General features: G+C 43.1%; 1 protein-coding gene across 1 annotated transcript; it reads left to right on the top strand.

The window, feature by feature from the left end:
- The first annotated feature begins 7,685 nt into the window (after positions 1–7,685).
- Positions 7,686–57,056, top strand: N4BP1 (NEDD4 binding protein 1). Its single transcript, XM_059903803.1, has 7 exons — positions 7,686–8,130; positions 35,531–37,224; positions 44,578–44,708; positions 46,282–46,378; positions 48,524–48,631; positions 50,318–50,425; positions 52,250–57,056. Exons 1-7 carry the CDS (start codon positions 7,933–7,935, stop codon positions 52,605–52,607), a joined length of 2,694 nt encoding a protein of 897 aa, XP_059759786.1. The 5' UTR covers positions 7,686–7,932; the 3' UTR covers positions 52,608–57,056.
- Positions 57,057–57,684: the final 628 nt, after the last annotated feature.

Genomic DNA, 57,684 nt, shown 5'->3' with positions numbered 1-57,684 from the left:
GAATCAATAATCTGCAGAACACCTACTGTTGTAAGTGCTGGGTGCATAGCCCAGTTCCTCACGTAGGGTTAAGCAGGCAAGGAGTATTTGGAAAAGCAGTGTATATAATATACTCGTAAGTTTGTATAGCATATCTTCCATGCCACAGCAACTTCAGCCAATCCCCTCCTCGTACGTGGTCTCTGCATCTTCTGAGCGCCCTCAGCACTCCCTGTGGTGGTGACAGCATCCTCCCTTTCATTATGGAGACATCACCTTCCTTCTCCTCCAGGAAGACAAGCAGAGCCCCCTGTAGTCATCGCTGCCCCTCCCTCCCACCCAGTGTCTGTAGAACGCCCTGAACATTACATAGGCACTCACGGGAAGTTTGTTGTCTGAAATTCCACTGCCCATGCGGCTCAGACCAGAGGTCCCGCAAAGCAAACCCCTTTTGTTTGGCCGTTTTGTTCTGAAAGTGTCTGTAACCAGCCAGGTGTCGGACCTGAGCGCAGTGCATGTGACTGAGCACCTGGAGTCTCCACCCCTCCAGCTCGGTGGCCTCACCAACACGCAGGAGCCCTGCAGCCCCTTCTTCCTGGCTCAGCCACGCCTCCAACAAACAGGAAACCTAACTACCAGGACACTGAAGCCCTTGCCTTTGTGATTTGGAGACCCCATTTATCAAGGAACATTGATCCCCTTCTGGTGACTTCCCATCACGTGTAAAATAAAGTCCGACATCCTTCCCAGGTCCACTTGGCTCCCATGCTCTGGCCTCTGCCCACCTCTAAACCTCAATCCCTTCTCCTCTTCTCATCCCCCGCCCCCAGCTTCAGGCACACGGGCCTCCCTGCTGCTCTGCAAACACACTAACCACTCTCTCTGCCTAGAAGCTCTTCTCCAGATGTCCCCACGGCCCCCCATCCAGATCCCTGCTCAAATGTCAACCCCTCAAAGAGGCCTTCCCTGTCCAGCCTGTGTTAAGTAGCACAAACACAGCTTCTCCTTGGCAGAACCCTTGTCACTGCTGGGACACTCTTTTTCTCATATTCTTCATATTTCCATGCGGAGGAAAACCAGCCAGACCATCTCTGTTGGCCTGTCCCCCGACCCATCACTCCCTGTTCTCTGTGGGAGGACTGAGTTGTCTGATGGCTGAGTTTGGGGGAAGACATTGAGCATGCTCAGCTTGGCCGCCTTCTTTGGGGCGCCAGCCTTTCTGCAGAGAGCAAGTTCGCGTCTGCTCTCTGTCTCACAAAAGGGGCCTCCCCACCTGCCCAGGAGGGAGGGGGAAGAAGAGAGGGCCTGAGGGTATCCAGTGTGCCAGTCACTGGACTCTGTCTAGCTCATGAGTAAAGCATTAACTAGCCATATCCTCCAGTCAACATTACCAATTATAAGTTTAAATATCTGTTGGGCTCTTATGTTGGCCTGTCATTGGTTATGGATTTAGATGTGTCTCTTTTATCTATCACTGCATAACAAATCGCCCCAAACTCAGTAGCTTAAGTTAACAATTTACTATTTCTCAAGAGTCTGTGGGTTGACCAGATAGTTCTTTTGCTTCCCAGGTTGTCAGCTGGAATGCTGGACCGGCTGGAAGGTCCAAAATGGCCTCACTCGCATGGCTGGTGTTTGGTGCTGGCCACTAGCTGGGAGCTCATCTGGGGCTGTCTGCGGGCTGGGGGGGGGGGGGCAGTGGGCGGGGCTTGGCTCTCCTCCACATAGCTGCTTGGGCTTGGGCTTCCTCTTGGCATGGCAACTAGGTTCCAAGTGGGACTGTTCCAAAAGCAAGTGCTCCAAGAGGAAGGAAGTAGAAGCCAACAGTCTTCTTAAGAGTTGGTCGTAGAAGCCCTGGAATATCACTCCTACTGAATCCTATTGGTCGATGCAGTCACAGAGCCATCCCAGCATCTTGATGTAAACAGCAGTCTGCACATACAGGGAGGGAAGGGCCTTCTTTGGAGACTACCTACCACACATGGGGGATAGACTATTGAGCCCTCCAAACCCCTACAGTTACTCTCCCACACTACATCATTCATTCATTCATTCATTCATTCATTGTCTCTTCCCTTCTAGTAAGTTCATGAGAGTAGACACTTTGCTTTGTTGATTGCTGTATTCCCAGGACTCAGAACAACGCCTGACACATAGTAGGTGCTCAGTAAATATTTGTTGAATGAATGAATTAAACAGTCATTCAACTGACCTCACCAGCCACAGGAAGTTGAACAGGCCAACAAGGATTCATGGAAGAAGTGAGACTTAAGCAGGATTCATGGAAGAAGTGAGACTTAAGCTTGGCTTTAAAGACAGGTAGTCCTGGCAAGAACATGTTCTACAGATAGGCTGAGGAGAAGCAGTGATGGGTAAGTAGTGATGGGAGTTGAGTTGTTCAGTCACTTGCCTGGTGGACACACGACTGACCAGGACTCTCTTAAGCCATGTTGTTCCACGTTCAATACAGACAGGAGAGCAAATCAAAGGGAACTCAGAGAGCTTTCATTTTACTAGATGCGTATGTGTGTGTGTGTGTGTGTGTGTGTGTGTGTGTGTTTCCCACAGGGAGTATGCAGAAGGGAGGAGGAGATGGAATCTGAATTCCCATTAGCTCAGCCCCAGGGACAGGGCTTTCCCTGAACTTGTGGAGACCAGTGGTTCTCATTGGGGGTAATGGTGGGGGTTAGTCTCCCCACTTCCCCAGGAGATATTAGGCAATATCTGGAGATATTTTTGTTGTGGGCACAATTGGGGTGGGAGAGTGCTAATGGCATCCAGTGAGTGAGGCCAGGGATGCTGCCAAACATCGTATAATTCACAGGACAGGCCCCCACAACACAGAATTATCTGCCCCAAATGTTGACTGTGCCATTGTTGAGAAACCCTGCTGTAAAGGGTGATGGGGAAATACTGTGAATTAGGAGCATCAGGGAGCTGGCAGGCAGGCAATCTTTGTAGTAGAATTTGGTCCAGAAATTGCGTCCCACTTAAGATGACTGAATTTTATAAATAACTCCCCTCAATGCTGTAGTAGTTGTAGCAGGTTGAATTAATGTTAGGGGAGTTTCAACAGCATGGATAATAAAAATGAAAGGAATTATAAAGGGAGAAAAATACATGATGGGAAGCAGCAGAGGCAGCAAGGTTTTTCTGCAGCGAAGGAAAAACAAGTCCCTTGTACTTTAATGTCAAGATTCTACCACCAAAATCCCTCTCAAATTCCCCCTCTCTGTCTCCACTCCAAAGTCCGTAGTCCAAGCCACCATCATCTCCCTCCCAGACCAATATCCCCTAAGTGCTCTTCCCAGGTTCGCCCCACCCCCTCCCCCCTCAGGCTTCCTCCCCCAGGGAAAGGAGAGAGATCTTGGAGAGTAAAATAAATGGTGCACTTGCTGTTTAAAAACATGGGAAAGGGCTTCCCTGGTGGCAGAGTGGTTAAGAATCTGCCTGCCAATGCTGGGGACACAGGTTCGCGCCCTGGTCCAGGAAGATCCCACATACCGTGGAGCAATTAAGCCCATGTGCCACAACTACTGAGCTTGCTTGCGCTCTAGAGCCCGTGAGCCACAACTACTGAGCCCGCATGCTGCAACGTCTGAAGCCCATGTGCCTAGAGCCCGTGCTCCGCAACAAGAGAAGCCACCGCAATGAGAAGCCTGCACACCGCAAGGAAGAGTAACCCTCACTCGCCGCAACTAGAGAAAGTCCACAAGCAGCAACGAAGACCCAACACAGCCAAAAGTAACTGGCCCACCAGGTTCTGGAGGATCCAACCCTATTTTACCTGCGGGTGCCCCCCTGCCTCAGCCCATTCCAGCCATGAAGGGCTGCTCTCCATTCCTAGAATACTTCTAGCTCAATCCAGGCTCAGATCATTGGCCCCCTGGAGCTGAAGTTCTGATGACATCTGGAGATGGGCATGCACCAGTCATATCACACAAATGCCTGTAAAACTTGCCCTAGGGGCTTCCCTGGTGGCGCAGTGGTTGAGAATCTGCCTGCCGATGCAGGGGACACGGATTCGAGCCCTGGTCTGGGAAGATCCCACATGCTGCGGAGCAGCTGGGCCTGTGAGCCACAATTACTGAGTCTGTGCGTCTGGAGCCTGTGCTCCGCAACGAGAGGCCGCGATAGTGAGAGGCCCGCGCACCGCGATGAAGAGTGGCCCCCGCTTGCCACAACTAGAGAAAGCCCTCGCACAGAAACGAAGACCCAACACAGCCATAAAATAAATTTTAAAATTAATTAATTAATTAATTAATTAAAAAAAAAAAAACTGGCCGTAGTGCTGTGAGTGAGAGGGCCACAGTGCCCCACGAGCCTGGGACCAGGGGACTTGACTCATCAGAGAGAACAGTGAATGAATTCTTGCACAAGTCACTCCTGAACTGAGATCTGACTGATGGGCAGGAGTTAAGTCAGTGAAAAGAAAGCTGGAGGAAGCAACAGCTTGTGCAAATACCCTCAGGCAGTATAAGCTGGGCCAGGTGGAGGGAGGAGAAGAAAGCAGGGGATGGATCTTGCAAGTGCTGCAAACCGAGGTAGAGTTTGAATTTTATTCTGAGCATAATGCGAAGCTCTTGTAAGGTCTTAAGCAAGAGATTAACTGATGAAATTTGTAACTTGAGAAGATTACTCTGGCCACGGAGTAATTTCTCCCAACCTTCCAGTAGTTGTAGCTCCTGAAATTTAGAGGGAGGCCAGGAAGAATGTGGGAGAGACCCCACAGTTGTCAAAGGGAGAGATGACGGTAACTTGGACTAGTGACAAGGGAGATAAGAGACACTGAACAGTTTGCCAATGTATTAAAATTTCTGTGAGGCTGAAGCACAGTCGTATTCCTGTTCCTTATTCTAAGCCCTGGGTGTTATTACACCAAAAACAAAGAACCCAGGAAAACACTCCATCTTGAGTCTGTTTATTAGACTGGTTGGTGAGCGAAGCAATGTGACAGGTTCAAGTCTGTCCGGTTTTGAGAGCATCCCAAGGCAAGGAGGGTCCAAACATTAAGGGGTTAGTCATGAGAACATATTATTTCCTCTTGCTCTTGTACAAGGGCAGAAAAGGGAGCCGGTTGCATATATAACACCCAGTACAGAGTCAAACTGCCTGGATTCAAATGCCTATTCCTACCACTTCACTTACCAGCTCTGTGGAACGTTCCAGAACCTCTCTATGCTTCTCTTTCCTCATCTTTAAAATAGGAATGATAAAAATAGCAACCACTGCTGGAGATTTAGGAAGCCAGTAAACACTCTTCCTGACCCTCCTGCATTCAGGACTGAGAAATAAAAGCAGGTGTCAGACAGGTAGAGATCAAAGTGTCATCTTTATTACTGATAAAGCTGGACCGGAGGATGTGGCTGAGGTGAAAATACTTCACACAGTCACTGACACGGTGGCCAACCGCAGACAGCAGAGAATAACACACCCTCTCTGGGGGCAGGGTGGCCCAACCCAGCACTGATCCTTCTCAGAAAGTCAGCCGTCAGCGGGGTCAGAGAAGTTCTTCTCCTGCCCTGGGGGAGAGTGGGCGAGGGGCACTGCATGTGTTCTTCCACAGTCAGCCCTGCTGGAGAAAAGGGTAGGAATCCACCGCCTGCCCTCACAGTGAAAATATGAGAAGAGGAAATAGGTGATTCCCTCAACACCCTCTCATGGGTTGTTATGGAGATTAGAGAAAACAAACAGGTACAGTATCTGGAATATAGACTCCGTGAAGGTCTCATCCCTGGTGCTAACTGTCCTGGGTGGTGAGGCCAGCCAGGTAGGCAAGACTGGTCAAGTGATGGAAGTTGTGGTTCAGAAACTACAGGAAGCAAGGGAGTTTCCTAAAAGGGGATTTCTCTCTCTCCCTCTCTCTCCTTGTTCCCTACACTCAGGAAACCTTGAGAGTTCCCTAAAGGGAAATGCTGACCAGATATGAACTGGCAAGTGTTCTAAACAGAGGGAAAAAATCCCAAAGCTGTGTCTCTGGCGATACACCAACCCAGTGACTTCTGAACACAGTCTAAAGGCCCAATTTTCTTCTGTGGTTGTGTGTCTGAACTACTAGTGTTGTTTTAGGGCAGGTTTCTTGGGGGGAAGGGGAAGGAGCTGTACTGTGTTTTTCGAAGCAGCCTCTTTTCAGCCCTAATAATTAAGCAATTAAGACTCACCAGCAGGGAAGTTGCTGGGAGCAAACAGGACCCGCCCTGGGGAAAGCCCTGTCCAATCACTGAACAATAGCAATTGCATTTAAGGTGAGCGCACCAGGAAGACAGGAAATAACATGTTGTGTTGACTCCTGCTCTGGGTGCAGTCTATCTGCAAGGCCACACTCTCCACCTGACCTGCCTCAGCCAATCTCAGGTCATCTACCTGATGGAGGAAGGCTGCTGGCTGTGTGGACACCCAGGGAAAAGCCTAGGGGAGCAAGAAGTTGTCAGTCTGTGAGCCTAGTGGTTCTCTTCCCTGTGCTGAGTCATCCTTTGGTGGGGCGCCAGGGGACCACACCTGTCTGAATTTCTGAGGCGTATGGAAAACCCCAGCAGCCCGGATCCTTGAGAGGTTTTACCTTGGGTAATCCCTCTTACCAAGACCATTCCCACTTGGCCTTTCCAACTGCAACATCTTTAGTTCCCCTTCTTTCTCCTCAAGGGGGAATCTATACAGCGGGAGGGGGCTCCCAGGCCCATAAGTTCAGTATGGTTGCATAATCCACACAAAGCTTTGCTGTGAAAATGGAGCCTTAAATATATTGCTAATTTAACAATAATAGCTAATATTTAATGATCATTTACTGTGTCCAGGTACTATCTTAATTTTCACAGTAGGAAGTACTATTGTTACCCATATTTCCAGATGAGAAATTACGACTTAGACAAGTAATATGCCCATGGTCCCTAAGTATCTACTATACCCACAATATTTAGCCCAGAGAAAGGAAACCACTTTATCTTCCACAATCTGTTTTCATGGACTCAGAGAACGTAACATCTGGAAAAGACTTCGGAGATAACTAGAGCAACCCTTGAATTTACAGATGGGAAAACAGACCTGGAGAGGGCTTAGGGTGTACTTGCCCAAGTACCCCACTAAAATCACGGAGGAGCCCCTAGTCCCGCACTTCTTGTACCTCTTCTATAACACATTCTCCTCCTCCCTTCCCAGAAGAAAACACTCTCGTGACCTTTCCTTAATCATTTCTTTGCTTTTCAATTCTCCATACACATTATTCCCATTTTCTTCTCTTCCTATTACCACTTTTACTGAAAAAACAATGCAAAGCAAAGGAAAGGGAGAGAGAGAGAGACAGAGAGAGAGACAGAGAGAGGTGGAGGAGGGATCGAGGGAGGAAGAGAAGAAAACATCTATCAATAAATGAGAAGCTGGAAAACTCAGTTTGCTAGAGTGTTATATTGGGCTTCTAGATGTCTGAAAGCAAGTCAAATCCCTTGTGTGACACTGGGTCAGTCCCGCCTACTGGCTCGGAGCCTCAATTTCCCCATCTGTAAAACCATAAATTCATCATCCACCAGGCCACGCAAAAGCGTCGTGGCCTGACCAAAGACCACCCAGGCCCCCCTCCAGAGCCATCGTTGGGCCCTCAACAAACATGGCGACTGTGCGTGACGTACACTTTCGTCGCCTCCGCGCCCCCCCCCCAGGGGGTGGCGACTCTCAATGACGGCGGAGGGCGGGGCGCATGCGCGGCGGCGGGGCTCGGCCCGCGGCGGCGGCGGCGGTGGCGGCGGCGGCGGCGAAGGGGCTTTTTACCCGCAGTTACCCAGCTGCGGCTGCCGCGGCGGGATGGTGTAGCCGGGTCTCCGGCCAGGCGGCAGGGCTCGGGCCGGGGCAAGGCGGCCTGGAGGGCCGACGCCGCCTGACGGGCTCGGGTACAGGGGCAGCACGCTGAGGGGGCGTCGCCGCCGCCGGCCCCCGGCGCCGCCGCGGGAGGCCGCGCCCGCCATGGCGGCCCGGGCGGTACTGGACGAGTTCACGGCGCCCGCCGAGAAGGCGGCGCTGCTGGAACGGAGCCGCGGCCGCATCGAGGGCCTGTTCGGTGTGAGCCTGGCCGTGCTCGGCGCGCTCGGGGCTGAGGAACCGCTCCCTGCGCGCATCTGGCTGCAGCTCCGCGGGGCGCAGGAGGCGGTGCACAGTGCCAAGGTGAGTCCGGCCGCCGCCCCCGCGCGATCGCCTTCCCCGGCCCGGCCCCCGCGGCCTTCTGTCGATCGGGGTCCCTGGGCGTCCCCACCCCCTTCTTCCCTGCCCTTCCTGCGCGGACCGAGCCAGGCGCGGTGGTGAGAGCGCGGTCTCCCGAGCCTTCGCTCTAGAGCCATGTGACCTTGGGCTAGCGGTTTCATCCCGGGCGCCTCAGTTTCCCCATTTGTAAAGTGGCGCTGACGAAAGCAGCTGACTCGGAAGGCTGTCGCGAGGATTGGAGTAGGTGATGTGCGTAGAGCGCAGAGCGCAGTGGCTGGCAGGCACGGAGTGAACGCGCTGAGAGTGTTGCCTGTTGTTATCTTTCCCCCCCCCCCAAGCCCGCGGGCTGGTGCGCAGGGCCTGACGGCTGGGCCCGCAGCCTCCTGGCCTACCGCCTCAGCCACTTATCTCTTCCCAGGTCTCCGCTCCAGGGATTCTGAACCTCTGGGGGATGTCAGACCCCTCTGAGAATCTGACAGAACCATCACAGTAGTACAATACTCGGAGAATATCAAGAAGAGATAGGGATGGTTAATAATAGTGTTAAAAATAGCATTATTCCTTGTATTGATTTTGTGTACCACTAACATTTATCGAACGGTTGTAGCACATCAGACGTTATGTTCAGTACTTCGGAAGGATTATCGAATTCAGTCCTTAAAAAATCCGGTGAGGTAGATTTTATTATCTTCCTGTTTTTAACAGCTGGGGAAACTGAAACTTTCGAAGAGGTGACTCACCTTCTCTCTAAATCAGCATTTCACACTTAGACTTACTTCGGGCACCTTCAGCTACTGCCTTCCCTCCCCAAGCCCAAATACTGCAAGAGTACATCCTCCCCCTCCCGGGGAGCCAAGTTTCTCCAAGTTTTCTCATCGAGTAAGTGGGAGAGCCAGGATTCAGAGCGAGGGAGTTTGTTTCCAGAGGCCTTGCTCTTGATACCTATCTCCCAAATGATGAGCACTGGGGGTGGGGATCCATTTTTGGCGTCGTACTTCAGAAATTTCACAGTGCCCTTGAAGAATCTGATTAGCTGTAACTCTTGACTTTCTTAGATTAAAAAAAAAGCCTGTATGCTTGCTTTTAACGTGCTTAGAGGAGATAGGACACTTAACTGTATGATTCTTCTCCACAGCTTAACTTAAAGCACTGCAGATGTTGAATCAAGTTTGCTTTCCTGTTCTTGATTTTTTTGAACCAGTAGTCTGGGCTAACTCCTTCCCAGTCCCCTCCTTGTTTTCTCCCCGGCTACCCAATTTCTTCCCACTCCCCAGGGCTAAAAAGTTTGACATGACTAAGTCCTATTATGGCTTCTGAAAGTCTCTTACATGCATTCATTCCTTCCTTTTCCATTATTTTTGCAGCAGTTAAGACCTTCTTTCTTGGTATGTGCCCTCTCCCTTATTTCATTGCCTTCCCTCCCTCCCCAGTACAACTTGCATTAGACTAATCCTCCCACAAAAAGTCATTCTCCTGCCCTGGGATCTAGTAGAGCCTCCTGTTGCCTATCTCATTCACTCTAAACTTTTCTGATTTACAAAACACTTATTTATTCAACCCCACTTTATTTTCCTAATTCTCTGCCTTAGCAGCTCTCAGCTTAAATCTCCGCTGTAGCCTGACTAGTCTCACTGCTTTTATTGTGTACTCTGCCTGATCCCAGTTCAGCTTTACTCAAGGCTCACTGCAAGCATGGAGAGTGCTTCTTTTGCTCTACAGAAAAACCCTGCTGGACCCTCCCAACTCCAATTGCCTTGCTTGTCCCTGCCATGCAGTTCAGCATAAGCTAATTGGAAAAGGTGTGTCTTACAGTATCTTGGTAGTATGTGTCGCCTGCCCATTTATCTTTTTGATGTGTGCTACTCATAATCCAACCTTCCCACTTATAAGAAATCCTTTTTTTCCCCTTTGAGATTTATGGGAAAAAGTTGAATGCCATACTCGAGGGCTTTTTGTTCTTGTTAATTCATTTTGGAGTTTGTTTTACATTCTTTTAAGGAAGAGAAAACCATTAACTTGATTTTAAAAAATTAAGAACAGAGGAAAGGGGCTTCCCAGGTGGTGCAGTGGTTAGGAATCCGCCTGCCAATGCAGGGGACACGGGTTCGAGCCATGGTCCGGGAAGATCCCACATGCCTCGCAGCAACTAAGCCCGTGCACCACAACTACTGAGCCTGCGCTCTAGAGCCCACAAGCCACAACTACCAAAGCCCGTGCGCCTAGAGCCCGTGCTCCGCAACAATAGAAGCCACCTCAGTGAGAAGCCCGCGCACTGCAACAAAGAGTAAACCCCGCTCACAGGAACTAGAGAAAGCCCGCACGCAGCAACGAAGACCCAACAGAGACAAAAATAAATTAATTAAATAAATTAATTAAAAAAAAAAAAAAGAACAGAAGGGAATTACCTGGCGGTCCAGTGGTTAGGACTCTGTGCTTCCACTGCAGGGGGCACGGCTTCGATCCCTGGTCAGGGAACTAAGATCCCGCATGTCCCGTAGTGTGGCTAAAAAAAAAAAAATTAAGAACAGGAGAACAGTCTTCAATGTCTACAGTATTTTAAGTTAAGCTGTGAAGGAGAAGACGGTTTGGGGGAAGGAAGATGTAGAGTAAGGACTTTTTTAAACTAGCTGGTAGACTCTCCAAGCAGCTTTGTGGGTCCCATCAAGTGGTTCCTGTTGTTTTCCTCCTTTAAAAATGTCAATTCGCTACCCTTTAGCAAATGCTTGAGTGGAGGAGAATGTGGAGGTTTAGTTAGTTAGGGCTCCATTAGCTGGAGGGAGGTGAGATGGGGCTACTGGTAGAAAGTGATAATGTCCTGGGAAGTTTTTGTTTTTTTAAAAAAGGCACATGCTCTTGAGACCACTTTTGTCAAAGGGGAAATTTGTTGGAGGAAGCAGTACTTGAGCTGGGCTTTGAAGATCTGGGAAGATTCCCAGGTGGAGGTGGTTGCAGGCAAGGGCCTGGAAGCCAGAACAGCATGGAGTGTCTGGGTAGGAAGAGTCCTGCTGCCCTGTGAGAGACGAAGCCTCCAGGGACCCAAATGCTGTGCTGAGGCCACTGGGCCTTATCCGTAGGGAGTCAGTGAGGATTTGGGAGAGGAAGGATTTGCTTGAAACTCTGTATTTGAAGACAGGCAGACCCAGCTGTGGAAGGAACATTGTTCCAATTTAGAACTGGACATGGGTGGGGTGACACGGTTTTCACTGGGACTTGGCAACTGAGTGGATGTAGGGATTGAGGGAGAGGTTTGAAGCCCTGGTGTCAGGAAGGATGGTGGATACGTTGTTTGACCTGTAGGTTGGTGGGACCGGGTAGCCGATACTTAAAAAAAAACTTCTGTGCCACGAAGTACACTAGCTGTTGCCTCTGGACCTCAAGGAACCCACAGCCTAGTAGGGGAGACAGAGTTGGAAACAACATTTAAGAGTTGAAGTATGTGCAAGTAATATAGGAGAGGAAGGGTTGTTCTGCCCAACGGGATGCTGGAGGATGAATGAGAGTTTTCCAGAAGGAAGAGCACGTGCAAAATCACAGGGATATGAAGTAGTCCCGTTTTTTCATGGATTCCTCAAGTGAAGGACAGGAATGGGGGAAGGTGCCAGCTCACAAAGCACATGCGACCTGCTAAAGAACATGGATTTTACCAAGCAGGGAGGCAGCGGAGAGTAATGGAAGGTTGTAAGAACACCAGTGATGCTGTCAGATTTACATTTCAATGCCTCCATCCTCAGGTCCATTGCTGGCTACTGATGATATAAGTATAGAAATTGGGGATAAGTGTTTAGAACTTTTATAGTAATGTGACATTACTACAAGGGCTAGACAAGCAATGTCTGAAAGTGAGAGGGAAACCAAAAGCTGACATTGTCCATAGGGGCCCAGTGGGAGGGGACTGAAGTCCAAGGTGGCAGACATCATGGAAACAAAGGAAGTTGAGGATTGAATGTCAGAGAGAAAGTGGAGGCACTGACTATGAGCTGCCTCATTCACAAAGAAATCAAAGATTCAGAGCAGGGGTGGGATCCCTGGAGTCTGGCACGGGTGAGGAGAGATGAGGCTGAAGAGATCTCAGTCCTGGGGAGTGGGAAGAGTTAGATCTTTCCCTTAGATCCAAGAGCCACTGGGACTAGGTGGGGGACTGCATAGGGAAGTGGCTGCTTGGTCGGAAGGAACGGGTGAACCAGGGTGCTCATGCCCTGTGGGAGAGGGGAGAGGGCAGATGCCCATGCTCAGTATCAGCTGGTTACATAGTATGGGCCTAGTGATGTCTGATCTTCTCACCCAAGAGAAGCCAGAAGTCTGCATTTCATAATGGGAAATCTGTTTTGTTTTGTTTTTTTGTTTTGTTTTAAGAGGCAACTAATTTATGTTTTAAAAACCATGTATGCTGTGAATTACATCTCAGTAAAAGTTTTGCACTAATACATTCTTTTTAAAGTACATATTCTAAAAAAAGAAAAATAGAAAGCAACCACATATGCTAAACAAAACATGGCAGTGGACCAGATTCAGCTTTTGGACTGCCTTTTTAGGACCTCTGCTTTAGGTAGTAGGAGACAAGATGAGTGAGGATACACATTTTTTTTCCCGTTTGGTGAAGAGGGCAGTTGAAGGCCTTAGTGGCCTATGGTACTGTCTTAGTAAAGTGGGATGCCAGTTTATGCCCAGAGAGGGAGGGTGAGACCTTGAAGACAGTGCAATATGTCAACACAGATACAGTGGAACTGTTGGAAGTGCATTAGAAAAAAACAAAAAAGGACTGTGGACTTGAAGTGAGGGCCAGGGAAGATTAGGTGGTTTGAATTTATAGTATCACGTGATCCAGAAATTCTTAAGTAGGTGATGATTTCCCCCACTCAGGATGTTGGTGAAGCCAGCACATAAAGACTAAAGGAATCTGAGGTGCAATTGAGCAAGGCAAAACGGGGCCCAGGAACTGTTTCTGAATGGTCAGCCTTATTTGGGCTAGGACAGTCCAAAAATATGCAAGACTTACCTTCTACTGTTAGTGAACTAATAGCTTGAGAGGTTCAGACGGGAGAGGAGGCAGGTGAAGGCAGAAGGGCATAATGAACTATAAGAATAAAGGAAGAGACAGGACCTTAGACCGTGTCCCCTCCTAGACTCAGGGAATCATGCAGGCAGAGGACAGTTTCAGTAAGTGTTGGAGAATTCTAGAGGTGGTAGTTAGGCATTTCATAGATCAGAATCTTGGATCTGGAGGAATTCTGAGAACCAAGGGGTGGTACCTCAGTGGTCATGGGTGAAGTGGAAGCGTTCCTTTTAACTTAGAGAAGTGAGAGGCTAAAGGATGGACGTGTGAGGCATCTAGAGATAATGCAGTGCTGAGATCACAGAGGTCCATAGCAGGGAATTGGGTGCTAGAGTTAGTTGGTGAGCCAGGAGCCTGTCCTGGAGGTTAACAAACAAAAGAGGAGTAATTGGAAGTAAACAGCATGGCTACTTGTTGCATGGTTTCTCCCTGAACCTTTAGGATACTGAATTTGCTACCTACAGCTGCCCATCAGGTGGTGTTATTTCAGGCATTACTTCATGGCAGTGAATAGCCACCGTGAAGCATAGCCAGTGACCTACCAAGAACACCAATCTGGAGGACTTATAAGGAGAGTAATTTGGAGGACTCATCAGTCTTTTTTTTTTTTTTCTTTTTCTTTTTTTAAGTTTATTTATTATTATTTTTATTATTTATTTTTGGCTGTGTTGGGTCTTCGTTTCGTGCGAGGGCTTTCTCTAGTTGTGGCAAGCGGGAGCCACTCTTCATCGCGGTGCGCGGGCCTCTCACTATCACGGCCTCTCTTTGTTGCGGAGCACAGGCTCCAGACGCGCAGGCTCAGTAGTTGTGGCTCACGGGCCCAGTTGCTCCGCGGCATGTGGGATCTTCCCAGACCAGGGCTCGAACCCGTGTCTCCTGTATCGGCAGGCAGACTCGCAATCACTGCGCCACCAGGGAAGCCCTGGACTCATCAGTCTTAAACATTGAAATTACAATACACCTGAGAAACTGTGGTAAGGTAGCCTAACATCCAGTCTGCTTTTAATTTGAGAGGAAAAGAAGAGAGGGTCTTATGAAGAGTTGATGATTGTCCTTTACCTGAGTTTTTGCTTGCATATTTGTGGAGTAAGAGAGGAGAAAGATAAGGGTAAAGAAAACACAATTCCAGTAGAAGTGGCCTGTTACTTCATTGGCTTCAGAGGGTTAAGATGGACCCTATATTGTTTTATTTCCTTTTCCGTTAGAAGAACTTGGTACCTGGTTTCATGAATGAATTCTTGAACAGTAGATTTGTTCATGGAGGAAATAATTTATAGATGTAATACTGGGTAGTGACAGAGTTTTTTGTTTTGATTTTACCAGAAAGGAGGTTGGGGGCCTTTTTGCTTTTTCTAGAATGATAGTTTTTAACTCACCATGGTTGTGAAAATTATCTTCTTAAGAAACAGAAGTTTGTTCAGTCTCTTTTATGGTTAATATTTTGGGGTTATACCAGAATGTTGAAATAAGGGGTACTCATGCTGATTGTACTAGGGTCAAAGTGATTGCTCATGACTGTAGTTTCCTCTTCCCTATTTGTTTGCCAGCTAGTATTACAGGGTTTTAATTAAATCAGGGACAACATCTTGTTCTGTGTTGACTTTTTACTAAATTAATATAATTGTATGAAGTTAGAAGTCTTGCATTTCAGAAACAAAATTATAGGGGGGAAATCCTTACAGTAATTAATTAAAGAACTGTTTTTTATAAAAATAAGTTATGTCATATGGAAACAACATAGGAAAATCCTTTTGTTTAAAGAAACTGAATTATTTCTTTTAATTGTTAATTTAAGAGATTCCTTTGAACTCAGAGAAAGTTTTGTTCAGTCTTAGTGCTGACAGAATTACTTACTTTAATTGATGAATAAGAACTGTGTGGATTCACATCTGAATTTTCTATGTAGAAGTCAGTTGTGATTATGACACCTTTTCATCAAAAATCCCTATCTACCAGTCATCTGGGATCTTTATCCATTCTTGAACCTACATGTTTAGTTCACAATATGTTTCATTATTAACCCTGGTATTTTTAAAATTAAGATAATAAAGTCATTACTTTGTTATAATAGATTAATGCAGATGATATATCTCTAACAGTTAGGCTGATAGATAGATCAGGATTTGGCTGCAGTGAGAGAAATTATACAAAATGGTTTAGTTTTCTTTCACTCAATAAAAAGTCTTAAGATAAACAACAGTCCAAGGCTGAGTAGTGGTTAGCAGCTGTCAGGGTGAAGATCTCTGCAGTTCTTTTGGCCTTTCCCTCATGGTCACAGAATACCTACTGCAGCTCCAGCCATCAAGTCTCTATTTCAAGAAGGAAGGAAGAAGCCACAACACTTTTCTACAGCACCCCAGCAGACTTTTCCTTATCTCTTTTTGGCCAGAACTATGTCGTATGGCCAATACTTGCAGGAAAGAGAGCTAGGAAATGTTCAGTTTTAACTAGATACATTGCTGCCCTGAACAAAATCTGGGTTCTGTTTGTTAAAGAAGCAGAACATGGATATTGGTAGACAATAGGAACGACTGCCACATCATATTATCTACTTCTCAAAATATGCCTTGAATCCTCACCATTTTTTTAGTTTTGTTTTTATAAATAGGAATTTTTTAAATGAGCACTTTATTTTTGTTTGTTTGTTTTTTTAATTAAAATAATTCCTAAAGATACAAGGTGAGCACATATCAAGCATTTATTTATAACTCATTTTTGAGGGAACTAGCTGGATAGGAAAACTGGTTCAAGGAACAGTACAGGAAATGAATATAGGTACTGAAAAAGAATGTTGAAATAAGACTGCTAGATTGGATACAAAACTTGTTCATGTCCTCCAGGATAATGAAACAGTAATTTAGGGGGTTATCACAGAAATCATCTGTGTCTTTACTGGACAAAAATATGCAAGTTAAATGTGTAATTTCACAGATTCTGGGCCTTTTTCAATATAGATAGTATGTCAAACAAAAAACCCATTCTCCTAGAGCATACAAACATGGGCGAACTTTTTCTGTAAAGCGCCAGGTGATAAATATTTTCAGACTTTATGAACCATACAGGGTCTCTGTCTCATATTCTTCTTTGTTTTTGCTTTTTACAAGCCTTTAAAAGGTAAAAACAATTCTTAGGGCCCGTACAAAAATGGTTTGAAGGCTGGATTTACACTGTCCAGTGTGTTGCCACTACCACATGTGGCTGTTTAATTAAAATTCAATGAAATTAAATATTCATTTCCTTAGTTGTATTTCACGTGCTCAGTGGCCATATGTAGCTATTGGATACCAATTTGGACAGTGCAGATATAGAACATATGTCATTACAGAAGGTTCTATTGGACAGTCCTGCCCTAGCTATGAAATAATCCTTGGTCGGGCCTGCTAGACAATTCTCTAGTATGACACTGAGAGAGCATGCAGCTATTCTTTTACCTTCCTTCCAGAGTTTCTGTAATTTGTGTTAATTGTGCCCTTGTAGTTATAAATAGCCTCAAGGATTACTCTTGATCACACACACACACACACGCGCGCGCGCGCGCGCGCGCGCGCGCGCCTGTAGACTAGCCTGATTGTATATAGAGTATGGCAGGAGGTATTAGCAATTACTAAGACTAGAGAATTATCCTCTCTGGAAATTTCATAAGGAACCTTAGGTTACCTTTTCAGTAGCTGGGTGGTTTTCATTTGTTTTTGTTTTTAGTTGCCTCTTTTGTCTCTTCTATTTTAAAGCTAGGAAACAAATCTCCAAAAAAAATCAAGAAAATCATCTCTAATATTTCACCTGTAGCATTTATACATTCGGATGAATTCTTCTCGCCTCAAGATTCCCAAAATATGCTAAAATTTCTCGCCTGCCAGGAAGGGACTTTCTTTATACTGCATGCCACAGAGTAGGTACCAGAGCAGTATCCTGAGTTGGTTCCATACATGAACTACAATCCTTGTTTTTTAATAGTAACCTTGCCATACCTGATTAAGTGAGATTTATTCTTAAATATGACATTCTAATTATGGTCTGTGTGCACAATGAATTTGTCTAATTTTGTCCTAGTAAAAGGGAGGACAGATTCTTAATGATCCTGTGCAAGTAACTACATTGCCATGAAAAGTAAAGAGACTCAGTAGAAGTAGACCAAGCTTCCCTTTTGATTTGACACAGTTAATAAGTGTTTGCGATTTAAGAAATTCAGAGTAACCCAATGAAATTAATAGTTTTAGCATCCTTATAAGGTGAAAGACAAATCTTTGTGATTGATTGCCTGGGGACCTTTGCGAAACATCAAAGATAGTTTAGGTGTAAAAGACATTCAGAGTGGTATACTACATAGCAATAGAAAAGAACAAATTACTGAGACATGAAGTAATGTGGATGAATCTCAAAAATAGTATGCCAAGTGAAAAAAGCCATACACAAAAGAGTGCATACTAATTCTATATGTGACATACTAAGCAAGGCAAGAATTGTGTAATTATGGTGGGAAAAAAATCAGATTAATTAGAACAGAGCAACTGGAAAAAGACATTAAATACAGACTGGGTATTAGATGATACTAAGGAATTATTGTTCATTTTCTTGGGTGCAATAATGACATTGTGGTTATACTAAAAAGAAAACATGTGTAATGAGTGGGTTTATGCTTGGCGTCTCTCACTTGGAAATTAGCCATGTATCCAAAGAGTGTCCATTAGTTAACCATTTACTGTTGGTCCAACCAAGGTCTTAAAGTTAACTAAGGATGTTGGAAATAATGCTTAAGCTGACAACTACTGAGCAACATAACTTCTGATATCAAAAAAATGTAGCAGTGTTATAATTCAATTTAGTTTAATATATAAATTTTTATTTTTCATAATCAGGCTCTTCATGAAAGAAAACTCTTGAGTTAAAAAAATCTTATGATGCATTGTACTCTGCACTGATAAAATCACAGAAAGGCCATCTATTTTTAAATTAGCATTAAAATTATCAAGTCAGATTGATTTGTCCAAGGATTTTTTTTTTTTTTTTTTTTTTTTTTTTGCCATGTCTTGCGGCCTGCAGGATCTTAGTTCCCCAACCAGGGGACCAGGGATTGAACCTGGGCAGTGAATGCGCTGCTTCCTAACCACTGGACCGCCAGGGAATTCCCTAAGGATTATTTTTATTACATGAATTTGGATTATAAATACAGATGCCTTTGAAGTTTCAGCTTCTGTGCATTTTGCATTGTTTCTCTTTTGTCCTTAAAAAGTTAACACATTATAAGTTCGGATGTTTAGTTTCTTTATTTTCTAGGAGTTCTAGAAATATAGATTTATGTAAAAGCTTGTTCTCTATAAACCAATATGAACAGAAATTCTTTAAGAAACTTTATTATCTACTTTATTAATAATCCCTGGAGATAGGAATATATTTCACATTCACACCATGAAGAAGTAAAGGCTTTTTCTCATTTATAGAGACAAACACACAGAGAGCTTTCAGCTTTGGTTCCCTAATTGTATCCACAGGTCGAAATTAATCCAAAAACACAAAACTGGCCCAGATTTCATAAGGGCTCTTCTTCTGTCAGTAGTCCTGAGACAAGTTCTTGCACAAACAGAAGAACAGAAAAGACTAAAACCAGATTTTCCTGTAGTCTCTCGTGCCACAGAAAGTGGATCCCTGTTATCTGGTGACAGATTGCCACATGGTCAGACTGTAAAACTCAGATTCCTGCAGACTAGATTCATGTGTGAGACTGACCTGGTAGTCTGTAGCCACTTGGTCCCTGAGGCAGTGTGGAAACGGACATGTGGCGAAGAACCATAAAGTGAAAACACAAAATCAGAAGGGAAAAGAACAACAGGGTAACAGCACTAGTAAAATTCACTTCCTGCTTGGGATTCACTCTAGGACCCAAAATTAGGTAAGCTTGGGCTCCCAGAGCCAATGAGGTACCCTTCTTGGGCCACTCAGTTTAATAGCTCCAAGCAGGTGAGCTCACTTGGACATCTCCATTGGTCCTACAAGACTGCCAAAGTGAAAATTTATTTTAAAAGTTATAAACATGACTTTCAAACAGTCAGGTATCTCATAAGTGAGGGAACCAACAGGAACGGAAAGGTGTTTCAAAGAGCTTTTGAGGATCTGAGTATTTGAGGCTCTGAGTATCTGCACCAAAAAAAAAAGGAATGATGGAATAAAATTGCTTGTAGATATAAACTGGCTAATATCTTACAAAGCAGTGAAGTTATAACCATTGGGGTATCGTTTCTACCAGATGGAGATAATTGGCATCTCTGCGGGACAGAAATCTACATTTTGACAGGTAACATCACAGTCCAGGCCCTAATCAATAATAAATGGTATGTAAGACAAAGGTACATTTCCCAGAGAAGTACATCATCTTTGGGTGGGCGAAAGAGAGTGCTCCGTTGTGAGTGAGAGGCCATCCTTTTGCCATATTTAGAAGTGTTTGATAATTTTTCTTAATGTTATGCAATCTATTAAAATGAACACCCTCCCCAGCTTTTTTGTCATTTGGCCACACTCTCTCTTAAACAATGTTACGCACATCATTGATACTACTAGGCTGGATGTCAGCCTGTGTTCCCAAACTTCCTAATTCCTGTTTTGACATGTATTTGTTAGACATTTATTGATTGATTCAGGTTTTCTCAACAGTGGCACTATTGATATTTTGGTCAGCTAATACTTTGGTTGTAGGGGGCTGTAATGTACCTCTTCAGTTGTGACAACCAGAATTGTGTCCTGACATTGCTAGTGCCCCCAGGACGAGCAGAAACACCTCTAGTTAAAACCAAGGCCAGTACCCACACTGTCTAGTAGAGTTATGATAAACGCTGTTGTTTAAATAATAAGATACTGTTGTGTGTAGAAAAGAGATTAACATCCTCCCACCCCATTTTTGCCAATTCTTGAAGGAAGGGTTAAATCAGGCTCCAAAAATAAGAAAACATGCTGAAGTCCAAACCAACAAAGACTTTGAGTATAATTCTGAGGATCTTGAACATTAATCCTTTGCAGTGAGGAGCTTTAGAAAGTATTTGAGTAAGGAAGTGAAGGGTGTGTTTTCAGGCATAGCTTTTATACTGTTACAAGGCAGTGGAGTGAGACAAGACTGGCAACAGAAAGAAGAGGTTAGTGTTGGTTGTAGTGTTCACATGCAACTAGATTTGTGAAGGATTGCAAGTGAAGGAAGAGGAAAGAAAGCTTTGAATCTAGGCATCTACGTTTCATAGAAAGGAACTTGGACCAAAGATGGAGTGGAGGAGAGCTGAGAGCTCTGATTCAGACCTGTAAAGTTTGAGGCACTTGTGGGATAGGTAGAAATGCCCAGGGGATAGTCCGCAGCCTAACAGTATTAAAGGCTAGCGGTGGACATTTGGAGTTACCATCAGAGAAATAAAAGTTACGGTTGGAACTTGAAAAGCCTATTAGAGTATAATTGAGGGAGAGGACCAAGACAGAACCTCACGGGATATCTACATTTAATGTACAGTAGGAAAAGGCAGCAAAGGATTTGGGAAGATAGTCAGAAAGATAGGAAGTAAAAGACAGCTAGTGGTATCTCAGAAGTGTGAAGGGGAAAGACCTTGTCAAGAAGTTGGTCAACGGTAGATATCGTGCTACCTACCAAGTAAGTAGAGACCCCAAGTAGGAGAGTACAGAGAAAAGGGCCTTTGGGTTTGGCATTAGTTGTCATTCAGGAAAGTGGTTTCAGCTTGAATGGGGGCAGAATCCAGATTTCAAGGGGTTGACAGGGAAAGGGGTTTAGGCTACTTTTTCAAAAAGTGTGAAGATGAGAAGACCGAGTGGTTCCATGCATAGGCAGTTGGGCTGAAGGAAGTGTTCCGTAGGATCAGGAAGACTCATGCATGTTTGTAGACAGAGGGGCAGGGGTAGGTGGGTAAAGGGGGAGTGATGAATCAGGGTCTGGGAAAATGGCATGGCTTTGAAGCAGAAGGAAGGAGAAAGAATTTGTGAAAGGTAGAATTTTTAGATGAAAACAGAGAGACAGTCAAAGGAATTCATATCTGTTGGCCTCCAGGCTCTGGTAAAATAACATCTTTTACTAAGAGTGAGAAAATTGACAGAAATGAGATTGGGGATCTGAAGACATTATTTGGGTAAGAGTGAAGATAAATTGCTCAGGAGAGCTGAAAGTTTTGGAAGCTGTAGAATTTCAGAGATTTACAGATGTAATGGGGATGAGGTCTCTAGGGTAGAGTGTGGCCCCTGGTCTGTCTCCAGAAGTAGACTCAGAGTGAGCACGCAGGGAAGTCCCTGTGGAGCAGTTAGGGCGCTCCTCCTGGGGAGGAGCTTGGTCGGCATTTTGGAGACAAGCTTGAGGAGGAAGATGGAACAGAAAGCAAATGTTGGAAATGCACTGGAAAAATGACTAAAATGGTTATTTTAATTTTATAGCAATATTATTAATGTAGGTGACCAGATAGAGACATGTTATCTTAACAGGTTAAAATGGACCTGTTACACATATGTAGGTAACGATATTAAAAGTTTGTTTTATCTAAGGCACTATGGTGCTTCTAATTTATATACGTTCTGTAGGACTCGTATGTCAAAGTCTAAAAATCATATTAATCCTCCTACTTTCTTTTCTCTTAGAGATAACATATACCACCATTTATGCAAGAGTATCTTAAGTTACAGGAAATCTTTAGAATCCTGAAGTGTGCAGCCAAAGTAGAGAACTACTGGTCCGAACAGTTTTAGAAATCTATCTGTAATGTATTAAGAGCCTCCTTGCCTGTGTAGTTTCTCCTTCCTCCTTGATTTGTGGTCGACTTGAGTATCTTCTGTTACATTTGTGCCAGGGTGCAGCTATGCTCCCGGCAGCTGCCAGAATGTGTCAGTTCTACACTCATGATAGATGATCTCAAGTTGCTATGTTTTTTAACCATTATGTCTTCCTTATTTTTGCACCTGTGCTGTCAATTATCATTTGCTGTTGCGTGCTCTGCAGGTAGCACCCTATGCTGTTCCTTATATACTTTCATTCAGCTGCTTCAAACCATATGTGATCTGGGAGACAAGCTGATAAAGTCCCTCAAGTGTGTGCCCATAAATAGGAGGTGGTAGATAGTGAAGAGTGGTGCCAAGAACCCTTTCCCCAGGTCAAACCTGCAGACTCTTGAATAGCCACTTGGATCCTTTCTGGTTTTAGCTATGTTCTGAATGGCAGGGGTTGCCAGGAGCTTCTTTCTGATTCGTGAATTGTTACATAGTTGAGAAGAGCTGAATTTGTAGAATGTAGAATAACAGAAATTCATTTTGCCATACGAAAGGGAAGTTACTGTTGTATATATTATATGCTTCTCCCCCGCTTTTTTCTTAAAATCCTGAGTAAAGTAAAACAATACATGAATGCTGCAGGATGGAGGGGAAACAATTTTTGACTAACATTCAAATGTTCAGGTACCAAATACAGCCAAATGCAAATGATGACTACTTAGATCCACAGAATCTTTCTTACCAATACGACTGATGGCCAGACATCTAGAATGCAGTAACACTGTATGCCTGTATACTTTATTGCTCACTCCTAAACTGGAGTATAGAAATCAGTTGTTGCTATTAGTAATTTCCCAAGAGTAAATTGTTAATGAAAAAATTGAATCTGAATCTCAAGGGATAATTACTCATTCCTGTTAGGACACACACAAACAAAAAGGAGTTTTGGATATGTGAAGCTATAACAAGCTCCTAGCACAGCTCTTCCTCAAATCTATGCAGTTAATCTTGCATTAATAGTTTTGGTTATTTGGGGGATAATGTCAGACAGCTGTGCTTGTATTGGGCATTTCTCTGCCAGTCTTCCTAGTGCTTACACAATAGGAGCTCTCCTGAGGCCCTCTATGATCTTGTCATACAGCATCACAGCATGTTATGCATCCACTTTTAAACTTTTTTATTAAAATTAGGAAGTAGGGGGGCTTCCCTGGTGGCGCAGAGGTTAAGAATCCACCTGCCATTGCAGGGGATACGGGTTCAGGCCTTGGTCTGGGAAGATCCCACATGCCGCGGAGTAACTAAGCCCATGTGCCACAACTACTGAGCCTGCACTCTAGAGCCCGTGAGCCACAACTGCTGAAGCCTGTGCGCCACAACTGCTGAAGCCCGCGCACCTAGAGCCCGTGCTCCGCAACAAGAGAAGCCACCGCAGTGAGAAGCCCGCGCATGGCAACGAGGAGTAGCCCCTGCTCACTGCAACTAGAGAAAGCCAGCACACTGCAACTAGAGAAAGCCAGCGCGCAGCAACGAAAACCCAACACAGCCAAAAATAAATAAATAAAAATAAATTTAAAAAAAAAATTAGGAAGTAGGGAATGTAATGAAATAATATATGCACATGGTTAAAACAAATCAAGTACTACTGAGAGTTATTATTAAGAATAGCAGTCCCTTTGCTTCTACCCCACCCCAGCTTCCTGAAAGTAACTACTTCTCATTGTTTTTAGCTATTTGTTCTGATGTTTACTTAAATAATTATAAATAATATACTGCTATTTCTTATCAATATTAGGCATTATTCACTTTCTTTAAGATAAATGATGAGGCAAAAACTAGGCCCATTTTCTCAATTGCTATGGTCTGAATATTTGTGTCTCCTCAAAATTAATGAATGTTGAAATCCTCATGCCCAATGTGATGGTATTAGGAGAATGGGGCCTTTGTGGGGGTGATTAGATCATGAGGACAGAACCCCCATGGATGAGATTAATACCCTTAGAAAAGAGGCTTGAGAGAGCTCCATTGCCCCTTCCACCATGTGAGGACACAACAAGAGGTCCGCAGTCTGGAAGAGGGCCCTCACCCGACCGTGCTGGCACCCTGATTTTGGACTTCGAGCCTCCAGAGCTGAAAGAAGTATCTGTTGTTTATAAGCCACCCAGTCTGGTATTTTGTTACAGTAGCCCACACAGACTAAGACACCAACATAGTTTTTTGTTTGTTTGTTTGTTTTTTGTTTTTTTTTAGTTAAAGCAAGAAACAGGTTTATATAATTATGACATATAAATACTACTTGTTGCAAGGCCAAGTACTTTATTATATTACATTATGTTCTCTTTCTGGTATAGCTTTTAATTTTTCCTGGGATTTTTATCTGCCCTTTTCTCACCTACTTATGAAATTTGCTTTAAACATCCCTAATATTTTACAAATATTCCTTTACATCTTAAGATATAAATATTCCTTTATATCTTAACTATTCTTTAAGCCTCTTTTTCTGGGAGAACACCCCTGGAGTCCTCTTCCCTCCTCCAGTCAGCTGGTTGCTCAGCTTATCTGCTGCATGGCTAAAATCTGTGGACTTCTATTTGCCACTCTTGGATGGAATTTACTAATTACTTTATCTCTCATATTTTTGGTGGCCTTCATCCTAAAATAGTTTCTCAAGAAAAAAATCCATGGGAGTAATTTTCTCAGCCTTTGGCATGCTAGAAATGTCTTTATTCTGCTCTATATGTGGTATGTAATGTGGCTGTTATAGAATTATAGATTGAAGATCATTTTCCCTTAGCATTTTGAATGCATTGCTACCCTGTTTTCCCCGACCATCCAGACTTGCTACTGAGAATTTGACATTCTGATTATCATTCTTTTATGTGTGCCCTATTCCCACCCCGCCCACAGGATTTTTCTCTGGTGGGCCTTTAAAAAGTAATCATGCTCGGATATTCTGTGGACCCTTTCAAGGTGGGATCTGGGTGCATTGGCTCCCAAACAAGACTTAATGTAACTTTTTTCACTAATGCATGGGGTCTTATGCATTTTAGTTCCAGGAAATGATTTGTGTTATTTCTTTATTAAGTGCCATTCTGTCTTTTTGGAATGCCAGTTATTTGGATTTAGGATATCCTAGATGGACGTTTAAAGTTTCTTTTCTCTCATTTCTTTCTTTTTCTGATACTTTTGGAGGGATTTCTTCCACTTAGTCTTTCGGTTCTTCTATTGACTGTTTTGGCCATCATGTTTGTAATTTGCTAGTGCTCTTATTCTGATTATTTTTTTTCTTAGCATTTTGATATCTGTTTTATGAATTCATTATCATCTTATATCTGTTTGAAAGCAGTAATTAAAATTTTGTTTAAGTTTTCTTTTCTACCCTGCATTGCCTACTTGCCTCCAGTTTTTCTCTATTTTGTGTTCTACTTTATTGGTTTCTGTCTTCGTATTTGCCAAACTTTCTTCTGACATGGGTTGTTTTTTTTTTAATGTTTCATACTAAATCTGAAAAGCCAGTTGGAAGCCTTGTGTCTGGGCAGGATCTGTTGATAAGTGGCCTTTACCTTGGATCAATTAGAGAATTAGCCCTTGTTTGAGAGGATATTTTATTTTGGAAGTCTGTTATCTGGAGAAGAAACCTCTTCTTTCCAGGCTGGCTCACTGTTGCTGGCATTCCACTGAGTGGATGTAATCCACTTTTTCTTATCCAGTGGCTGCATAGTAGTCAGCAGTATTTGACTCCTGTGAATTCAACCATACACTTACTTACGCTAAATAGGCAGCATCATTTACATATTAGCAGGCAGCAGGAAGCAGCTCCAGTTCTGAGTAAGATAGACTCTACCCTGCCAATCCCGTGAATATAGTGATAAAACCTGGACAGAATGCATGGAACAGCTATTTAAGGACTCTGAAAAGTAAACAGTAGCAGGCAGATTGGGAAAGAAAACCAGAATTCACAGTACCACCAAACCAGTGGTGAGTTTATCATTTTTTCCATTGTTATCCCTCAGCCTGAACTCAATACAGCCTAATCTGGAAGTGGAAATGGGCACTAGGGCACAAAAGGAGCACCTGGAGAAGCCCTCTAGTTTTAACTCAAGGGGCAGAAAATGGAGTATGTAATACTGTGCGAAAATCCGTTTTTGTTTTTCTTCATTCCATTGCACACCAGTTTCCAAACAGTCCCATGATGGTGGCAGTGGGAGCTTGCAGGAGCCAAAATTCTGAAGGAGGAGAACCTTCCTCTCTGATTGGTGGGGTTGTGGTTCCAGGAGGATGGGGCCAGTCTCATTGCTTTCTCTCCCTCGCTGTCCTTTGGATGGACCAGGCACAGTTGCAGAAGTGTAAGGCAAAGTGGGGTAACCAAAGCCCCATCTTTCTGACTGGAGGACTGAAAAGAAGAGCCCAGGGAACCAGAAAACACTAGAAAGATGGCAGAGAGGGAGGAGCTCAGGAAAATGACTCCATAAAAGTTGTGTGTGATCTCCTAGGTTCATCCCCAAGCTACACACATGCATGGATCTACTCCTTATCAGCACAACAAAGACTTTGGAGAACAATAGAAAAACCACCATCCAGGTCCCAGATTGGCCACTGGGTATCGCACATGTGGGACAGATACAAATAGCACTGCAGAGGCTTTAAAAACTGAACTGATATTGGGACCACAGCTCACAGAAGACTGGGTACAGCTTGCAGCCTGAATCTAGCTAGGTCAATTACCTGCTAGAACAGAAATGTTGACATTCATCATGGGTTTAAACAAGACACAGAACTCATAATATTCAAAATGGATACAATACAAAATTACTTGGCATATGAAGAATGAGGAAAATATCAAATCTCATGAGAAAAAACAGTGGACACCAATGCCAAGATGACACAGGTGTTGGAATTACTTAACAAAGAATTTAAAACATGTATTATAAAAATGCTCCAACAAGCAATCACAAGTACTCTTAAAGCTAATAGAAAAATAGAAAGTTTCAGCAAAGAAATAGAAGACATAAAGAAGAACCAAATGGAAAGGTTAGAACTGAAAACTACAATAACCTAAATAACACCTCTCTGGATGAACTCAGTTTTTATTTTTTTATTTTTTTAAAGATTAATTAATTAATTTTTGGCTGCGTCAGGTCTTAGTTGCAGCACACAGGGTCTTTCGTTGCAGCGTGAGGGCTCTTCGTTGTGGCACACGGGCTTCTCTCTCTAGTTGTGGAGTGCAAGTTTTCTCTTCTCTAGTTGTGGTGTGCAGGCTCTAGGGTGTGTGGGCTCTGTAGTTGTGCGTGGGCTCTGTAGTTTGCAGCATGCAGGCTCTCTAGTTAAGGCGTGCAAGCTTAGTAGTTGTGGCGCGAGGGCTTAGTTGCCCTGCGGCATGTGGGATCTTAGTTCCCTGACGAGGGCTCGAACCCGCATCCCCTGCACTGGAAGGCGGATTGTTTACCACTGGACCACCAGGGAAGTCCCTGAACTCAGTTTTTAAATGGAGATGACAGAGGAGTCAATGAACTTGAAGATAGAACAATGGAAGTTATTTAATCTGAACAAGGTGAGTAGAGGAGAAAGTGTGGTGCTAAAAAAAATATTTGGAGAAATAATAGCTGAAGACTTCCCAAGTTTGGCAGAAGATGTAAACATAATGATTCAAGAAGCTGTGAACTCAAGCATAATAAACTCAAAGAATTCCACACCAAACATGTCATAACCACACTGCTGAAAACTGAAGACACATTAAAAATCATGAAAGCATCAAGACAAAAACACAGTTCAGGGAACAGCAACTACAATGAGTACAGATTTCTCATCAGAAACCATGGAGACCAGAGAAGTGACACAATATTATTTAAGCGGTGAAAGAAAAGGACTGTTAACCAAGAATTTTCTGTCAAGTGAAATGAAAGTGAAATAAAGCATGATAAAGCATTCTCGGTTGAAGAAAACACTAAAATCATTGCCAGTAGCCTGCTGGAAAAGAATTGCTGAAGGAAGTTCTTCAGACAGAAATGATATACTATATCTGGGTAAATACAATAGATTACTTTCTCCTGTTGAGTTCTTTAAAGTGAGCTAATGGTTGAAAGTTTATGACATCATCTGATAGGATTTCAAATGTATGTATGTGGAATTGATGAGATAGCTGTAACATACAAGAGAGAGCAGGGAGGGTAGAGACTGAGGGTAAAGGAACCCATATGATGGTGGTGTTCTAAAACTTATACCCATAGGAGTTTAAGTTATGGAGGTGACTGAGTGATGGCACGGAGAAGTCAATGCCATTGAAAGACGATTTTGATTACTTAACATTTCCCAAGACAAGAGGGCATGCCTCACCTTGCAGGGCCATCAGGTTTTTGGCAGGAGGCAGAAGCAGGAGTAAGGGGAGAGGCATAGCAGGGTAAACAGGGTAGGGTAAACAGTTTAGGATTGGCTAGTTTGGATAATCCCTGCCGGCTTTGGGGCATAGGGGCTGTCCTTAGTTGTTTGGTACCTGGTCCTGGCTTGATACAGGGCTTGATTTGTGAATTAGATAAGGAGGAGGGGTGGGGGCACAGCACTGTACTGGAAACGCATGCTCTAAGCAGGCTGGCCGCAACTCCTAGGAATTAGCTAGCTGGGCGGGTAAGTCTCTCCCCAGGTCTGAAAGGCCTCCCAAGATGTCAAAGCATCATAAGATATAGAAAATAAAAAACATGAATAGTATGGGTGGTAAGGTTTATACATTCCTATTGAAATGATAGACTCTTGATTTTAAGTGGACTGTGAAAATTAAGTATGTAATTGATCACATGACTACTTTAAAAACTACATAAAGAGATACAGTAAAAAATGCAGTAAATTACATTGTAATACTAAAAAATGTTTGCATAATGCACAAGAAGGCCAGATAGGGAAAAAAGGAATTAAAAATAGGGAACAGGCAGAAAAACAAATGGTAGCTTAAATCCAAACTTACTGATACTTTCATTAAAATTAAACAGTCTAAACACACCAATTTAAAAGAGATTATCAGAATGGATTTAAAAAACAACCAAACTGTGTGGTGTCTTCAAGAGACTTATTTCAAATATAATGATATAGGTAAGTTAAAATTAAAAGGAGGGGAAAATATACTGTGTAAACATTAACCAAAAGGAAGCTGGAGTGGCAATATTACTGTCAGACAAAGTAGCCTTCAGAGTGAAGAGAGGGTCTATTTACTGAGAAGACATAACATTGCTAAATGTGTATATTCCTAATAATAGAGCTGCAAAATAGTTAAAACAAAAACTGGTAGAACTGAAAGGAGAAATTGACATATCTACAGTAGTAGTTGGAGGCTTCAACATGTTTCTCTCAACAGTTGATAGAATCATGAGACAGAAAATCCGCAAGGATATAAGAGAACTCAACACCACCAACCAACCAGGTTCTAATTGATGTTTATAGAACACTCTGCCCAGCAACAACAGAATGCACATTCTTTTCAATGCCCACGGAATGTATATCATGATAGATCATAACCTGGGCATAAAACAAATCTCAACAAATTCAAAAGAACTGAAATCATACAGAGTGTGTTCTCTGACCACAAAGGAATCAAACTAGAAATCAGTAACAGGAAGATAACAAGAAAATATCCAGATACTTGGAAACTCAACAACAGACCTCTAAATATTAGATAACTTGAAGAGAAATTTTAAAATACATTGAGCTGAAGGAAAATGAAAATAATATATATCAAAATTTGTGAGATGTAGCTAAAGCAGTGCTGAAAGAGAAATATTTTTAAATTTTTAAAATATATTTATTTATTTTTGGCTGCATTGGGTCTTCGTTGCTGTGCATGGGCTTTTCTCTAGTTGCGGTGAGCAGGGGCTACTGTTCGTTTTGGTGTGTGGGCTTCTTATCGCGGTGGCTTCTCTTTGTTGCGGAGCACGGGCTCTAGGCACATGGGCTTCAGTAGTTGTGGCATGCAGGCTCAGTAGTTGTGGCTTGCGGGCTCTAGAGCGCAGGCTCAGTAGTTGTGGCGCACGGACTAAGTTGCTCCGTGGCATGTGGGATCTTCCCGGACCAGGGATTGAACTCGTGTCCCCTGCACTGGCAGGCGGATTCCTAACCATTGCGCCACGAGGGAAGTCGCCTGAAAGAGAAATTTATAACACATATTACATTAAAAAAGAAGTCTCAAATCAATAATCTAAGCTTTCACCTCTAGGAACTAGAAGAAGATGAGTAAAATAAACTCAAAGTAAGCAAAAGAAAGGAAATAAAGAGCAGAGGTCAGTGAAGTTGAAAATACAGAAATAATAAACTCGATGAAACAACAAGCTTGTTCTTTAGGGAAAAAAAGTCAGTGAAATTGACAAACTTCAGCAACACTGAAGAAGACATAAATTACTAATAATCAGGATATCAGCTACAGACCCTGCAGACATCAAAAAGATAAGGAAATCCTACAACTTTACACACGTAAATTTGACAACTTAGATGAAATTAGCCAGTTCCTCAAAAAGTGCAGACTACCATAACTTACCCAATATGAAATAGATAATTTGAATAGACCTACAGCCGTTAGGGAAATTGAATTAATAATTTTAAAATTCTCAAATCACAGCAAGATCCTTTTTGACTCACCTCCTAGAGAAATTGAAATAAAAACAAAAATAAACAAATGGGACCTAATGAAACTTAAAAGCTTTTGCACAGCAAAGGAAACCATAAACAAGACAAAAAGGCAACCCTCAGAATGGGAGAAAATGTTTGCAAACGAAACAACTGACAAAGGATTAACCTCCAAAATATACAAGCAGCTCATGCACCTCAATATCAAAAAAACAAACAACCCAATCCAAAAATGGGTGGAAGACCTAAATAGACATTTCTTCAAAGAAGATACACAGATGGCCAACAAACACATGGAAGGATGCTCAACATCACTAATCATTAGAGAAATGCAAATCAAAACCACAATGAGGTATCACCTCACACTGGTCAGAATGGCCGTCATCAAAAAATCTACAAACAATAAATGCTGGAGAGGGTAATGTAGATTAATACAGCCACTTTGGAGAACAGTATGGAGGGTCCTTAAAAAACTAAAAATAGAAGTACCATATGACCCAGCAGTCCCACTACTGGGCATATACCCTGAGAAAACCATAATTCAAAAAAAGTCATGTACCACAATGATCATTGCAGCACTATTTAGAATAGCCAGGACCTGGAAGCAACCTAAGTGTCCATCAACAGATGAATGGATAAAGAAGATGTGGCACATATATACAATGGAATATTACTTAGCCATAAAAAGAAATGAAATTGAGTTATTTGTAGTGAGGTGGATGGACTGAGAGACTGTCATACAGAGTGAACTAAGTCAGAAAGAGAACAACAAATACTGTATGCTAACACATATATATGGAATCTTTAAAAAAAATGCTTCTGAAGAACCTAGGGGCAGGACAGGAATAAAGACGCAGACGTAGGGAATGGACTTGAGGACACGGGGAGGGGGAAGGGTAAGCTGGGACAAAGTGAGAGAGTAGCTCTGAGATATATACACTACCAAATGTAAAATAGATGGCTAGTGGGAAGCAGCTGCATAGCACAGGGAGATCAGCTCGGTGTTTTGTGACCACCTAGATGTGGGGGCGGGGGGGGGGGATAGGGAGGGTGGGAGGGAGGCACAAGAGGGAGGGGATATGGGGATATATGTATACATATAGCTGGTTCACTTTGTTATACAGCAGAAACTAACACAACATTGTAAAGCAGTTATACTCCAATAAAGATGTTAAAAAAAATAAAAATAAAACTCTCATAAAAGGGACTTCTCTGGTGGTCCAGTGGTTAAGACTTTGCGCTCCCAATGCAGGGGGCCTGGGTTAGATCCCTGGTCGGGGAAACTAGATCCCGCATGCCGCAATGAAGCTCCTGCGTGTGACAGTAAAGACCCTATGTGCTGCAACTGAGACTCGGCACAGCCAAATAAATAAATATTAGAAAAAAAAATTCTCATAAAAGAAATCGCTGAGCCAAGCTGTTTCACTGGAGAAGTCTACAAAGTGTTTTTAAAAGAGTTAACACCAATTCTGCACAATGTCTTCTAGAAAATACAAGGGCAGAGAACACTCCTATATTCATTCGTAATCAGTATTTTCCCGATGCTAGAACCAGACAAGGCAGTACAAAATATAGCAAATAGAATCCATCAATGTATAAAAAAATTATACATCATGACCAAGTGGTGATTATTCCAGGGCTAGAAGACTGGTTAAATATTGAAAAATCAGTTAATGAAATCTATCATACTAATAGGCTGAAGAAGTGAAATCATAACATGATGACATCAATTGATTTAGTAAGGCATTTAACAAGTTTCAACGCTCATGTTTCATGTTTATGCTCCTAGAAAAGTAGGAATATAGGGTAACTTCCTTAATTTGATAAAGAATATCTATAAAAAGTTTAACTTAATGGTGAAAGATTGAATGTTTTCTCCAAAGACTGAACAAAAGCAAGCATGTCAGCTCTCACCACTGCTTTTCAGCACAGTGCTGGAAGTTCTACCAGTACAATAAGGCAAGAAAGTAAAAGGCATATAGGTCAGAAAAAAAACCAAAAGGAAATGACATAATTGCATAGAAAATCCCAGGGTATCTAGAAGAAAAAAATCCTAGAATTAGAAATACGATCAGCAGGGTCACAGGATATATGATCAATATACAAAAATCAATTGTATTTATATTTATTAACAATGAACACATAGGAACCAAAATTAAAATGCAGTGCCATGTTCATTTGCTCAAAAAAATGAAATACTTGGGTGTAAACCTCATAAAACGTGTATAGGACTCAAAATGTGTATGCTCAAAACTATAAAACAGTGATGAAAGAAAGCAAAGATCTGGAGAAATGGAGAGACATACCATGTTCATGCATCAGAAGAGTCAGCAGATGTCATTTGTCCTCAAATCAATGTGCAAGTTTAACATAATTGCTAAATAAGATTATGCTAAAATTTGATTTGGAAAGGCAAAGAAACTAGAATAGCTAAAAATAATTTTTAAAAGAAGAATAAAGTGGGAGCAGTCATTGTCCAATTTTAAGACATTAGATAATTATAATAGTCAAGACTGTATGGTATTGGTGAAGGGATAAATTCATAAGTTGATGGGACAGAATAGGAAACCCAGATATAGACCCACACAAGTTTGGCCAACTGATTTTTGACAAACTGGCAAAAGCAATTCAATAGAGAAAAGATAGTCTTTTCAGGAAATGATGAATGCTAGAGCAACTGGATATCCATAAGCAAAAAATGAACCTCGAACAAAGCCTCGCATTTGATAACAAAAATGAACTCAAAATGGATTATAGATTTAAATGTAAAACTTTTAGATGCTAACACACGAGAAATCTTTGGGACCTAAGTCTTAGTGAAGAAAAAACCAATAAATGGGCTTCCTTAAAAATCAAAAACTTTTTCTGTCACAAAAGAGGATGAAAAGACAAACTATAGATTAGGAGAAAATATTTGCAAGCCACTTACTTGACAAAGGTTCATTCATACCGCCAAGCCCATAGATATTCCACGTTTATCCAAAAGAACATAAGAGAGTAAAGAACTCATGACTGAACATTATTATACTGCGTGGGTTGAGCTTTTCCCCTTGATGTTTTCCTTGTATTTCTGGTGTTTCATCTCCTTGTAGGAATCTTGTAGTTTGAAATGTGTAAACAAGGAATATGTACACACCTGTATATAAATTCTAGTGGAGGACATGTGGCCATTATAACAGCAAGTGTACATAGTAGGTGCAAGTTTGTAAAGCCTCATTGTAACCGGTTGCACAGGTTGAACTTTTCTAAATAGCACCATTTTGGATAACGCCATTCTGATTTTAGTGTAACGTATAGATCAGATATCGCCAGGCTCATTTCTTACAGATGTCTGTCCAGAAAGCTCTCACTGATAATTTGAAGTAACAGTGTTTATTATTTAGTAAGCACGTGTGAGACACTATTGTCAGAACTTTACATTTATTATTTCTTTGAATTTCCTCAGAACACCTGAGATTGCACTAGCCTCTCTCTCACTGTTGCAGAAACTGGGCTCAGAAGGGTTAGGTAACTTGAGCAAGGTCACCAGTTGCATGGCTGGAATTTGAGCCTAGGAACTGGCTCCAGTGCCCAGGTTATTAACAAGTATGCTCCACTGTTGGTCTGAGTGCTTTTTGCACGTTTATTTGATTCACACTTCAGCCTCCAGTGGCAGCCTGATTGCTTAAGAACCCAGTTCCCTTTTTTACCTCCTTCAGGCCTCTTTCAACACCAAATTTCACTGGAAACCGTAGCTTTATATCTGAGAAAGGCAGTACTCTTCAGCATTCTATGGTTCTTTATATTTAGATCTACATTTAAATAGTCTGGTCCCATTAGGTGAAGGCAAACAAGCAGGCCTCACATGCTTGCTAAGGTGGGCCCCAGTGCACATTTGGTGGCCAACCCTGAGAGCCATAATGATCACAAGCCCTGTGAGATAAAAGCAAACCACTTCTAGAAGCCAGAAAGACAATTGTTTGCACCAGCAGCTGTGCTATCAATGAGCAGCGTCACGGTGGAGCAAGGGTTTCACAGGGGAGGTTCCCATGACACTGTGCATACAAATTTCTTGGGTGCAAGAAGACTAGCCAGGGGCTTCCCTGGTAGCGCAGTGGTTGAGAGTCCGCCTGCCAATGCAGGGGACACGGGTTCGAGCCCTGGTCTGGGAAGATCCCACATGCCGCGGAGCGGCTAGGCCCGTGAGCCACAGCTGCTGAGCCTGCGCGTCTGGAGCCTGTGCTCCGCAACAAGAGAGGCCGCGACAGTGAGAGGCCCGCGCACCGCGATGAAGAGTGGCCCCCGCTTGTCGCAGCTAGAGAAAGCCCTCGCACAGAAACGAAGACCCAACACAGCCATAAATAAAAAAAAATAATAATAATAAATAAATAAATAAATAAATAAATAAATAGTCTGGTCTTTCTTGGAAAACAGACGTAAAAGTATATAGGGTATATACATTGTTCCAGCCAGCTAGAAGAACTTTTTTGTTAAACTGATCTTGTTTTTAAATGCCTTCAAAAAAATCAGTCTGTTTCATCTGGAAACAATAGTAGCAAAACAAAAGTCAAGGTTTGTTCTGGAGTAAATCATTTGATTTGATTATCTTCTCTCTTAATTATGTCATAGTAGTAATAAATGACTAGTAGCAAGCAAAGATGTTTATTCTTTATAGACATAAATAAATCCAGTCTTGTCATTATCCACTGTGCAGCTGGGCAAACTCCTAAGATCACATTGCAAGACACACTATTGAAAATGTTACAAATACCTACTTTTTAGACTTAGATGCAAAGTTTTAGTTCCTCTGAAAACAATTAAGTGACTTATATCTGTTATTTTAAATATTTCAGTTAAAACGTGGTATTTTTTCCAAGGATATTAACATGCTTTTGACTTTTGTGCAGCTTGATATTTGTAATTTCATGTGTAACATAGTAATGTGCTGTAAGGAGCTTTTGTAAATTGATCTAATTTCTTATTTTCTCTTTACAGGAATATATTAAAGGAATCTGTGAACCCGAACTAGAAGAAAGAGAATGTTACCCCAAGGCCATGCACTGCATTTTTGTTGGGGCACAGAGCCTGTTTCTGAAGAGCTTGATTCAGGACACCTGTGCCGATCTCTGCATTCTCGACATTGGTCTTCTTGGCATCAGAGGAAGTGCCGAAGCTGTGGTCATGGCTAGGAGTCACATTCAGCAGTTTGTAAAGCTCTTCGAGAATAATGAGAACCTACCCAACAGCCAAAAAGAATCAGAGGTAAAAAGGGAATTTAAACAATTTGTTGAAGCTCGTGCAGACAGTTACACAATGGACTTGTTGATTTTACCCACTTCCTTGAAAAAAGAACTTTTGGCACTCACCCAAGGTGAGGAGAATCTATTTGAAACAGGAGATGATGATGTAATTGAAATTAGAGATTCTAAACAAACAGAGTTTACACAGAATGCTGCCACAGGGCTGAATATTTCCAGAGATGAAATTGTTTTGCAGGAAGAGGCAAGAAATAAAGCTGGGACTCCTGTTTCTGAGCTTACAAAACAAATGGACACAGTCTTTTCTAGTTCACAAGATGTACTTTTTGTTCCAATAAATGGTGTAATGCCAGATGAAGAGGCGCTTTCCAAAGACAGAGTTTGTCACAAGAGGAGGTTTTCTGATTCTGAAGAAAGGCGTACCAAGAAACAGTTTTCTTTGGAAAATGTTCAAGAGGGAGAGCTTTTACATGATGGTAAGACATTAGCTGGAAGTGTAATCATTGACCTATCTGATTCTTCTACTGATGCCGAAAATTTAAGTCCAGATGTAAAAGACACTACTGAGGAAATGGAATACAACATCCTTGTAAACTTTTTTAAAACCATGGGCTATTCCCAAGAAATTGTAGAAAAGGTCATTAGGGAGTATGGGCCATCTACTGAACCATTATTACTCTTGGAGGAAATTGAAAAGGAAAATAAAAGATTCCAAGAAGACAGAGAATTTCCACCTGGTACTGTGTATCCAGAGACCAACAGAACCAAAAATAAAGGTGTTTGTGGCAGCATAAATGAGCTTACAGCAGATTCCACTCCAAAGAAAACACAGACTCACACACAGCAAAATATGGTAGAAAATTTTTCTCAGTTACCATTCAAAGTAGAATCGAAACCATGTACCTCAAATTGCAAAATTAATGCTTTCAGAACAGTGCCAATAGAACAGAAACAAGAAATCTGGAGTTCAAATCAGAACTACATTTGTAATATAGACCTTGAAACTGATGGCCTTTTACCCTCTCTAGCCCCTTCAAGTCCCAAAGAAATTGTCAATTTTGTTTCAAGAGGAGCTTCAAGTCACCAGCCCAGAATTCCAGTTTTTCCTGAAAATGGTGTGCAGCAGCAAGCAGAACCCTTGCTTCCAAATAATATGAAGTCTGCCTGTGAAAACCGCTCGAGGTGTTGTACCTCTCCTCAGTCTAAACCAAATTGTCCACCCCTTTCTCCACCAGTGCCGCTGCCCCAGCTGTTACCTTCAGTTACCGATGCAAGGTTGGCAGGACCTTCTGAGCATATCGATTCCTCAGTTACTGGGGTTCAAAGATTCCGAGATACTCTGAAAGTACCCTACAAGCTGGAATTAAAAAATGAACCAGGGAGAACGGATTTGAAGCACATTGTTATAGATGGGAGCAATGTTGCAATTACGTAAGTCCATTCTCTTCAAATTATAGTTTTCAATAGGCCTCTTAGCCATGTCTCAGAATTGCATGTGTTTGTAGGAACTATCCTGTGCGTCTGTGTAGTTGACCTATAGCCTTACCTGACAAAAAGAAAGAAGAAAACAGCTGATTGGGAAAGTTTTGTTATTCCCTCCTCTGGCATCGTATAAACTTTCTTCACTCTGCTGAACCTGTATTTCTGAGAGCAAGGAATGATAGAAAACTTGCCTTTTCAAATTACATTTCCCAGTAATAAGCAGTAAAGAGACTTTTAAATCCTTAGATTCTTAATGCCATGAACACCATTAGGTTTTGAATACGAGGATGAAGCTTAAGACAAAAAAGATTTTTTCTTTTTATGTACAGCATGCCAGGTCTTTAGCCATGTATGTGCAGGGATAATAGGTGTGATGTACTTCTGTTATACTTTCGTTGATAAGAGTGATAGCAATTTCCTTTCTAAGGAAATTCTTCAGTTTGAGCTTCTTTATGGGCCTCTGCTCCTACTAAAAGTTTGTATATTTGTTTTTAGTAAAAGGAGTTAAATGATCGTTTCTATTTAGCCTGTCTTGGAACCCTCTTAGGATTCTGATTTTATACTTCCAGTGTGGGATTGGATTTGTTCTCTAAGGGGAGGTTTGATATAGTGACTAAGGAGAGTTTGGGGGTCAGAGAGTCTCCACCTCACTGTGGACCAGCTGTTTGACATCAGGCGGGTTTCGGCCTCCTGAGTTTCACTTGCTACAGCCTTTTGCCCTGTCCTAAAGGACATCTTTATCGCGCCATTTCAACAACTGCTAGGTGGTCTCCCTCCGGTTTTCAAAACCAGTCACTCCACTGATTTTGAAGAAGTCTTCAAGGTTTAGCATTTAAGTAGCTGCAGTTCAAGAAAAGGGGCACCTGGACATGGAATGAAGTCATTGAAATACAGTTGGCCCTTTAACGATGGACATGGAATGAAGTAGTTGAAATACAATTGGCCCTTTAACGATGTGGAGTTAGGGGGCACCGGCCCTCTGCCCAGGCAAAGTAACTTTACCATTCAGCCCTCCATAAAGCTGTTCTGCGTCCTCGGATCATACAGTACTGTAGTATTTACTACTGGAAAAAATAATCCACGTTTAAGTGGACCTTGAAGTTCAAACCTTGTGTTGTTCAAGAGTCAGCTGTACTTTTCTGAATTGCTGAATGTTTATGTGACCTCTTTCCTAGGAGTTCTAAAAGATCAGTTAATCCCCTGATTTTTCAGGAATACTTGATAAAATTGAAAGATAAAGTGAATTTTATTATTAAAATACACATTTATTATGTATTCATTATTTTTTGATTTTTTTTGTTAGAATTTTCAAAGAAATTCACAAGAAGATAATAGGATGAATTCTGTGTTGGTTTCATTTGGGATTCCCATGTGCCCATTACGTACATGGCCCGTCTTGTTTCATCATTTCAAACATTGTTTCACCTATACCCCCACCTGCTGCCTTTCACCCATTTTGAAGGAATTCTCAGATATTTCATTTCCATCTATAAATATTTTAGTATCTATTTTTTAAAATACAGAGATTCTTTTGATTTTTATTTTTTTGAATGGTGCTGTACTTTGCTGTCAAAAAAAGAAGAAAATGCCAGCATTTCATATGTTAAAGTTTGAATATAGGCAGTAAAAATGTGTAATATACTTGTCTTCATTTCCAAATAATACTGTTTATTGTCATTTCACTTTGTTTTTTGGCAGTTCTTTTGGGGGAAACCCAGCAAATGACCCACAGCTGCACAGCATTATCTAAGTAAAAATGTAAAGTGCAATTTCAATCACTCACGGTCCAAGCCCCACAGTAGTTCCTCCTTGTTACAATTTCTTGAGCCAAATGATGATATAAAATTTAGGTCACGATTATGAGTAATATTAATCCTTTCTCATTTTTCTGTGTATGGAGAGATTTCCCAAATTGGTGTTCAAAGACTAAGAAATGCAAATTAAGGTAGAATGAGCAGTGATAATGACACTTTTAAAAAACCTTTTTGTGGTAACTAGTATATTTCTCAAAGGGGTCGCTATTGGAATTTAGAGTGGCACTGGCTATCCAGGACAGGGTGTTTTGCATATCTATCTAGTCCCTCCTACTTTGCCCATACTGCCCCCCAGCCATTGTGACACCCCAAAACAGTGTCACATATTTCCTAACACTCTTCAGTACAGTACCATTTCTTTTGAAAACCGCTGAATTAGTGCACTAAGGGAAACCACAAGCTGATTATTTGAGAGAGGATTTTGAGTTTCTTTGAATTCACAGGTGTCTCAACTTAAAAGCAACTCTTTTACAAAGGATGTATTATCCTAAGAAGACAGACTTATACTTAATTTGATGTAGATTGATCTGAAAATATCAGTAATTAAAATTAACTCTTATTCTGGGAAGAAACTGTTTAATGGGTACAGGGTTTTATTTTGGAGTGATGGAAATGTTTTGGCATAAGATATAAATGGTGGTTGCACAACATTGTGAATGTACTAAATGCCACTGAATTGTTCACTTTAAAATGATTATTTTATGCTATGTGAATTTCACCTTAATTTTTTTAAGTCAGAAAAAATCATTATTCTAAATCAATTGCTTCAATATTATATGTGAATTATAGACTGTAAATTCCATAAAAGAAGCGATGCGTGTCTGTTCTGTTCCCTGAAACTACCCCCAAGGTCTATGGTGCCTGGCGCGTAGTAGCCACTAAGTGACGATGGGTTGAATGAATCAATGAATTAAAGACTAAGAAAGATTAGGATTGTTTAAATGATTTTTCACCACCCATTTATATTGCTATTCCAATTGCTATTCTAGTAATCAATTTGGATTACATTTCAACAAATATTTGGAGTCTTTTTTTTTTATAAATTTATTTATTTTATTTTTATTTATTTTTGGCTGCGTTGGGTCTTTGTTGCTGCGCATGGGCTTTCTCTAGGTACGGCAAGCCGGGGCTACTCTTCGTTGCAGTGCGCAGGCTTCTCATTGCAGTGGCTTCTCTTGTTGCGGAGCACGGGTTCCAGGCGCGCGGGCTTCAGTAGTTGCAGCACGCGGGCTCAGTAGTTGTGGCTTGCGGGCTCTAGAGTGCAGGCTCAGTAGTTGTGGCGCATGGGCTTAGTTGCTCCGCGGCATGTGGGGTCTTCCCAGATCAGGGCTCGAACCCGTGTCCCCTGCATTGGCAGGAGGATTCTTATCCACTGTGCCACCAGGGAAGCCCCCAAATATTTGGAATCTTAAAGCAAACACTTGTTATGTGTCAGGTGCTCTACTTTATCTTTTAAAATATCGTCTTCACACCAGTTTCGTGAAGTAAAAATTAATCTATAATGTATATAATATGATATGGCCTAAAAATCTTGTCCAAGATTATGCAGATATGAGATTTGGGCCCATGATGTTACTCTCCAGAGCCATCACACACCCTGCCTCTTCCCACAGAAGCTGAGGTTGAATTTTTAGGCCTTGGCAACATTGGATACATAAGTCTTGAGTTGCTCAGGCACTGCTGAGTAAACCTCACTAATTTGACCCAGCTAGTTGAGGAAGTAGTTAAAAAGGAAATTTGAGTTCTTAAGCAATAGGTTTGAACCCCACCTTAGAGCCATTCAGGCCCACCCATCCCTGGGTTTCTGCAAAGCCTTGTTTATTTGTCTGTCCAGCGTGGTGTCTGCAGTTTATAACACACCGTGAGAAATTCCAAAATACCCTACTTAATGCTGCTGATTATGCATATCTTTACTTGGTTTTTCCCATTTGTCACCATGAGTGAGTCAAACGATGAGTAAATGGAAATTGTTTGTGGTGTATGGCTAGGCGTCACCATGGAGGCCAGATAACACTCGGTCTCTTGTCAGTCTGAAACTTCAGCATAAGAGCACCTGACTTATCTGTGTAGACAATTTTCCATGTAGATGAGGTTTGTCCCTTCACTTCCCTCTACATTTTAACCATTTTTCATGCTAGTCTTGCTATATCAGGGTTCCATGGCTATTTTTATTAAGTGGAAGCTATAGAAAGGGATTATTCTTTCCTGGGTAACTCAGAGGGTTTCTCACTCTTTTCCCACACTGCCGTGTCTTGGTTCTGTGACGGCCATGAGTGTTTATCAGGTATTTATCACCCATCTCCTCTCTGCTTTGGACCCTCTTTCTAGTTGACTGTCTGCTACAATATGGAAAACAACCAGATATTATAAGTTGTTCCCAAGTTTATGGAAACAGGAGTTTAAATCTCCCTTGAGAGCCTGCACATCTGGCTTCTCAGGCTTAATATCTGTTAATTCTATGTTTGGATCTGGGAACCCCAGAGCTTTGGCCTTCACAGACGTAGTGAGGTGTTATTGTGTGTATACCCTTTGTCTCTGAGTCAGAAAACACCACTGGTCTGAGTTGTTTACCTGTCAGCAAGTTGCTCTGGTTTGATTGCAGGGAGGCTAGGAGACAGCACATTTTTTGCCTGGTCAGAGTGTGAGAGTAAAAGTAGGCAAGGTCAAGGACACTTCGTATTATTTTAAGGTCAGTAATTTGGCTCCACTTGATTTTGTTTCTGTTGTTTTATGGATTAGTCCATTTGTTCTCTACCAGAATTTTGAACTGCTATTTACTCCTAAAACAGCCCTAGAGATTTTTCAGGGTATTAAAAATGATTTGATCTTATCACTGAGGATAACTAACCCTTCGGAAATTTGTTTTAGTGCTAATGTTTCTAGAAACTCCACTTTCCCCATCTAAGCTTGTGAGGGGTCCAGGGCAGCAGAATTTTATCTACTGTCATTTCCCTCCTTTTCCTTAGTGACCCAAGGTAATGGACTGGGGACTTTATTTCCACCCAGTTTCTACTGTTTCCATCAACAGAAGCATTTAAGGAAAAGAAGAGAAAAAGAGTTCATACGCATTTGTGTCTGATGAATAAACTAAGAAGACACTTTATAAGCTTTTTTAGTGCATTTATCTCAAGGGTAAGACCCCCTGTACAAAACTACCCCCCCACCCCAGTAATAAATGTCATATTGCTACATTCTTGCCATATTTAAATGCTTTTATATAAATAAACCACTGCTAAGTTATTTCATCAAGAATGGGTTTGTTTACTTGCATACCTTTTCTGGGGTATAGCTGATGCCTGTGCAGTCTCTTATTTATGGTTCACTGAGAAGAGAGTGGGCTTTAGCCTCTAAAAGGAGGCATTTCTGAGCCACTCTTCTGGACGTTAGATGTTTCTTACAGGTCCAGCCCATTCCTGCTCCATGAGAATGTAGATCTAGTTGGGGACAGTACCACTGGGGGGTAGTTGAAAGGGCACTGGCCCAGGAGTGAGGAAACGTCAGTCTAATCCCGGCTCATGCACCCTCTGACGGTGCAAGCTGGGCAAGTGGCTCTGTCTCTCAAGAGGTGTTTCATTCTTTTTATCTCTAACATGACTTTAAATGCATTCCTAAATTCTGTGGTTCTGGTGCACAGTACAAGATAGATAGCAAGTCAGAGAAAAGAAGAGGGATGGTTGAGGGCCTGTGTCTAGAGACAGCTTCATAGAAGAAGAGAGACTGGCCTTGGGTCCTGAGGGCATTCGGGGAGGAGGTTTAAGAGATAAGAAAAAGCTCAGAACCCAGGAAGAGTCAAATGGCAAGACCACCTGGCCAAAATCCAGAGTGTGATGACGGATGGTGGTGGAAGCAGAAGGTATGCTTTGGCCAGATGCCATCTGACTAGTCAGGTGTGGAGGCGCCCTCGAAGCCAGGCACTGGATTTGTGTAGAAGAATGGTGCTGTAGAAGGCCCTGAGCAGAATCAGAGACTGCGTGGCTGCATTTCAGGGTCAGTCTAACTGGAGTCAGTGCAGGTGGGTTAGAATTAGCAGAGCCTGGGGGTGACTTGGGACACTTTGTGCCTGAGGAGGCAGTGCTCCAAGTGAAGGAAGTACCTGCCAAGTGGTTTTTTTTTTTTTTTTCAATTTATTTATTTATGGCTGTGTTAGGTCTTCGTTTCTGTTGCGAGGGCTTTCTCCAGTTGCGGCAAGCGGGGGCCACTCTTCATCGCGGTGCGCGTGCCTCTCACTATCGCGGCCTCTCTTGTTGCGGAGTACAGGCTCCAGACGCGCAGGCTCAGTAGTTGTGGCTCACGGGCCTAGTTGCTCCGCAGCATGTGGGATCCTCCCAGACCAGGGCTCGAACCCGTGTCCCCTGCATTGGCAGGCGGACTCTCAACCGCTGCGCCACCAGGGAAGCCTTGCCAAGTGGTTCTGAGATGTGAGAAGACAGGACTGAAAATGCAGAATTTACTGTCATTGCATCATAGGCGATCATTGAAGCGGTGAGGACAGATTATGCTAATCTCAAACGTAACATCAGAGGGATTTCTCCCTTTTTCTAATACTCATGGGTAGACAAACGGATTACCACCTGCAAAATGTCAAACTTTTAAAAACACTTTTTAAATAAAACTTACTTAACTGCTGGAGAATAAATTTTAAATATTTTTCTTCTTTTCTTTTGAAATTTGTTACCAGGTTTTGAGGTGGGGAACAGTTTTTAATCCTCTATACCAGAGGTTACAAGTTAGGGGCCAAATCTGGCCACCACCTGTTTTTATAAACATGGAATTTAGGTACACCCCTTTACTAACGGTTGACAGTTCCGTGGCGCAGCAGACAGTGCCTGGCCTTTTGCAGAAAAAGTGTACTCAGTCATGTTCAGTACTGTCCCGTGTTTATTTTCCGCCTGCTTTCTGCTTCCTTCAACAAAATCACGGCCATGGCCCCCAGGTAGTTTCATTTGAGCCTTGCCCTCAACTTGTTTCCTGGAAGCTGTAAACTGAGTCACTTTTCACAGTTCTCCAGAAAGGGGATGCAGCCCTCCCGGAGCCACAGGCATTCACGAAGCCTTTGGAAGTTGTGGTGCTGAGGACCATGTCATGGAATAGTTCTGATCACAGCTGCTTGTGCTTCAGCAACAAATTCCTCCGTAAAATTCATAAAACATTCTTAGAGGCCCGTGGACTAGGGCTCTCTAGAATGGGCTCTTTATCTGAAAACAAAAATAAAAGGTGTAATAAACAAGTATTGCCCTGAAGCTAAAACTGCCTTCTACCACAAAAGCACACTCAATTAAATGAACTGAATAAAATACAACAGAAATCACAGAGCTATTAAGAATCCTGCCTCCTATCATGGGTTCTCTCTTGGCTTTGCAGAGCAGCAGACTATTAGAGGAAATTATTAAATTAAATAATTAATTATTAAATTAAAGTTATCATGGTGAAACTTAACATACTTTAAACATGCTTTAAACTGAAATAAATTTTACTTTTTCTCATACAGCCATGGTCTGAAAAAGTTCTTTTCTTGTCGTGGAATTGCGATTGCGGTTGAATATTTTTGGAAGCTTGGCAACAGAAACATCACTGTATTTGTCCCGCAGTGGAGAACAAGGCGTGATCCTAATGTCACAGGTGAGGCAAACTGATTTTTCCAGATTACTAATTAGGTATTTAATGAGTTGGCTTGTAATTGTAACACACACTACTTAGAATAGAGTCATGTGCCGCAGCTTTAAAAACAAAACTGTAAATTCGTTGCACCCAGTAAAAAAAAAATCAGTTGAAGAGTGTTACAGCATAAGAAATACTTGGGGGGAAGGATGGAAAGTTAAATAGCTGTTTATATAGAAAGTTATATTAGACTTCATTATATATCACAAAAATTTTCTTTGACTTTCTAAAAAGTTGATTAAATATGTCTTTCTAGTAAGCTGGGTTTCTTCCTCTTTAAACAGTATTTTTGAAAATGGCCATTTGATAAATTCGGAACCCTCAAAGAGGATGTCTTTTTAACAGTCTGTTTAATAGCTTAACATAAGTCATGTATGTTAATTGTATGGTACTGCGTGGCTCACCTGCAGGCCACACACAAAAGACTTGAACTTATTATAGATCCTTAAATATTCCAGAGAAGCTTAAAGTTTTTTTGTTTCTTGGGTCGTAATAGGAAAACCAGTGAAAGGGCTATGCCAGGCAGCTCAACACATCAGATTACCTGGAAATAAAAGGTAGATTGGGAGGAGGAAGCGTGAGAACAGGACTCACCCAACACATTTACAACAGGAAGTAGAACTTAGTCACTGTTGAGGTGGAAATGGTAAAACCACATTTCCCAAGTATCCCAGCTTGCCTCACTCAGGGGAGTGTGTTGGTCCTAACAGAAGGTACTTGAGAAATGAGGCAGATCCACTCATTTCAGTTATTTTTGCAGTAAGATCCCTGTAAGAGTCTTGTAAGCCTTATGTGCTGTGCATTTCTAGAATCATAAAGACACCATGTTTGGGCATTTCAGCTTAAGTCAGTGGTGAGTACCATTGTAGGGAATGTCGGTGTGGGGATCTTAGATTCTGAGCTTTTAGCTTCTTTTTTGCCCATTACTCGTTTGTGGCTTTGGCCCTCCTTTATCCTCTGTCACAGCCCACTCCCGTGAAAATCAGTAAATATTTGTACAGATATCAGAGAGAGGTTAGATAGGATGCCAGCCAGAGGGAGATTTGACAAACTCTTGGAATAGGGACCAAGCAGGCCTTTCTTGGGATCGGGACAGAGCAGTTTGTCTGCTTCTACTGCCATCACTCTTCCTGTTCCCACCCCTGCCCTCCCTCCCAGGGACTCTTGCCCTTAACTCTCTTTGTCCTCTACTGCTTGTAATGTGGCTGTGAAAAAGTTCTTAATGGTAAGATCCATTAAATATAGGTTTATGGTTTACTCTTCTTAATTTAAGAAGCAAATGAGTTGAACAGTTTTAAGTTTAAAAAATAGCTAAAGTCAGTTTTTATGTTATATTTGTCTTAGTATATGTCTTGCTTGATTTTTTTTTTTTTTTTCCTTCCCAGTAAGTTAGTAAAATTGAGTCTTCTTGAGTCAATAGAAAAAAGGTTTCCCACAACTCTCCAGGTGAAACATTTGGGAGTGCTTTCATTTATTTAAATATCTGGGAAGATAGCCTTTTTCTGAATGTGTATTCAACTTATTCCATGAACAGAACAGCACTTCTTAACCCAGCTCCAGGAGCTCGGAATATTATCTTTAACCCCTGCACGGATGGTCTTTGGAGAAAGAATTGCTTCTCATGATGACAGGTATGAAAGGCTGGTTTCCTTTCTAAAGCGGGTGTGGGGTGGGGAGGAGCCAACCGCCTGCTCCAACCGGGCGGTGGGCGCACTTGACTCGGGTTTGAGAATTTCAACGTTTATGGTCATTAAGGTCATACATTCAGTGGTCTTTGCTGTATGGTTTGGGGAGATTACCAAAGAAGCTGTTGAGTTAGAATTTTTAATAAAACATGACTGAGAATCTATAAGTAAAAGCAGATATTGAGTTTGTAGTCTTTTTTGATACTTCCTGAAAGTAATGTTTGTCTTGTCTTAGTGTGGCAGCCTCACGAGTGGTTTTCAAACATTTCCCTGTCTCCTCCTGGTTATACTTGGCCAGTGACTTAGTCTGTCATTGTGATGCCTGAGCCCTCAGTATTTCTTCCACATAATAGAACATGGTCTCAGCTGCCCCTCGTGTTATAGGAATAAGCTGCATTTCTTAGGTTGTTACATTGCTCAGAGAGCAGGTGCTGAGATGACAAGTGTCTGAGAACCTAAACAGTGGCTGCCTGTTTTTTCCTCTCCTGCCCTCACCCTCTTTCTTTCACTCTGGCCTCTAGCACTTAAGCCCCCTAGTGGTTTAGCCTCGGCGTTCTACCACAGTGCTCCCCCACATTGAAGACAGTGCTTAACTTGTAACCCAAGGTAGTGAGTGATGGTCAGATGGGTGAGAGATGAAAAGAGGGGCTTAGCAGGGGAAGGGGACTTGGGGTGACAGTGGACATTCAGCAGAACGTCCAAAGGGCCTTCTCACTGACAGCCCCTTACCCTTCACCAGGCTGGTATGAGAGACCAGATCTGATGGGGAGAGTCAGAGGTGGCATCAAGAAGAGTGTGGGAGGAGGCACCTTTGGGCCGGGGCGTAGGTGAGAAGGTACTGGGAGAGTGGGATGGAGGGCCCACCCTTGCTCCAGCTCTAAGATACTGGGTAGGGACCCTGGAGTGCTCAGGTGAAAAGGCAGGTTGGACCGCCAGGCTCATGAAGAACCTTCAGATGCTCTAACACTGCAGCTTCATTCTCACACCAGCAGAAATTGAGTGCATATGCAAGTGTGTAGGCTAGGCTTTTGCTTAATTTATATGGCTCTCTGGGTTTTTAGCAGTTGTGAGTATGTGTCCTGATTCACAGTACATGCACAGAAGCCCTTACTACCTATTTTTGTTAATACGTCTGGGCAGACATTACCACTTACAGTTCATGCCAGTTAGAAATAATTTAAGATACTTATTAATAAATCCAAAATGCTAAATCATATTTACTTAACCAAGGTTTCCTAAGATTTCTGAAACTAATGAGGCTTGTTTTTTAATCTTCTTTTAAGTACTCACTACTATTAATAAAAGCAGTTGTTTGCACCTTTAATTCTAGTAGTGATTCTCTTATTTTATTGTTTCATTATCTTTGTCTACATTGCCTCAGGCAAATGCAGTCATCCTGACTAGGAGATAAAACTCATATTATCCTCACAAATCTCTCATTAAGAGGGCTTGAACATGAATAATCTCCAACAATGAAATAGAATTCTCCTTAATATTTAATTCTTAAACTTTTTGATTAACCATGTATCTTTTCATAATTTGCATTTGAGTGGATCTATAACTTGGACTAAACTGAATGGCAGTTCTGGACATCTCTTCTTAAGTCAGAGCAGAAAATGTGAATTTAGGCATTAAAAAAAAAAATTGCGAGGCTGACTGTGTCAAGCAGCTCATCTTAGAACCAAAGTACCGTAGCTTAGCAACTAAAAACCTAACAGTGATTTCACAGGCTTGTCAACTCTTATTCATTCTCTGCTCTAGTCCTCATGCATTATCATATTACCACCCTTTATTGATAATACAGCTTCTCTAGAAAGATGTATAAATTATGGTTGAGATTATTTTGAAAAAGAGTTAGATTGTATGAAAACCAGATCTTCATTTATAATTAGTCTAGTAATTTCAGATGTTCAGTATTTCAGATTGATCTTCAGTTGACAAGGGCTTAACTTTTCTGCTTCCCAGCCTTGGTTAAATTCTTTGGTGATTTTCCTGTGAAGAGGAAATCCTTATGTCTTCTTATAACACAGCTTCTCTGAGCCAGGGATGCCTGCCTGCTTGCCCGTTTTAACCACTCTTATATTACCATAGGTTTCTACTACACTTAGCGGACAAAACTGGTGGCATAATTGTAACAAATGATAACTTCAGAGAATTTGTGACTGAGTCAGCCTCTTGGAGAGAAATAATTACAAAAAGGTAATATTTTCTTCTTTGTCTTTGGTCAGAGATGTCTTCTGTTGTTTATTATTTGTTTTGCGTCAACCTTGGAAGCAGTGTAGGGGACCTAAAGTATCGTAAGACTATGCCCCAGTCCACAGCATGGCTGGCCCTTCTCAGTAAGTGGGAGGACTCAGCACAAAGCAGTAGCTCCAGCAGGTGATGTGGGAGCACGCTCTGGTGCCCACAGGTGTCTTCTAGAGATCAGTTTTCCCTGGCAGGAGGCAAGAGGCACATCTTTGTGGCACAGTTAACTCTCTGTTAACTGTGATGGAGCAGAAATGGCCACCTAACTTCACCTTGCCCTGATGCCGAGGGATACTTGAGCAAGGCATTGGGCCTCCTGACTTTACTCAATTATGAAATATGAAGGTTGGGGTTTAATGACAACTATGAGTTCATCAAGAGGGTAGGACCAAAATCAATATGCTGATTGGGTTTTCACTTTTGGGAGAGGAGAGAGTGTTTCTACTTTTTACTATCTGATGCTTTTCTTGAGCATTTTACCATCATTTTACCAAGTTTAGTCATCTGTATTGAAAACGTGTTGAATATCATCCAAAATAACCAAGTCAGGAGTTTGCAATCACTACTGTAGGTTTTTTGTTTGTAATGACACTCTGAATGTGTTCAGCTGCATTAAGATCAGTGAACACAAGCTTCCAGGACTTTCCATTAACAAGCATCGTCTGACAAGTTACTTAACAAAAAGCAGTAGTCTTATGGTAGTGCCAGGGATGAGTCATAAATGCCACAAATCTAAAAAACATAACTCAAGGCTGTGTATATCTAGTATGACAAGTATATAACTAGTGTAACTACATACTTACCTCTTTAGGGGTTTCACAGTTGCCCCTTGTCTGATATTTATATTTTGTTGAATCATTGGAGGATTTTAGAAAATGATTCTTTGGTTCATCATTTTAGAAAATGATGCCCAGGTGAAAGTTAATTACTAATTGCATTTTGACTGTTAAAAAACTGTTGTTGATAGCTGAACTCAGAATTGGTCTTTGACCTGGGTACAGTTAACAAGCCATTAATCTTCTAGTATGTGTTTCTGTTGGATCTGTGCCCTGGGCTCATTGTCAGTATTTATTGGACACTCATCTGTGTATGCATGGAAGGTTTAAATGCAGTCAAGACTCAGTCACACACCAACCCATTGCCTTCAGAATTCATAAAACAAGGCAGAAACCCAAGTCCAAGCAGCAAACCAGTCATTTGGACTTTTTTCTTTTTTAAACATTTTTGTAGACTTGATAAATCATGCTCAACTGACCTTCAATATTTTTTCTTCATGTACTGTTTCCCTTTTTTAAAAGAACATCAGTGGGTTTGCTTATGGACTCATTTATTCAAAAATTAAACCTTGGTTGAGCACCTGTTGTATCCTAAGACAGTCTTTCAGTCTTATTTTTCAAAGTTACATTGAAAGTCAGGAGAAGAAACTGCTTCCCAGGCCCAGATAAAAATCTGAAAGTCTTGCTAAGAAATGTGAGAGCCAATTGGGTAAAAGTTTCTTACTCTATTGTATTGACCAATATTTGTATCCAAAAGAGAAATTAAAATGGTTTAATTGGGGTGTATTTGTTTTTTGCTTTAGTCAGTTAAGCAGTCTTTTAATTGTTTTCTCCAGCATTGTAATTGTTCTCCATGTTGTAGATTGCTCCAGTATACCTTTGTGGGGGACATATTTATGGTTCCTGATGATCCTCTGGGGAGAAGTGGACCTCGATTAGAAGAATTTCTTCGGAAGGAAGTCTTCCTTAGGTATTTCCTTTTCCAGATTGTCTTGCATTTACAAGTTTGTTTCAGTTCTTTGTGCTTCAGCGCGAGTGCTCTCTCTCTCTAAAGATTAAAAATGGCGTTTTATTTTTTAAAATAGCCTTAGATTTAGTGCTGGTGAAATATATGTGGAATGTCTCCCAAAGACCAAATCTTCATTTGTGGTCCTTTTGGTTTTAATCCCAGCAGAGGATGGGGAGCCAAATTTCCTGCAGGTCTAAGAAGACAAAGCAGATTTTGCTAGTGGTCACTTATTAGTGAATGCTGCTTTGGTTCATTGTGTGTGTCTGAATATCTTTTTTAAGTTCATTTTCCCAAGTCATTTGCTTTGAATATTTTATGCTTATATTAATTTATTTACTATTCAGGAATCACTGCCTGGGGAAGTGTTACTTTCTACCTCACTTAATAGAGAAGCCAGTATTCTTTATTAAACCGAAATTGATTTGATAGCTTAGGTTTTCTTTGTTGTGGATTAGGGTTTTTTGTTTGTTTGTGTTTAAAGACATGTTGCTAGTGGTTGTTTCTGTTTTCAGAATTCTCAAGTAATGGACGCTGTTAACTAAAGTGTCCTGTGTGCCTAAGTGACAGATCATATTCCCCAGTGATAGACCTTTTCCCTTTTTTAAAGTAAAACAGGCTACATTTCTGTGTATTTCTCAGCAGATGTTTGCACAGGGCTGCTATGGAGGTCTAAACTGAAAGGAATCAGACGCACAGCTCCCCCAGCTTTTTAAGGCAGTGAGACTATAGCTGATCCTTTCCATTTATAACAGGACCCTCTGGGGGGATGGGTGGTTCACACAGAGCTGTCTTCTGCACACAAGACCAGCATGATTTCAGCTCCCAGGTCTTGTGAATCATTTCTCTTTTGAGCCTTTGGGTTTCATTACACAGATGAGGACTTAGTTCCCAAAGGTCCTGCTCCTCTACCGACACCAAGAGAACGGCAGCCATTTTTAACACCTGTTGGATGTCCGTATGTCTCATTTTTCTTCCAGAAGTCTGAACTTGGAAATCCTCTGCTAGGCTTTAAGACCTGAGGCCTGTGTGCAAGCATCAAGGCCCATGGGTCAAACAATGGAAGGAGAGTTCTGGCTCCTTCTACAGCCTCAGCAGCCTGGCAGCAGGGTCAGTCCTGCCTGCTCACCTAATGGCTCTTCACAAAAGTGTTAACTAATTGAATAAGAAGTTAGTAATAGCTCCCCCCACAGAGGGACTGAGCTTTTGAAGTTGGGAAAAGTGTTCAGTCAGCCCCATTTCTCAGCTGCAAGGCAGAGTCAAGTGGGAGGCTTTTTAACAGTACGGACGCTGTATACACACTCACGTGCATTCAAGTTGTGGGCACCAACGTCTCGCTCAGACTTGGGGGGCTGGGGAGGCAGCCTCTCTGCCCAAAGTGGGTTCCTTTTTCTCAGCCCCATCAACCAGGCTCCACAGAGAATCAGAACCTGCAGGAGAGTAGGGCCCTGTTTCCAGTTCTTTTGAAAGCTTCCAGGTGATCCTGGTACACCGTGGTTTAGAGCCAAGCAGCTGGATAGGGTCAGTCCTCACAGCAGCAGGCCAGGGAGGTGGAGTCGCTCATGAAGAGCTAGCGTTCCCTGTGATGACTGGTCGGGAATTGGTGTCACTGGCATCCCCACGGGCCCCTCTGTGGAGAGCTGCCATCCCTGCCTTGGCTGCAGTCTTCTATCTTGCCTGCAGAGGCCAGAGAGCAGCTCCTTGAGCCTTGATGTCAGCAGCAGATGTTTAGACAGATTTCTTGTTGATCTCATAACCCAGCTCACCAGGACTTGCTTCCATTCACAGAGATATGCAGCCCCTACTCAGTGCCCTGCCAAACGTGGGCATGTTTGACCCCAGCTTCAGAGTCCCTGGCACCCAGGCAGCCAGCACCAGCCACCAGCCTCCAGCCCGGATTCAGGGCACCCCACCCAGCCACTGGCTTCCTCAGCAACCCCGCTTCCCACTTTTGCCAAACCTTCCCAACATCCAGCAGAATCTGCCCATGCCAGCACAGAGATCTTCTGCGGAAACCAACGAGCTAAGGGAAGCCCTTCTGAAGATCTTCCCTGACTCAGAGCAAAGACTGAAAATCGACCAGATCTTGGCAGCTCATCCATACATGAAAGACCTGAACGCGCTTTCCGCCATGGTGTTGGACTGAAGGCCGTCGGGAACTGGGGCTCTGGGCTGAAGATGCACTCAAGCTAGTCTCTGCACATGGCAGCAGGAAGTGACATAATGTGAAGAAGCCAATTTCCCAGTGGAAATGCTGTTGTAGTGTATAGAAAAAAAACAGATGTTTTGTGTATAAAAAAATCTGGGTTTTCAAAACCAGCTTTTTTCTATATATAAATTATGCTGCTATTACAGATTTAACATTTTCTGTAAAAGGAAAGTCTACATTTTCTGCCTGTTCAGAACTGTTTAATAGCAGTTACTCTTGAGTGTACTTAACATTTTTATGTTTTTTAAACTATTTTCCTTAACGCTGAAAATATTGACAAATGGATATGATTAGCCTTTCTAAATAAAAAAAAGAGTTGCTTTCTTAGGGAAAGCAAGACCTCTTATATTTTCTTGAGATGACTATGTCACATCCGCTAACGTGAAGTGTGTTCACCCCTCCCAGCCTCCTCTGCCCTCACCCCTGGAATTAGAGTCCCTAGGAGTTAATTTTGCTCCTCTGGGGTCTTTCATTGGAACCATTTGTGAGAGTGAACAAGCGGTGCCACTAGATGGCACCTTGTGCCTAGCCGTTGTTAATGGCCAGGGCAAAGTTACACGCACAGAGCATCCAGGCCGGAAGAAACTCGAGAGCTCACGCAGTCCAGCCCTTCCTCCCCTCCCGCCCTGCAGAAGAGGGAACTGAGGGTCGGAGTGCCGTCTGTCTGGACGCGCCCAAGTCCACAGCCGTGGACCGGATTCCTCGTCCTGGGCGCAGACGCACTCAGCAGCCAGTCCCTGACTGACTCTAGAAGTCACGTGTTAGCTTCTGAAGATACTAGTGGGATGTGAGGAAGTTTAGTGAAGAGCCCCATCATTATAGTAATTTTGTGTCCGCAACCTTGGGAGACCCGCCCCCCCATGTGAAGTTTGTGCAGCTTTGCCAAAAAAATGGTTTTCTATTCTCAAGAATGACCCAAGCCACTAAACAGCATTAGTAGCTTCTGTGGGGACCCAGAGCCCCATATTTATTTTTCCTGTGTTTGTCTCTCTAGTGTCCTCCTCAGCTGCCCTTCCTGTCTGTGAGTCTTTCTCAGAACTGATATCTTAGTATTGTGTTTTCAGTGTTGCCTAAATTCTGTGTCAGTGAAATTCTTTTTCTGGATAATTAATTCCTAACATCTTTATTGTTCTCTGGACCTTCAAAGGGCTTCGTATTTTACACCTGTTCTCTCTCTAGGCTGCTCATGGTCAGTTTCACGGCTGCCTTGTAGATCACATCTCTCCCGGTCCCCAGAAACAGCTGCCGAGGACTCGGTGCTGGTTTGTGCTTCATGGTGAAGGGACTTAGTTGGCCATGAGCAGACCTAGGTGTCGCCCCCCGATGCTCCCTCCAGGCGTGTCTGACCCCCGCATCCCTCGAGGGGTGAGTCCAGAGTCCTCCAGGTGGCCAAACTCGTACTTCAATCATGTTTTCTCTTTGATGCCTTTAAAATGCTTCCTACTGTGGAGCTGCTTGTCAGCAAGGGGGCAGGTTGCCCGAGTCACCCAGCTATGCACGTGGAGGTAGAAGACTCGAGGCAGGCCGGAAGGCGACATTAGTCCCAGCCCCTGTGCCTCACCTTCACAACTGGTGGTTTTTAAAACCAACAGCAGAGGTGTGAGGGCTGGGTCTTGCAGTGACTCTGACCTTTGGGGTCAGGGTTTTGTCCAGCAGCCTTGCCAATCCAGCACTTCTCCTGTTTCAGAGAAGGACCTAGAGGTCCAGGACTTAGCCACAGGTCTTCCTGGAAGGGGGCTGAGCCTCCACTGATGCCAGATAGAGCTGGCTAGGCCTAGAGGTCAGGAGTTTTCTGGGCTCTAGAAGTGACTTGACCTTTGACCTATGAATTGTGTAAGCCTCTGTGGTCTTCGTATTGTTTCTGAGAGCTCTACCTGCCCCTTTCCACTTTCTCGGCTGCAGGAAGGAAGAACATAGAAGACCAAGTGGGAGGAGTGTCAGAAAAGCATTACTTACTTACCTTGGTAAATGAAACAATTCATGGTTCTTTCTGAAATCTATCAAGTTCAGTTAAATTTAATATTTTTAAAATTCAATTTTCAAACCATTATTAAAAAAAGTCACTACTTGTTCTCAGGCTCCTCTTAATACTAGGCTCAGTGTTGATGCTATAAAATATTTCTTGATGGTCTACCTCCCATGGAAGAGTTCTAAACTACCTTGGGAGTGTCAGCGGCAGTGCTTCCTGTAACTCCTTGGGGCTGTAGGGGGCTGTCTAGGGGGCTGTCGTGTGCGGTGGCTCTGCATCCCGTATTCCATGGCATTCCATGGAATGAATGAAGTAGGTGGCAGGGCAGAGGATGCCACCCTCATTCAGTAGACTGGTGTCTGATGCTCAGAGAGGTTGTCCAGGGTTAAAGAATAAGTAGGTGGTGATGCTGAGTGATTCCTGGGCCTGCATTCTTCCCCAGGCCCCAGGCTGCCGCCTCTGGGAGAAGAAAGACTGGTTTGACCTTTCTGTCAAGTAGCCGGTGTTTGAGACCCTGTAGGCTGCCAGCTAGTAAAACAGTAAGAAGGCCTCTCAGCCATTCTGGCAGGCGTAGTGGGCCATGGCTGTGTCTCCAGGGACTCTGTGGGCCTGTTGCAACTTTTGGTGTCAGTGAGAGGAGGGATGGTTTTGCTTTATTGCCCAGGCTTATTGTGGCACATGTGTAATATGATCCAAGCATAGAAGCCCATGAGGCTCTGAGTGCACCCCACCACCGCCAGGTCCGTGCCCCTCCCCCCAGGCACTGGGCCCCGGCGCCACCCCCTCTCAGGCCCAGCCTGCCTCCCACACACCTCTGAGACGCCGCGTCCTTTGGAGGTCCCTCCCCAGTTCCGCCTCCCCACCAGTCCTTCCATGTCCCCACCTGTCCTTCCGTCCGTCCGTCCATCCGTCCGCCCCTGGGCCCATCTCCTCTCATCACCCCATGGTATTTTGTTTGGTTAGTTACTCAGACTCCATTTCTGCATTATCTACCTCTCCATTATTCCCCACGTACTCCGGATCCTTGAGATTAAAATAACCTGATTTCCCTAAGGAACTCTGTTTGTTGCTACTTCCCCCCCACCCTTGCCACTCTTCACTCCCCTGTCTGCAAACTTGGCCTCCACCCCACGACGTGGGAATAGTCTAGGAAAGTCATCGGAGACCACCCAATTGCCAAATTCAGAGACCTTTTCCCAATCCTTAATCTCCGTGTCCGCATTCAGTGACCGTAGCATGACATCGTTGATCTTATTTCCCTATTTTCTGAGATTTCCCTCACTCCTAAACACTCTTCATTCCTCTTTCTTCTTTTACCTAAAGGCCAGTTCAACAGGTGGTTCTCAAACCTTGGACCAGCTATGGGACTCACGGCGGGGAGGGCAGCTATTAGTAAAAATGCAGATTGCCGGGCACTACCCGCAGAGATGTTTATGCAGTAGCTCTGGAGTAAAGCCTGGGAATCTGCAACTTCAGCAAGCTCCCTGGATGGTTCCCATGCAGGTGGCCCAGGGACCACATTTTGAGAAGCCCTCACCCTTAGGGGCCAGCACACTTCCCTGACTCCCACCGCCCCTCTTAGCAGTGGCTTCCAGTCCCAGCTCCAGGCCTGCCCTTCACGAGTTCATTTCTAGCTCTACCTAGAAGCCCTGGGACATCCTCAGACCCACTGGCCCCCAGACCCTGGGCCTGCGTCTGTTCCTTGCTCTCCTTTCCCACCCCTCCCACCACAAGATCTCCTTGTCCACCCTTGTCCCTTTTTGGCCACTGCCCCCCAGTCATGCTCTCATGGCCTCCCCGTGGGCGTCAGCCTCTGACAAGTTAGCCCATCTCTCAGCTTTCCCCTCTCCCTCCCAGACTCCACAACCGCTAGATTTATCTTCTAAGAACACATTTCTGCACACCCCTCTTCTTGTTCAGTGATCAGTGGCTCTCTTGACCAGAGCGTCAAGTTCAGACCTCCCTGAGCTTAGTATCCTTGGCTGTCCACCTCCCAGTTGTACCTGACTGTCCACTTTGTATAGCCCACCTGCCCACTCCCTGCAGCCGCCCAATTTCCTCCGTTACCTGTGGGCTCCCACCTCTGAGCGCATCTCTTCTCTGCTAGAAATGCCCTTTCTCCCAAACAGCTTCCCCGCTCAAAGGCCCAGCCCTGCGTCCTCTGTACCCTCGCCTAAAGCTTCTGACAGAAGCAGCCTCATGGTGTTCTGTGACCCCATAGCACTTGTGTCTTGCTTTCGGCGCTTGCCACTCTGGCTGGTGTCACCGCAGCTGATTGTGTACCGTGTCTTACCTCCTTTTCTAGACTGTGAGCTCCTCGTGGGCAGGGCTGTCTGTGTTCACTCTCTGTATTTCCCACAGCGCCTAGCACAGTGCCTTGCACTTAATAGGTGCTGAATAAAGTCTGCTCAATTGAACTGGAGGATGGTGCCTTCTTGACGGCGGCATCCAGCAGCCAGCAAGGCCTTCGGAAATCAGATTCTCAGCAGTCACTCCCTGGAACCCACTACTCTCCATTCTCCCTTCACGTCAAGGCTCTAACACCACCTGGTCCAGGGATGGGCACCTGCCCCAGGCTGAGCCAAGCAGTGTGCTCTGACGTCCTGCCCACAGGTGGCCGGGACAGACACCTGGCCAAGCTAAGGCCAGTCAGGACCACTCCTTGGAATTGTCCCCTCTGGTGGTGGTGGGGAAGGCTACGGAGTGTCACACCCAGGTCTGTTGGAGGCTGCTTCCTGCCCTGGGTGGGGGGAGGAGCTGGTCTATAGTGGGAGAGAAGCAGAAGCATGACAGCATGATTCCTGGTGGCTTGAGTTCCAGGTTCCTGTTGTCATGGAAACCTGAGGGCGCTCATGCCCTTCCTCAGATGTCGAGGTGCCTGTTATCCTGACACACTTCACTTTTTCCTTAAGTTGGGTTTACGTCCCTTGAAATCAAGAGTCTTGAGTGAAATACATATCACTGTCCTTACACCTGGCAGATTAAATGAGGGAAGCTCATCATATCGTTAGGAAGATCCCAAAGACCAGAGCTTCAGCACTGCAG

Source organism: Balaenoptera ricei, chromosome 19, assembly GCF_028023285.1.
Source record: "Balaenoptera ricei isolate mBalRic1 chromosome 19, mBalRic1.hap2, whole genome shotgun sequence".
Lineage (NCBI taxonomy): Eukaryota > Metazoa > Chordata > Mammalia > Artiodactyla > Balaenopteridae > Balaenoptera > Balaenoptera ricei.
The sequence above is the reverse complement of the archived record's forward strand: the minus strand, read 5'-3'. Positions and strand labels throughout refer to the sequence as shown.

Bases quoted from the DNA above. Each gene is read 5' to 3' on its own strand.
- N4BP1 (XM_059903803.1), top strand. From the start codon at position 7,933: ATGGCGGCCCGGGCGGTACTGGACGAGTTCACGGCGCCCGCCGAGAAG. The intron at 44,709-46,281 runs GTGAGGCAAACT...TTCCATGAACAG, and splicing joins GCGTGATCCTAATGTCACAG to AACAGCACTTCTTAACCCAG. The intron at 50,426-52,249 runs GTATTTCCTTTT...TTCCATTCACAG, and splicing joins CGGAAGGAAGTCTTCCTTAG to AGATATGCAGCCCCTACTCA.